At 43.0% G+C, this 72,089-nt stretch overlaps 2 protein-coding genes across 2 annotated transcripts; both read right to left on the bottom strand.

The window, feature by feature from the left end:
- Positions 1-10,535: 10,535 nt before the first annotated feature.
- DDX47 (DEAD-box helicase 47) lies at positions 10,536-22,794 on the bottom strand. Its single transcript, XM_037514317.2, has 12 exons — positions 22,668-22,794; positions 21,942-22,035; positions 17,851-18,039; positions 17,293-17,364; positions 16,976-17,094; positions 15,955-16,026; positions 15,714-15,830; positions 15,039-15,185; positions 14,393-14,530; positions 13,024-13,094; positions 12,429-12,558; positions 10,536-11,107 (listed from the first exon to the last, which is right to left on the bottom strand). The coding sequence occupies exons 1-12, from the start codon at positions 22,752-22,754 to the stop codon at positions 10,976-10,978; spliced, it is 1,368 nt and encodes a 455-aa protein (XP_037370214.1). The 5' UTR covers positions 22,755-22,794; the 3' UTR covers positions 10,536-10,975.
- Positions 22,795-34,218: 11,424 nt separating this feature from the next.
- On the bottom strand, positions 34,219-39,091 carry APOLD1 (apolipoprotein L domain containing 1). The gene has a single exon (XM_054696436.1). It carries the CDS (start codon positions 37,755-37,757, stop codon positions 37,017-37,019), a length of 741 nt encoding a protein of 246 aa, XP_054552411.1. The 5' UTR covers positions 37,758-39,091; the 3' UTR covers positions 34,219-37,016.
- Positions 39,092-72,089: the final 32,998 nt, after the last annotated feature.

The raw sequence follows: 72,089 nt of genomic DNA on the forward strand, positions 1-72,089 counted from the left end.
TTAGGCATCCGTTTCCAGAATAGGGAGGTTTCATCCATGTTGAAATTTTGCTCTGGCAAGTAATTTTCCTCCACGATCAGCTTAACCAGAGTTTCCAGAGAGTTTTCAGCAGACTTTCCAGAGAGTTTTACATCAGCACTGAAATGCATCACTCATCTTCACACTGAGTAATGAGTAATGAGTGTGCAATCCTTTAAACCATCCAGAGCTAGCAGTCCATTCCACATCAGACTTGGTTCCAGCCTTTTCTCCCAACATCACAAACTTATTTTTTGGTTTGGTAGTGGTTGTCTTGGTGCTAAGAGGGAGAAGCCTGGCTCTGGTCTTCAATCCAGGTCATTAAAAGTTTCTTCAAATCTGATCTAGGCCCTTCTTGAACTTTTGTCTGCCTTCAATGACATAGATTCTTTAACAGCTTCTGTCTCAAATTTGTAGCTATGGTGGAATAGGATGGTGAAAGTGACGAGCAATAACCATCACAGATCCTCTACTTTCTTGTCCTCCATCACTTTTAATTTTGTTTCCAGACCAATCATGCAACATCTCCCCAAACTGGCAACATTAGCAGTGGACTTTTTTTTTTAATTTTTCTTTTCATTTTTTTAGATTTTTTTTTTTTAAGATTTATTTATGCATACAAGAGCTGGGGTACAGGCCAAAGGTATGGGAGGTGAGAGGATTCATCAGAGACAGAGCGGGGAATAGAACAGGCAGATTAACCGAAATATACTGCTGAGGGGAGCAGCGGGCGAGACAGGAGAGGTCTCCTGCACCATGTGGGTTAGCTCCCTGGTCAGGGATCGAATTCAAACTCATGCTACAGTGGCTCCTGATAGCTTCATAGTGCTGAGATTTAACCCCTTGCGCTATCAGTGAGGCCCAGCAGTGGATTTTTTACATGAAGGTCCAGAATGAACCAAACAGCGTGAGGCTGTTTGGTCAAGTACAGGGAAAATGAGGCTATCAGGAGACAGGAAACATGAAGTGTGTGTGGCTGCTGCTTGTGCAGAACACTACAACATTAAGACGGTACCATCACCAGGCAATAGGAATGTGGGGACCACAGTCATATATGACAAAAATGTCATTATGGGGTGTATGATGATATTCTAGAGGTCCTCACTAAGTCAGGATATTCATTCAATGTTACTTTTACAAATTATTTTTATTTATTTTTGTTAGGTAAGTGTATCAACATTGTTTAAAACTCAAGAGTTTTAAACTTCCTTCCTTCCTCAGCCTCCCCTTGCCAAAATAATTGGTTTCTTTCCCTGGAGAGACCAATTATCTGCTGTGTGTCTCTTGGAGAAGGAAAGAAAAACCTGGAATGGCTTGTGATGTCAGAAATAAAGAAGTGCTCAAAGCATGATGGGGATATATCAAAAGAACAGAGAAATCAGCTTATAGAGCACCCCTCAGTCAGATCTGGGATAATTTAAGCATCAATAAAAATAAGGAATAAAACGAGAAGTAAAGATCTACACGGACATAAAGGAGCACAATGAAAGTTTGACTAAGAATGGGGTAGCTGGGTAAATGAACTATGGCCCATTTGGCCCATGAAACAGTATTCGGTACTAAAAAGAAGTCAGCTATTGAGCCATGGAAAGACATGCAGGAAACCTAAAAGTGAAAGAAGCCAATCTCTCAAAAGGCTAAATATTGTAAGATTCTATGACTTTCTGGAAAAGGCAAAACCATGGAGATAATAGAAAGATCAGCAGCTACCAGGGCTTGGGGACATAGGGAGTGATGAACAGGAAGAACACGACACATTTACAGGACAGTGAAAACACTCCAGCTGATCCTGTAAACCCGCAGAATGTATAGCACCAAGAATGAACCCCCAGGTAAGCTATGGACTTTGGGTGATAATGTCAATGTAGGTTCATCAAATATTCCACTTTGGTGGAAGATGCTGATACAGGGAAGACTATGCACATGTGAGGGCAGAGGGTACATGGAGCCAATCTCTGTACCCTCCTCTCAATTTGCTGTGAACCTAAAACTGCTTTAAAGAAACTAAGTACTAAAAATAATAAGAATAATCCTAAGTCTGCACCAGAGTTTGAAATTTATTTCAGAATGAAACATAATTCTCTGAAAGGACCGTTGCTGGAATCATTCTCTAGGACTACAGACTCAAACTTCCCTGATAATACACTCCTGTTTAACATAACATTGTCAACATACTTCCACATTTGGCTATGTTTAGTGATTACAGTACCTATACACTACAGAAAACATATACAAAAGTGGAAATCAGAAAAGGGTGAGTTCAAAATAAATAAAGGTCCAGTATCTTCTCCTCACATCCCCCAAATCCATATTGCAGCCCCTGAATGCAGGTGACCATTGCTGCGGGGACCATTGCTCTAGGCCAGAGGAAGAGAAATGGGTCTTAGCAGCAGGCCACAGCCACGGGTAACTCAGGGAGTCTGGAGAAAGTAGGAGAAAGGGCAGGAAATTGGACGGCTGCTGAGTTCCATAAAACTCTGACGTCACATAGGGCTATAAATCTCAGCCTGATACTCTCCTTTCCTCTCTCTGCCAACACCCTGCACAGGTGATCAGCACAGAGGTGGGCTGCTCTCCTCTCACCCCCCATAAACATCTCAGGCTGAACCTTATCTTTGTGGGAACTTTTGCCTCCATCTAGGTTGCCCTTGGTGATCACACATGAAATTTGCTAAAGATGCTGAAGAGGTGAAGTGTGAAATACAGCTTACCCATATTCCTCTGACAGAGTGCCTAGCACCTGGTTAGGGACACACTGGCAGTTAGTAGGAAAATCAGGGTTATCTAAAACACATTTCTGTCCTCCGACATCTTCCACCACTCTTTTCAATAAGGAGACTTCAGTCTTAAGATATGAGTCCTGGGCCTCCCCGGTGGCGCAGCGGTTAAGCGCTGGGTTGCGAAGCTGCCCGCGGCCTCTGCGGTGCCGATTCGATCCCCAGCTGCTCCCCGGCCACCGGAGGTGGGTCCCACATGGTGCACAGACTTCTCCTGCCGCCCGCTGCTCCCCTCAGCAGTGTACTTCGGTCCTTCTGCTTGCTCTGCTCCCCGCTCTGGCTCTGGTGAATTCTCTCACCCTCCCGCACTTCTGACTGTACCCAGTGCTTGTATAAACAAAACAAACAAATAAATAAATAAATAAAACATGCCTCTATTAAAAAAAAAAAACCTATAAAAAAAAAAAAAAAGATATGAGTCCTGAAAAGTTAGCATTCTTTTTCCCTTATGCGGGACTTATAAACACAATTTTACTAGAACTATTTTGAAGAATAGCAAGGGTTTGCTTTGGGGTCTCCCTTTAGAGCTTAAACTTCATGAACACATCATAAATAAAGCATACACATACACGTAAACATTATAAAACAATACGTGAACCTCTAAACACACAGACTTTATCCTCAAAGAAAAAATGAACCATTTGATCCCCAAGGTCCTCTCAACCCTAAAATTCTGATTTTGTGTGAGGTTTCACATGAATATTATGACCACATCCAATGTATTCATTTTTTTAAAAGACGTGGTCAAAATATAAATCTATGGTTGAGAGGGGCATCTTTCCCCTAAACCCCAGGTCCTGGTTTCCTAACAAACTCAATGAAATAGAAACAGAAGCCACAGATCAGTGATGACATCCAAATCTCTACTTCATTTAGTCAGTGTAAGTTCACCCTGCAAAGTTCCTGAATAACCTTAGTGGATCTAGGAAATCATGGAAGACTCAGAAGAAGAAATGAACAGGTTGTGGCTTTTAACTATCACACACACAGAGAAAAGATTTCCTTGTTTCCTCAAGAAGTGACTCATTCCCTCCATTAAATAATATATGCCAAATACTAACAATGCCCAGTGCCCAGATGGCTCTCCATGGCCTTGTTGTGAAAAAGCACAAACCAACCTTACAAGTGTACAAATAGAAATACATCAAATAAGGAACCTTTTCGGGTTCCCACTCTCTTGACCCACCCAGAAAACACAACAAGGACATTGGTTTGCAGTTGGCACCAGATCTAATGGCTTGGGTTAGAGAGTTTCTAAACTGTCAGGGCCTGAGCAGGAGCCATGGTAGCCTTCCTCCACAGGAATGTTTGGAGAACAGTCAGCCCAGAAACCAGTGAGAGGGCAGTTAGTTGGACCAGTATTTCTGACAGCCACCCCTGACAGCTGCTGCTGCTCATTTGGATCCAGAAGGACAGCACCCCATCGCTCGGAGCTAAAGGACACAGTGTTAGGGCAAAATGAGCGCTGAAGCAGCTCTCCAGCAAACTGGCATCTAACTTTTTTGACAGAGATTCAAGTGAGGGCGAAGGACAAGCTTACCAGGTGGCCATCCAGTAAGAGAGAAGGGGTATCAATGGCTCGGAGAATTTACACATAAACACGATTGACATGTTATTACTGTGGGAGGTGGGGAGCAGGACGGTGTCAGTATTCCTAGGTTACAGCCTTGGGTATTAGTTGGGGGAGGGAGGACATCCACAGAGGACAGACGACTTAATTTAAATCCTAGAAGGGCAGGGCCTCCCTGGTGGCACAGGTGGTTGAGCGCAGCGCTGTGAAGCTGTCTGCAGCCTCCGCAGCACCGGTTCAATTCCTGGCCGGCCAGGGAGATTCCCACATGGCGAGGCAGACCTCTCGAGTCTCACCCACTGCTCCCCTCAGCAGTGCTCTCAGTCCATCTGCCTGTTCGGCTCCGCGCTCTGTCTCTGGTGAATCCTCTCACCCTCCCGCGACTCTGGCCTGTACCCCAGCTCTTATATAAATAAAAAAATAAATCTTTAAAAAAAAAAAGAAAAGGAGGGAATGCAATGGAGACTGTGAGAAGAGATAATAGTGGAGTGTGATTTTTTTCTTATTCTATGTGAACTTGAGCTAGCTTTGGTTCTTTCAGTCCACCTACTAGATTTTCTTGAAGCTGGCACCCTTCAAATACCTGCAGGTATTTGAAACATCACACAAAGAGCCCTTGGAATCACACACTGTGTCCTAGACATCATTGATCATTCAAGTCCTTCTCCATGTGGGGTGTCTTTTTTCCTTCTGCCATCTACTGGTGAAAATGAAAATGTATTTTCCTGGCAGTTCTGATCTGCAAATAGGTTGATGATGTCTGAAAAAGCTCATTTGAGGAACGTATTTTTCCAAGGAAAGAAAAATTATATATAATGGTTCAATCATTCAAGAAGTACTTAATGAATAATAATGCTATGATATTATACACTCATAGTATATTGAATGTTAGCAGAAGCTTGGAATTAAATTTGGTTTCAAATTTTTACTTGGCTCCTTACCAACTGTTTGATCTGAGCAAGCTACTTAACTACTTTCATCCATAATAGCAGTGATATTAATGATAATGATATAGTCTACACTTCTTAATATTGTAAGCCAAGTTCATTGAAACCTCACAACCCTGTAAGGTAGGTACTGTGACTGTCTGTTTCTTCAGGTAAGAAAACTGAAAACACAAAAAAGGCTGAATAACATTCTCAACCTCTCACAGCGAGTCAGGAGCAGATTTGACAATCTGGTTCCATAGTTCATAATGGAAACAATACTAGGGCCTCCCTGGTGGCCTAGGGGTTAAGTCTCTGTGCTACCACCTCAATAGCCCACTGAGGTGGCTTGAGTTCGATCCCTGGCCAGGGAGATAACCACATGGTGCAGCAGACCTCTCCTGCCTCACCTGCTGCTCCCCTCAGCAGTGTATTTCAGTAGATCTGCCTGTTCTGTTCCCCATTCTGTCTCTGGTGAATCCTTTCACCCCCTGCATCCCTGGCCTACACCCCAGTTTTTCTATGTGAAAATAATTTTTTTTTTTAATGGAAACAATATAATCACCTTTCAGGATTGTCCAAACACATGGAAAGTTCTCAACACAAAGTATATTTCAGAAAATGAGATACTGAACATTCATTGCAGTTATATCCACCAATGAGCCAGGTCTCAGCCCCCTGACAAGGAGTCACCACATAGTGCTAAGGCTGAATTTAGCAAAAACAGCATCAGCCTGCTTTCTCCAATAGCCTTCCTTGTATTCCTAGCACCTGGCAGTGTGCCTAGGACAGAGCAGATCCTGGAAGGGAGCAGGGATTGGGGAGTATGGTTGGAGGGATAAAGAACAGAATTTTGAAAAAACAAAAAAACTAGGTTCAAGAATCTGGGAGCCAGGTAGATGCTCTTACATCCGTATTAACAGATGCAAGAAACCCAGGCTCACAGGGGTACCCCAACACAAGATCACGCAGCCATGGAGCGAATGAACCAGTATCTGCTTTCTCACACTGCTGCACCCCCCCTTCCCCTCAGGTTCTTCCAGCCCCTGGTGGCACCCACAGGTTAATGAAGGGTGACAGTTTGGGGAGGTATCTGGTGGATGGGTGGCTATGAGCAGATAAAAGCTTCCAGAATATGCAGAGACCTCAGGACCCACATCCTGGAGATGACATGGTCTCCAACTACACTATTTTCTTCCTGTCTTCTGCTTGGCACAGATCAGCTCTCTATTCTAGGTGAGACTGTTTGAAGCTATTTCCCAGAGTTTGAGTTTCTGGAGTTATTTTTAGCCCTGGTTTTAGCACATACCTGGGACAGGTGAGGCATGAAAAGGAATGTGGGTGTGGGTAACCCTTGAATCTGTAGTGCCAGGGTCTGGGTCTCTTGTCATTCCAGCTAAATAAAGGAAACTCACGCCCTGATTTATAATCTGCCCTGAGGCTGAATTCCAACTAAGAACTATGTGGATGAAAAATTCTGGGGTATTCTCTAATTTTGTCTGTGGAATGTACTTCTTTTGTCTTTTATTTTTGGAATACACTTTCTTGATGATCTGCTTTGGATAACACTGGATGTCTTCATTTTCTGTAACTGATACCACAACCTGTGGTCCTTTCTACAAGGCTTTGAGGGAACTGGGTAGAAAAGGGTATGATTTTGTTTTTTTTTTCCTCTATCTGCAATTAGAAGCTACCTCAGACACTCTGGCTCTAAGTCAGGTGTCTTTTAAAAGCCAGCCAACTTCTAGGATATTTGGTACATTCTGAGAAAGAGTGATTTTGATCTGATTGAGTCTAGACCCCTCCTAACAGCAGAGCACCTGGAACTCTGGATCTGCTTTAGGCCTGGAAAGCCCACCCAACTGAAACCATTAGGGTCCTAGCACCCCTTTAGAAGGCATAGAGGGTTTTCCTCACCTTTCAGTTTTGTATAGGGTAAATAAACCAGGCTAGCTAGTTATCAAGAAGCCATTACACAATGTCCAGACTAAGTGGCTTTATGGTCCAAATGAGAAATAAGGGGACATTTTCTCTGGGCCAGCATTACACGACTACTTCCATTATTCAAAAAGAAGTTTCTGTTTTTCAGTCGTATGTTAGGTGGGCTTGTATGCAACTGGAGGGGGTGGGTATAAGGAGGGGATGTTGCTTGGTTGTATTGAAGTTTTCAGTTTCTTCTCTCAGGAAAGCAGAACTAAAGGATTATACCAAAAAGAGAATGGAAGAAATCTCCTCCCAACTCCTGAAACCAGTTTTTGGTAACTTGACCACAAAGACAAGTGACATTTCACTTGGAGAATGCCAGTTTAAACTTCTATACTTTTGTTAGGTCAAGAAAAAGGCAACACTTGCAGGCCAACTATGGATCTGAGGCATACAGCAGGGGAGGGGTAGAAAGAGGGGCCAAAACAGAGGTGGAAAGAGAAAGGGACTATGGTATTAAAAAAATAAAATAAAATAAAATAAATAAATAAATAAACTTCTATACTTTTGTTTCTGAAGATCTAACTCCTATCTTTCCTCCACTTTCTTTGGAATCAACTCTACCATTTCTATTTCACAAGGCAATCTTAAACTGCAAAGGACATGCCAGTCCAGAAAAAGCTGGTTGAGGAGTTTTCCCCCAAAATGTAAGCCTATTCCAACCCCAGAATATGACCTCTGTTGGAAAGAGGATCTTCTGGGCTATAATTAGTGAAGGAAAGGTCATGATGAATGAGAGCATGCCCTAAATTCACTGACTGGTGTCCTTATAAAGCCATGTGGCAACAGTGCTCTGAGGGGAAGAAGCTTCTATGGAGGCAGAGACAGAGCTACACTGCCACAACCTGGGAGCACTGGGGAGCACAGTGGGCTGCAGGCACTGCCTGGGGCTAGGAAGAGGTGAGGAGGGTGGCTTCTCTGGAGGTTCAGGCAGAGCAAACTCCTTGATCTCAGGGTTCTAGCCTCCAGAACTAAAAGCTAGTAAGCCTATTTTAAGTCCCCCAGTTCGGGGTACTCTCTCCCACACTCTAGAAAGCTAACACAGCTGGAAAGGGGTTTCCTCAGCAAGAACTCACAAGCTTGCGGCAGAGGACAGGGACCAGAACAGCCCTGAACCATGGCAGGAACCCACAGCCCTGACCATACTTATTAGCAGGTCACAGGCATGGACCTCTGTGCCTCCTAACCTTCAGTGACATCTTTACTTGTCCTACCTGGGATTCAAGCTTACGGTCTGGGCCTACTCACAAGCCTGAACACACCCCATCCACGTGTCTGCCTTTAGTGTACCATCTTCCCATCCCAGCAAAGCATAAGTGTGAATATACTTTAGGGACAAGAGTTAAACTTCACAGCAGTTGTTTTTTAACACTTTGAGTTTCCCCAGAAGTATGTTTATTGCTCAGGAGCCCACAAACCTTAGGTCAGAGACCCTTGCCTATTTAGAAGCTCAGACTCCTTTAGGATAATTCCAGTCTCTCTTCCTGCCCACCCACCCATACCAGATTCAATTATAGCTTGCTTCTGAAATCCTCCACTGAATGGAAGGAAACACCCATTCACTTTTATTCACTGATTTAGAGAAAAAGACTTGCTATCATCCTAGCTACCGATGAGGCCTAAAAGGAAGACAGCATTAATGGACAGCTGGCCTCCAGGGGCCAACTTAGTCATGAGTCGCCAGTTCGACCCCACTTAACTCTCTGCCTTTCCTCCTCTAAGGTTCTCTCCTTTTCCTCTTAACTCATCTAACTTAACCTTCACCCACAAGCACCATCATGAGGCGTGAAATTCAAAGCAAAGTGAATAGCAAAATAAGCCATGTCTTTGTGCCGATTAATTGTAAATGTCTTACCTATAGGCATCTGTTAGGATACATCTGAGGTAGGACTTCCTCACCTTCTACATTTACAAAGATGTTCCTGTAGCCAGTAATCCACACTTCACTACCACAGAATTTTACTGCCACCTACTTTTCATTTCTTACTAGGTACTTTGAGTCTACAAAGTGCAACCTTTGAAATACACATTCCATTAAGATGGACAGGTCTCCCTGCTATCCAAAAAACAGCATTTCTATGAAACCTTCCTTCAACTGAAATGGCGCTGAAATGGCATAACACAAAGAAGCCACTGCCATTAAATGATATGGAAAATTTTTGAGTGTTCACAAACCTAAAAATTAACCTACCGGATCATACCAAATAACACATAAAGGTTAAAAATCACACTCACATGTGGTAAAAGCAGGAATGACATGATACATTCACAGCCTGTTTAAAGGAGTTCCCGGGAAAGGAGTTTGGCCAGGCCACTCTCGCTGCTGGGGGTGCCGCTGCCTTTAGAATGGCTGCTGCAAAACAAACGTGGAATGCTATGTTTGTTTCCTCTTTTGTAATGAAAGCAAAAGTCCTGTTCGGGTTCCTTTCGGGTATCGAAAAAAGGTACTACTGTGTCTTCACAAAAGCTAAGTGGCATACAGCGAACTTTTGAAAAGCAGGGGTAACTCTATATGGAAAGGCTTTCTTGCAAAATTCAATCTTAATCTTAAACCTGGTCCTGACAATCCAAACTCTCTCCTCCTGGTCGGCCACTCCAAACTCTCTCCTCTAAACAAAAGTGTTCTATTCTACAAGAATGAGCAGGCATGTAAGAGCCCCCAGAGGATGGGGCTGTGCTTGAGGCAACCTCGAAGCTCGAAGTTGTTTCTGATGTCCACCAACTCGCCCTTTCCTCATAGTCCCTACAGTGCCAATGTTCATTTCAGCCCCATCAGCTGACAACCCAGCTTTACCCCAATTTAAATAACCCAACAGATGGGCACAAAAGAGATAGTAGCCATTGGGCACGACAAGTAGGGTCCTGGAATCACCCTGCATTTCTAATGCTTCCTGATTTTACTCTAGTGACCTGGAGATATTCAGTTTTCCTAACTACCTGCTCAATCCAAGAAGCCAGGAAAGTGAATCTATTTAGGGCTCTAACAGACTGTACAGTCTGAAGGACTTTGCGCCACCCTCTTTTCTCCCCACCCCCTGAAAAAACAACACAACCTCCTCTTAAGCAGGACTTCCCTTACAAAGCCATCCTTCATCTTGTTCCTTTGTTTTTTTAAGTCATAAATATGTTAATCTTAAATTAAGGACAACCAATGAATTGCCACGGAAGTTATCAACACCATCTGTTTCTTACCTATTAGCAAGATCTTACTTAAATCTGTAAAGTCCGTTAACCTTTAAGAGTCTTGAAGGAGCTTGAATGTTTAAAAAGTAACATTCAAATTTATTATTTCACATTAGGGCTAATGATGCACAAGCTGAGACTGCTCAAGTGTCATGGTTTATAGATGCAGAACTTCCTTCCTTTACAGTTACAGGTCAAGTGCCTCATTTAGCTAGTCCTTGACTCGCAGCTGAAAAAGCCAAAGGTCTGTGTGAAGCGACAGAAGAACACATCCTACTCAGGCCAGGAGCACGGAGGCATGGCTGGAGAAGAGTAACAGTCCTGACCTCAGCACTGTGGAAGGCACTCTGCAACAATGAGGCTCCACTGCACAGAAAGGGGAACGAGCACTGAATTAGCTGAGCAAATTCTGGATCTAATTCTGACAGATTTCAGTCTGAGGAGCTCTACCAGAGGAGGTTCCACTCTCTTCTTCAACTCCCTTCTACAGAACAGAAAAGTCTTTCACAGCAGAGAGATTAACGGCCTTTCCGTTTCTTCATTTTTCCTCCTGCCACCTTGTTCCTGACACCAATAGCACCCTCTGTGTCGTCGTTGTCCCCTGCATCCTCCCGCGGGCGTTTCTTCTTTTCTCCATGCTCTCTCAACTCCTGCAAGAAAACAGAAAGGATGGGAGTGAAAGAGTTCCTGTAACTGAGGGTGACAGATGCTGTCTTCCCTCCTTAAAGTCAAAAACCTTCCATTAGCAAAGGTGACCAAAATCCCCACATACAAAGATGTCAACCTTACTAGTGAGCAAAACCATGAAAATTAAAAATATAAGCTACTATTTTCACACGGCAGACCAGCACACACTTAAGAGAATGGTAATTCCTCACACTGGTCAAAGTGTGGGGACATTCCCATATGCTGTCACTAAGAGCACAAATTGCTAGGGGAGCAATTTAGCATTCTCTATCAATTCAGATTTTACCAGTATGTACGCCTCGGTCTAACAATTAATTCTACTTGTAGATATTTATTCTAAAGAACAAGACAAGTATGCAAATTGTACATACTAGGCTGTTCAACACAGTACTAGTTAAAATACAAAAAATTGGAAAATGCATGAACACACAACAGTACATGCCATGTTATATATTCATAATGGAATTCTTTCCAGCCATTAAGAAATGATCACTGGATTGAATATGCACTGAAGTAGAAAATTAAAATCATTACCCCAAAACAATTCATGTCTAATTAAATAGCCAAATGTTAGCAATGGTTGTGTGGAGTGGGATAGCTATAAGTTTCACTTACTATTTTAATCTTTCTGTATTTTTCTGAATTATTTCTTCCAGTGCACATATTACACTTTTATAAACAACAATGCCAAACACAAAACTCCACATAGGCAGAGGAACAAACATAAGAGCACACTTTTGCTTCTGAGAACTCCGCCCACAGGTGTGTTCTGTGTCTCTATCCCTTGGGCTAGAATTCCAGGGAGCAGACAGCCTTGCCAGGGTTCTCCTAGAAAATCTTCTCATCTCCACTCCTACCGCTACAACTACTGTGAGGAGCTGTGCAGTCTGCCTCAGCTTGCCCGGTGTTCATAAAGCTTTTTAAGGTATTTAAGGTAAGTACTGTTCCCACGTGGCAGCTGAGAGCTGATTCTGAGAGGTTAGGCACCACTGTCTATACTTAAGTTCACAGGTGGGTCTTGTGACCTCAAGTCCATTTCTTGCCACATGTGAAACAGAAACAGTAGCTGAGAATGTGGTTGCTATGTCAGACTTAGACCAAGCTCCAATTCAACCATTCAGCAGTATGCTTGCAAATCACCAACCATCAATAAGCTCCTCCATTACGTGCATCTAAAATATGAAATAATACCCTACTCCTGCAGTTTACTGAGAAGGTCAGAACAGGCCTGGCACACAGATGACATCTTTTGCATAGAAGCTGGTGAAACAACAGTTCACATACCATCCGGGCAAACCTTTGGGCTTCAGCCACTCGTTCTGTCAGCATCATGACCTCATCATCCTGTGTGGGGAACACAGGCAATTTCTTCCCAATTAAGTGCTCTATGCGCTGGAAGAGTTCCACATCATACCTGAGGGAGGAAAATGAGCATGGTTTTGTTTGGCTGACATGCAAATAACCTCTCCATTCCAGAACTGTATGGTACTAATGATACGATGGCATAGGAGCCATGGTTTTAAACAATATTAAATCAATTAATCCTTTTCAGATACGCAATGCCCATCAGGAAATCTCCCATGGTATGCTTTACTCACAGAAAAGCCTGGGGAATGTAAAAATGTGTTCCTTAAAAATCAGAAACAGTCATTCTAATACTCAGTTGAGGGAAAAACAACTCTAACAACTACCACTTGCTGTGTTTCCACATGCCAAGTGCTACCACAGATCTTTTACACATGTATCTCTCTAATCTCCATTAAAACCCTGCTGGGTAGCTGTTTTTATTTCCATTTTATAATGATGAAAACAGGATGAGGGGGGTCAAAGGCCCACTCTTCTGTCTACACTGCCCTGCCCCTGCAGATGATTTACTTACTGGGTGACAAAGGTAATAGACTTTCCAGAGCGCCCAGCTCGAGCTGTTCGACCCACTCGATGAATGTAATCCTGAAACAGAAAGGGTAAACACAATCGAGTTATATGGAATGGAAGTAAAAAACGATGCGCGTCAAGTCTTATTGCAAATCTTTGAGAGAAAATGGATTTACAATGGAAAGTGGAAAACAGATTAGGCAATTTGTTGACATAAACCTCCTACACCTTTTTACTATACAAAATTGATCCCACTTCATTTCCCCCTTTCTTTTATTGAAAGACCAATCTAAAAGCAGCTCTCCAAGATTAGAGACAACATGACACAGAGAAAAACAGCCCTGGCTTAAGAAGCAGACGTGATTATAGCTCGGGTTTTACCACCGCTAGCTCCAGTTGTCTGTAAGTCACATCACCTCCCTGACCCCTGGTTTTTAATCTCTACAACAGGGATAGAAATGTATGCCCAAAGAGTTATGCATGCTCGAGAGTTACTGTCAAAATTAAATGAGACAGCACCTTGTCTCTAGCAGTTAAATACAAAGGCAAGAGATACCAGTTATTTTCAAGAGGGGATGATTCTGCACCTCCTCTCCTGCCCCTGATTTATTCCAAGGAATTCTAGGCATTTATTCTTTGGCAGACTTGGCAATGTCTGAAAACATATCTGGTTGTCACAATGTCACCTGTGGGTGGAGGTCAGGAATGCTATTAAGCATCCTCCAATGTAAAGGACAGTCCCTACAACAAAGAGTTCACTGGTCTGAATGTTAACATTGCCAAGGCTGAGAAAACCTGAGATGAACTGGGAACCACGAACTGCCATTTCTAAAAAAATGAAACTGGGCCTCCCTGGTGGCACAGGTGGTTGAGCGAAGCACTGTGAAGCTGTCCACAGCCTCTGCAGTGCCAGTTTGATCCCTGCCGGCCTCGGAGAAACCCACATGGCAAGCAGACCTCTCCTGTCTCACCCGTTGCTCCCCTCAGCAGTGTATTTTGTCAGTCTGGCTGGTCTGTTCCCCACTCTGTCTCTGGTGAATCCCCTCACCCTCCCACGCATCTGGCCTGTACCCCGGTTCTTGTATAAATAAAAATAAAATCTTAAAAAAATTTTTTAAATTTAAAAATTAAACTGACAAAGATCAGCACAGGCTGCACTGTGAGCATCTAATACTGCTCGTGTGTGTTAATGTCAACTCCACAGGCAGATGCAGGATGATGGGACTAGCAAATCAAGAACTTTCCCAGTTTTTTGATGTTTTAATGAAAGAAGGAAGGAAGGAACCCCACAACATTGTAACTAAGGAAAAACCATAATATTCCATGAAGAAAAACACTGTGGATTTGAAAGTCAGGTCAGCAATAAGACTCACCTTGGAATGGGTGGGAATGTCAAAGTTGACAACTACATCCACATGAGGTATGTCCAGACCTCGGCTGGCAACATCAGTTGCTAGAAGAATGGAACGAGCCTTTGCTTTGAACTTATTAAGGGATCCTAGGCGTTTGCTCTGAGATGATGAAAGAAGAAATGAAAAGACTTTTAATCTTGGAGAACTACGGAATCCTGGAATCCAAGACACACAAATTACATGAGCCAAGAAATAGAAATTTTTAAAAGGCGGCTCCCCCTACATCCACATTGAGCTTCAAGGAACATGGAAGCAACAAAAATAATATTTAAGAATAGACTAAGAGATACAAACATGAAACTGGGGTTATTTAATATAGTAACTGGGAAGTAATATACAAAAAGTCTTTAGGGACCACGAAATTACTACCACTAGAGTTAAGTAAATCAACATCGTCCATATGAAAATATAACACACCTCTGGAATATTCTAATTTGAGGCTTTTGCTATCTTGAAAAGAGGAAGTAAAGCATCCAGAGTGATACTTTAAAGCTCATAAAAACAGAAGAGGCATTAATGCCATGTATTGTTAATGCACACATCTGCTGCTCTAAGCTTTACTTTATCAGGCCACCAGTTCACAGCTGGTATAATAGAGAATCCTTACCTGGCTCATCTGTCCATGGAGGGGGATGGCAGTGAATCCAAGATTTCTGAGCAGCAGAGCTGTTCGCTGAGTATTGTTACAGGTGCTACAGAATATCATAAAGGAGTTTCCAGCCAATTCATTCAGAATATAAACCAGATATGTATCCTAAGTTACAAACCCAAAACAACATATGTAAATGAACCTGGAAAAAAAAAGCTGAGTTCTGGCATACAAACTAAGTAAAAGACTAAGTGTACATACAGTTGCTTCTCATTTATCCAGACTCCCAAGAGCCAGCTTTGCAGTCCCTAACCATGTGACCCATGCATTTCACACACACCCTCAATGCCATGCACAAGGAGCTCGGCACCCAGCACCCAAGAAACATCCTTACATAAAGCACAAAACTAAGAGCACTTGCCTACAAAAAGGTCATGCAATGAGCAAAGGGGAAAACACTTCAAGGATGGGGTTGGGAAGGAGTTATATCATAATTTCATTATTTTGGCTTAATATGCTGTGAATTCCTGGAATGTGTGACTTTATCAGTGATAAATACAAGCCCAGCACACACCCTAAGACACGCAGAAAGGACTCCAACTTGTAGCACAGCTCTCAGCTAATCAAGAGCTGACATATTTTCAAAAGCTTTGTTTGGTGAGGAAACAGGAATGATCAAAGCAAATACTTTACCTTGAATTTAGAGGGAATAAAAAGGTAATATTGCTGTAACTTCTCAACAGTCTGGTATTTGGAGGAAACAGCACATTTCACAGGATTCTTCAGAGCTGCTCGTTGAAGCTTTTGCACCTGAAGAGAGAAAACTTAGACTAGTACACCAATGCATAAAGGCTCTATTTTTATTTTGCTGACTGTTATTACTGGTTTTTACCAGTTCTTATAAAGAAAAAACAGAAGTCCGAGAAAATTTCACCTTCTTAGTCATGGTGGCAGAGAAGAGAAATGTTTTCCGATCTCGGGGAATCACTTTAAGGATCTTGTCAACCTAGGCACAAAGAGAAAAGGATCCCAACAATTAGACTAGACACCTACAAATCCTCTTTTGTGAAGGAGACTCAAAACAGAGAGTAACAAACTAAATCCTCACTGATCTGGGGGTTCAAAAGTTTAGTTCATTTCAGCTAAAATTTACTGAAATATCTGATACCACAGCAGATGCTATCAGAGAAAAATGCCATTCAGAGAAAAGAACAGCTTAAATCAGCAGATTAGAGCTAATCTAAGATAGGAGTCAAGAATAATTATTAATCAACTAAAGAGGCTATGAGGAGGAGGTCACCAAAGAAAATAAAGATATCTCAAGGTGTATGAAAGAAGTGTAAATCAAATGAAATGGAAAGGGAAGTCCACTTTTGATATTTCTCATCCCTGAAATCATGGTCACACTGTATTTTTAAGATAAGATACTAAGGCATTGACATTGTGAACAGCACCAAGAATGAAAAAAGCAAGAGTCGACCCCCCGCCAAGTCAAGCAGACTCAGACACATTCACCTCATGGAAGTAGCTGGAATAAAGCCAGCCAAGGACTACCAGACTTGAGTTCAACCAATCACCACTTGCAAACTCTCCATCAATGAGAACTGCACTGACTGAAAACCTGATCTGCATAAAGCTGACCATGTGTAAACTAACTCCCCTCCCCATCCCCAACCAGGGCAACTTGAACACACAACTCAAGAGCTTCTTGGGTCTGTGTTTCCCAGGCCACAGTCCTAATAAAACTTCCAAATAAATATTTGTATTTTGCTGAAAAGAAAGGAGGGGAGGGGAGGAGAGGGGAGGGGAGGGGAGGGGAGGGGAGAAAAGAAAGCAGTAAAGCTGTCTTCATTAGCTGGGGTGATACAGGGCCCCACACAGAGCAGTTGTGCAATGCCAAGTTGTGAAGGAGGTGCTTGGGTGCTCTGAGAGGAGGAAAGGAGCTGCGAGCTCACCTCTGTCTCAAAGTCCATATTCAGTATTCGGTCTGCTTCATCCATGACCAAGTATTTGAGCGCTCTTAAGTTGAAACCTTTTGTATTTTCCAAATGGTCAATTAGTCGACCGGGAGTTGCTACAATGAAAGAAGGAGCAGAGAGGGAATGTTTAAGGAAAAGGACAAAGAGTTATCGAGCCCTCCCTATCAACCTCCCAAATTTCAGAAATTAAAAAACTAAACAGGGCCATAAAAACTTATCCTGTAAGTTAATACCCAATACCAGATTTTCTCCAATTCACCACTCCCAGGGTCTTACCTCTGTTCATTACTTACCTATTACTATATGTGGTTTTTTCGCCAGGGCCAGAGATTGGGACATTGAATCAATGCCACCTACAATCACAGCTGCAGAAATAAAAGGAACATTAGTTGTTTTCATTGGTTTGCTGCACATCTAAAACCAATGCAATATTTCTACTTCAATTTCTCTTCCCTTACAAGTTCTCTTTCCCCAAAGCTAAAATACCAAATCGGGGGGCCTCCCTGGTGGAGCAAGGGGTTAAGCACAGTACTACAAAGCTATCCACAGCAGACCTCTCCTGTCTCATCTGCTGCTCTCCTCAGTAGTGTACTTCAGTCAGTCTGCCTGTTCTGCTCCCCACTCTGTCTCTGGTGACTCCTCTCACCACCCCCTCATATCTGGCCTGCACCCCAGCTCTTGTATGCATAAATAAATAAATCTTTTAAAAAAAAAAAAAGACAAAAAAATACCAAATGAATGCTTTAGGTCAATGAACTTATGCTAATACTTCCTCCCATTCTTTCCTCCCATCCTTTCACACTCATCCTCAGGTGGCAAAAGAACCTGAAGATGCCCTTCCTCTCACTCACCACACTGCACTCCAATAGAAGACCCCAGGGCTTCAAACTGCTCTGAGATCTGAAAGGCCAGCTCCCGGGTGGGCGTGAGAACCAAAGCAAACAGACGCTGGGGTGTCTCCAGCAGAGCATTCAGAATGGGCAGAGCGAAGGCCGCTGTCTTTCCAGAACCCGTTTCTGCCAATCCAATGATATCACGCCCTAGAAGGAAAAGAAAACATCTAATTGCAAAGACATTCCTTTTGTCTTCCCCCCACATTTTCTAGTGACACAATATTAAGCACAAAATAGGCACTGAATAAATATTTAAAGAACTAGGGGGAGAGGAAGGTTGAACTAAACAGAAAATATAGTATCTGTCCTAGATGAGCTTAAAATCCCAGGGCAAGAGACAAAAACACAAAAGCATACCAGGGAAGAGTCTCCACAGGCCCAACAAAGCACAGTGAGAACACAAGGAAGGAGGGACTTATGGCTTGCAGAAGTCAGGAAGATTAACAGAGGTAACAGGTAAATTAAATCTGCAAGTGCAGAAAGGAGGAGCAGAAGGTCATTCCTGTCTGAGGAAAGAGGGTAGAGGCTTTAAACCAGCATCAGGAGGACCACACGGCTAAGACACAGAACTTTAAGGGGCAAAGGAGAAGGATTAGACTAGAAAGGAAACTCATACACCAAGCTAAGGAGTTCAGGTATCTTCCTGTCAAAGAGAGAACGAGGGTTTCAAGGGGGCCTGTCATGACCAGTGTCCTCTGTAGGAAGGGAACCTCCAGACCTAATGGCAAAGGGGAGCCACGAAGATGAACAGCACAGGTCAAGTATCAAGCTCCTTTGAAGGGAAGCATTCGGCCAGCCATTCCTTAAGCACAGATCCTCAGACTTTATGCTGGCCAATCAGGCCCTAACTGCAGAGTGGAAATGAACTCTCACACCCAGGTGCCCCTCTAGACTGGCCCACAAGGTAGCGGTGATCAAGCCGCTGCCCTGTGGGAACACTTCCTCTTGGACAATGGCCTGTGCCTTGACTGTGCAACTGCTGAGGTTGCCTTACCTAGAGATCAGTCCTCAATAAACCCCCGATCTGAGACAACCCAAACAGGATTCTGTCCCTTACCATGGAAAATGATCTAAATGGCCAGAATGGGGAACAAAGAGGAAAAGATGAACTCCGTTAGGATAGCAGGAGACTCAGGATGGTGCCCAAACTGAGGCAAGGCAGTGAGGACAGGAGAAAGGGAGATTCAGAAAGCAGGCACAGCAAATGTGGTTGACACACAGGTTTCTAGCCTGAGAAAGGCACAGAATTTATCTTATAAATTAATTTATCTTATAAATTAAGATAACAGAAAAATTCATTCTGGTGAGGAAAATGACTACAACCTGAGGTCCCTGCAGTCAAGCTTAGAAAAGAAACATCTAAATCCAGTTGGACATACTTGTTTTTGTTTTTAAAAGATTTACGTAGACAAGAACTAGGGTGCAGGCCAGAGGTATAGAGGGTGAGAGGATTCACCAGAGACAGAGTGGGGACCAGAACAGGTGGATCTACTGAAATACATTGCTGAGGGGAGCAGTGGGCAAGACAGGTGAGATCTGCTGCACCACGTGGGTAGCTCCCTGCCTGGGGATTGAACTCGTACTGCAGTGGCTGCGGATAGCTTCATAGTGCTGCATCCTAACTAACGCTTGCGCCACCAGTGAGGACCCTGAACATACTTGTTTTGAGCTTAGCAGAAAAGTATGGGCTAGAAAAACAGCCATGGAAGCCATAAGCCTCCTGCCAGTGGTCTCTCCCAGGAGCAGACACATCCGAACAATCCATGAGGTTTTCATATGTATTCCTGCTAACATCAGACCCCTGGAAAATCTGAACAGTAAATTTAGTTTGGAGCCCAAATGGCTAACACTTTGAAAGTTCCCCAGATGATTCTGATGAGCACTGGCTGCAACTCAGTGATGCGGAATGTGCGAGAGCATCAGGACTAGATAAGACATCTTAACGTTTCTGAGGGAGGAAAAAAGGCTAAAGATGGGATCAACACTGCAACGGAAAGGGCCCAGAAGAAACGGAGCAAGAACAGCTACAGAGACAGAGAACAGCACTGTCTTAAACTTGAGGAGGAAGAATGCTTCGAGAAGGGAAAGCCATCATTGTCCAGAACAGACTTTGAATTTCTATCTCTTAGACATCGATCACGTAATCACATCAACTCAGATCTACCATTCCAGATCAAACAATGTATTTCAGTGAGTTCTACCCTTTAGCCTGAGGTTTACCTGAGTTTTACCCTTCTATCCATTAATCTCTGTGCTTTTCCTACAAAAGAACATGCAGAAACATATATAAGACAGGACAATGGGCTAATCTGGCAAAGGTTACAGGGACAAATGACAACAGAGGGAAAATATTTCTTCCTCATCTATGATTCAACGTTCCCCTTAGTTACAAAGGTGCCAATGAACTGCAACAATGTCCTCGTATTTTTGAGCTAAGAATTGTCAAAACTTTTTATTCCTCCACTCTTTAAAAACTCTGTCTGTCCGATCCTTGTACCAGAACCTCTCTCGGGAATAGAAAAAAACCAGTAGGATCTGGCCTCTTTTTTTGTCAAGAGAAAGCTTAAAATTCTGGAAGGGGAAAATAAGATTTAGGGAAGTAAAGTAGATTCCATGGCTTGATGCAGGCGATCAGAGAAACCCCCACTGCTACAGCTAAGGCTTGCACACTTTGTTCTTCTATGATCCCCCAGAGCTACCTGAGAGCAACACTGGTGCTACGCCCTGCAGAGACTTTCTCCACACTAAGGTTCTTTATACTCCTCTTCCTATCTTCTGTATGTAATGGAGTGGCTGCCATCCCCAAAATGCTCTTACCTAATGTGTCTGAAATTGCACTCTCATGATTCTCAACCCTCCTACTGAGTCTCCATTTCTCCTCTGTGTTCTCTCTTAGCTTCATTTTGCAACCTAACATGTTTGGATAACAGGTTTCTATGTAGTTCTGGTCCCTTTATCAAGTTGCAATTCTTAGATTCCAACTGTGCATAGTTGACGCTAGCTCTTTGGTAACCAAGATCAATTATTCCCAGTAAGCTCATCTTTCTTAAAATTGTTTTTCTTTTAAATAAGTTGTACAAGGCCTCCCTAGTGGCACAAGGGGTTAAGTCTCAGCATTATCAAGCTATCGCCAGCCAATGCAACACGAGTTCAATACCTGACCAGGGAGCTAACCCACATGGCACAGCAGACCTCTCCTGTTTCGCCCTTGATCCCCTCAGCAGTGTATTTCAGTACATCTGCCACTCTGTCTCTGGTGAATCCTCTCACCCCTACCATACCTCTCCCAGTTCTTGTATGCATAAATAAGTAAAAATAAATCTTTAAAAAAAAAGTTTTGAAAAAAATAAGTAAGTTGTACACCAATATGTCCTAAACACATAAGCCAAAAATTCTGTAATAATCTTGTATGTCCCCATTGCTTCCCTTCCACTGACCAAACTGGATGTAAGATTATCTATCATCTTCTCTTTTTCATCCTCACTTCCACCACTCTATTATTTATTGCCAAAGTATTACAATGACCTCCCAAATGGTCTCCCAGTCTCTGCTCACCGGGCTCTAAACTATTTAATGAGCTATGAGATTAATCTTCCAAGAACACAACTCTAAGGAGTATATGCCTGCTAAAAAAAAAAAAAAACCAAAAGTATTCCACTCTCTATGGAACTAAAGCCAAATTCTTTTATCCAGCATTCAAGGACAGCCTAACCTGATACCCATCAACTTACTGTTCTTTTCCACCACTCAGGTAAGTATTTTCGAGTATTCACACAATACCATGTTTTCCAGCCTCGTTGGCTTTTGTTCATACTGTTCCCTACGCCTAGAAATGTCTCCTCTCCCATCACATCTGATTGTCTAGATTCTACTTCAGCTCAAATGTATTTTAAAATAAAATATATTTTCCCTAATATTTTTAATCTTCAGTGAGCATATTTTTACTTCACTTGAAGTGTGCAAACAATAATTCTCTAAGTGGTAAATATTTAATTGAGTATAACTTCTGACTGAATCTGCACCAGGTCACAGATTTCATCTCAACCTACCTTGTAAAGCCAAAGGAATAGCTTCAATCTGGATCTTGGTGGGCTTTGTCCATCCCAACTGGTCACAGGCTTCACACAACACATCGGTCACACCCTTAGAATTCAGAAAAATACACTTCAATCAAGAGCACACACTTGCCTCTCTCCTAATTAAATGACTATCAGAGACCTTGCTGATGACACGTGCATCCCGTACACTTTGACTGAAAAAGTACCTACTGTGAGCCTATTCAGTCTGCTCTTTGAGAGTGGCTCAAGACTCCACACATTCTCCTTACCAGGCCAAGGCCAAGTTCTTTACATGTATTATTTCATTTAATCCTCACAGTTCTTGGTACTTATTATAGTCATCCCTAACTTACAGAGGTGCAAAGTGAGGCAGAGAGAGAAAATCTGCCTCTAGCAAGTGTTTGGGTCAAAACTGGTTCATCTTACTCTGAAGCCCAACATATAATTTTTAAAATCCGATTAGTCGCAGTTACAACAGTCACTCCAAAACGGAAAAGAGCGCAAATGGGGCTCTCAGAGGTCGGCAGCCCTAGCCAAAGCCCCAAACTCAGAGGCTGGGGTAGGAAGTCGGGAAGCCGAGCTTCAGAAATTCTGGGAGAAACATAAGTGAGGCCCCAGCTGCTTCTGTACAGAACCGGAGAGTATCTAATATAACAGGACTCTTGCCGGCTCCTGGTGCCAGTAGTAGACACAGAAGTTAGCGTCGTCCACTCTCACCAGGTCTTTAAATGTTTTAGTTTCCTCCTCCCCGACAGCCGGCTGGGGCTCTTCACTCGCGGGATCGTGCTCCTCGGACGCCGCCATGTTGTCCGCGAGTTCCGGAAGTGAGTCGGCGGCGCACGGGCTGCTGGGAAATGTAGTTTTAATTCTCGAAGAAAGCGTGTTTTGGGCGACCCCTACGGGATTTCCGGGGTCTTGCATCAGACTGCCAGGCGTGTGGGACCTCCAGAAAACTAAGAATTTAGAAACCTCGCGAAAATAATAGTCGTTAGGAATGGCTACGAGCAGCGTATGGACTTGGGGAATTGAACCATGTGCAGGAGGGACAGGCAACACAGACCTCCAGTCAGACCTTTAGGTCCATTTTAAAAATTTTCCCCACCTCTCATGTTGTTATACCCCTCCCTTTCGTGGACAGGTTGATAATAACTGTACTATTTATTTTTTTAGAAAGATTTATTTATTTATACAAGAGCTGGGGTACAGGTCAGAGGTGCAGGAGGGTGAGAGGATTCACCAGAGACAGACCAGGGAACAGAACAGGCAGACGGATCAAAAACACTGCTGAGGGAAGCAGCAGGCGAGACAGGAGAGGTCTGCCAGGCCATATGGGTATCTCCCTGGCTAGCAGGGAATCGAACCCTCACTGCAGAGACTGAGGACAGCTTCACAGCTCTGTGCTCAACCTGCTACGCCATAGGGGAGGCCCCACTGTACTATTTATTATAATTATTCCGATCATTTATTCAGGGCTATGTTAGATGCCTAAGGAACAGAATAGCGTGCCTGTCCCTCATGGAGAAGACAGATAATGAGGTGATCACAGATAATTTCGAGTTGTGAAAGGTATTCTGATAACCAGGAATTAAAATGACGGAGAGTAACCTGGGGGGTTGGGTTATGGGGATAACTGTGAGATTGGGGAAGCCCTCTCTGAGGCAGTGATCTCTAAGCTGAGACCTCACTGATGAGCAGGAAAGAGAGACAATTATTTCAGGCTAAGGGGGAAAGAAATACAAAGGCCCTGAGGGAGTACAGCAGATGAGGTTTTTCTGGAAGCAGTCTGCCACTACTGAGGCAAATGAAATATGTTGTATGCCCTGGACTCAGCCAACCGGCTCCTGTGCCAGCTGCAGCTTCTCACACCATGCCAGCTGACATTGCAGCGTTACTGTGGTTACTGTGGAGGTGGGCAGTTGGAGGTGCTCCGAGGTCCATTGCTGGAAGAGTGGATAATTAATATGAGCACATGGTGTGAGAAAACATGCCCCAAATCTCAAAAGTTTAGTGCTAAATGAGGGAAATATAAACGGCACCATGTACACCTGAAACATCTCCCCACAGTCATTGCATTTGACTGGAAAATACATATAAATAGGAGACAGTGGGCCTCCCTGGTGGCGCAGCATGAGTTCAATTCCCAGCCCACCAGGGAGCTTACCCACATGGTGCAGCAGATCTCTCCTGTTTCTCCCACTGCTCCCTTAGCAGTGTATTTCAGTAGATCTACCTGTTCTGTTCCCAACTCTGTCTCTGGTGAATCCTTTCACACCGCCCCCCCCCCCCCGCACCTCTGGCTTACACTCCAGTTCTTGTATGAATAAATAAATAAATCTTTAAATATATATAAATATATAAATAATAATAATAAAATAAATAGGAGGCATTTTAAAATGGTTGCCTGTGAGGAATTGGGGGGAATTGGGAATTGGAGAAGTGCGGATAAAAGAGAATAAATGTACAAAGCTAGAGAGAACCCTTGGGTGAAGTGTGCCTTGATCTGATCATCGTAAACTCAGTGTGCCCGAGACCCTTCCCACCACTACACCAAAAAACGCACCAATTTAGGAATCCCACTAGACTCAACCACAAAGGGAGGGAGATCAGGGAAGTAGACTCAGATCAGCCCTGTTGAGAAAGGTGTGGGGTTCAGATATGATCCTCAATAAAAAAGGAAGCCCCTGGAGGGTTTTGAGCAGGGGAGTGACAGGATCTGCCTTTTCAAAGTATCATTCTAACTCTGCATGGAGAAAGAATGTAGAGAAGAAAGAATGGAAAAGAAAAACCACCTAAGAAGTAAGAGATGGCACCAGCAGTCAGTGCACAGCTTGACATAAATTCTGCCTGAAATGGATTACAACTCAACAGAGCATTGGCATCAGGTTTCATGAAGACCAGGAAGACTTCACCGCCTGTCTCTTTAGAGAATGTTTGAGATTCCACCACAATGGAACAGGCTGGGACCTTTGGTCTTTATGTCAGTTCATCCCAAGTCCAAGGACAGGAGAGAAGTCACACTCTGTGTGAAACAGCAGGTGACCCTGAAATGCTTCCGGCAGGCAGTCCTTAGCACTTACCCTTGCCAAAGCAGTCCTTGGCCCTCAGCTTATTTAGCTCCCTCATGGGACTCCATTTTCCTGGATCTGGGAATTAGGCCACGCCACGTGATCTCCAAAGTGGAAATAGGCTTAGGGAGAAGGGGGAGTAGATTTATCAAAGAAAACCTTCCATCCTCATTCCAGCCCTTCCTCTTCTTCATACTGCTACTGTAGACCTCCAGGGGAAGTTGTGCTCCTTGTTTGACAAATGAGGAACTCGGGTCCTGGACAGTAAAGAGACATGTCACACAGTAAGCTAACAAGAAAAAAGACTGGAAGCCAGGCCTCTGGAGACCCAGAGCAAAGCTTTGACTGGGCATGACCTGATCATATGCAGCTTCCTCTGAAAACTCACACTCAGAATTCCTATGCCACACAGACTTTTCTGTAAAAACAGAGAGAAGCAGCTGGAATATGTATGCTGCTTCCCTTAGACTCTTTCTCTGATTTCAGCTAGGGGAATGGAACATAAATGAAAAGTGCTGACAGAATGGGGAAGACATGATGGGGAGTGAGGGAAGCAGAGACAAGAGGCTCATAAAGGAAACCCAGATGGAAACAATTGGCAGGATTTTACAAGTGTATATAAAATATAGGGTCTAAAGTTACCCATGTTTTGCTAAAACGTGTTACAGACAAGAAAAAAAAATCACGTAGATTTCCGAGGGCCCAACACTGCTCTAAAGAGAAACTGCTATAAACCACTCAAATGCTATTATAATGTGAAACTCTTTCCATTTTAGTCATGCAAAACTTTTTTCTGTTTGTTCATGGATAATTCCCATATAGGCTATTTTTAAAACCTCCTCTGGTGCCAGGGCCCCTGAGGCACCCAGGGAAACTATGGCCGCCATGACAACAGCAATAGGGATCCACTCTGTGGTGCTGGCCAGACCAGCGAGGTTTGGGTCTCCACCAGCACTCTCCTAAGGACAGGATTCATGTCAGACCCCCAGTGTGAACCCAGTTGGGTTCCAGAGACACAAGCCTGCATCAACTGCCAGGATGGCCTATTTTAACTATTCCCCCCAGATTTGGAGCCATTTAGATATTTGTATTCTGGTCATGGAAAGAAGAGAGGTCCCTTCTAGTACCCGAGCCATGTCATATCCTGTGCTTTAGAACAATGAGGAAGGTTAAAGAGGAAATCCAAATAAACACACAAAATGATGAAGGGAAGGCCAGCCCAAAACAATACATTGGCTCCAGAAGGAGAGGTAAAAGGCCATGACCGGCCTTGCTCTATTGCCTCAGCCTGCCTGACACAAAAATATTAAAAGTTCTATTTTATAACTGTATAGTAATGACAAATATATTGGTGTCCTATATTAATATAACGTATCTGACTTAAAGGTTCTTTTCTTTTGATTTTAAAAGAAAGATAAATCTTTTTAGTAGGCCTTTAAAGGTACCGTGGGCTCCTAGACTCTGTGGTTACTGAGTCTGGTGAATAAGGGAAGGACATGTGGACCGTGGTGAGCCCTTCCAGAGGCCAGTGACACTAGGCGATTGTGAGGTGGGCCTGGACAGTGAGGGTTCCTGAGCCAAAGGTAAAATAAGCCTTCAAATGGAGAGACAACAGATCTGTGGAGCATTCAAACAAGACTGAGTTAGTCAAAACAAACAAAGTCTTCAATACGAAGAAAAGCATGAGGGGCGGGGGTCCAGAGAGAAAGGAACTGCTGGTTGAATTGCATTAATTATACGATGAATGGATTGGTGGGGATCACCAGGAAATGTGTGTAGGCATCTGATTCTACTGCTGTACACCTGCAACTTACATGTTATCAACCAATGTTAACTCCATAAAATTTCTTTACAAAAAAGAATCAGTTCTTAATCAGTCTCTACACAAAATCCTCCCAGGAGTTGCATGCCCTAAAGACTATTTTTGGAGAAAGCTCACTTATACAAAGTAATTCATCAAAAAGGAGCCAAAGCAAAATTTAAGATTATCTTTAACTTATGAATTATAACCTGTTATGAATATGTACATTCAAGTGAAGAAAAGACAGATGATGTGATAATGAGGACAGAGAGAGGATAGCTCACATGGAATCTGGAAAACTGTATTTGTTTCTTTATTCAACAAATATTCACCAATACCACACCAGATATTAGGATCCAGAAGTGAGCATGAAACTATGTAGAATCTGCGAAGAAGTTTCTTGGGAAAGGAGAATTCTGTGGCAGATGGAATTAAGGTTGCTGGCAAGCTAACTTTAAAATAGGGAGAGAAGGGCCTCCCCGGTGGCGCAGCGGTTGAGTGCTGGGTTGCGAAGCTGCCCGCGGCCTCTGTAGCGCCGGTTCGATCCCCGGCTGCTCCCCGGCCACCGGAGGAGGGTCCCACATGGCGCACAGACCTCTCCTGCCGCCCGCTGCCCACCTCAGCAGTGTACTTAGGTCCTTCTGCCTGCTCTGCTCCCTGCTCTGCTCCCTGCTCTGCTCCCTGCTCTGGCTCTGGTGAATTTTCTCACCCTCCGGCACTTCTGACTGTACCCAGTGCTTGTATAAACAAAAAACAAACAAATAAATAAATAAGTAAAACCTGCCTCTATTAAAAAAAAAAAAAATTAAAATAGGGAGAGTAGCTTGGATTGTCCAGGTTGGCCCAGTGTGAATAGGAGGGTCCTGAGAAGTGCAGGAAACAGCAAGAGAAGAGGTGAGAAAGACGCCGTGGGAGAACGATGCAGCCTGTCACCATGGCTTCAAAGACAGAGGAGCATGACAACCTCCAGAAGGTGGAAAAGACCAGGAAAAAAACAGATCTCTCTTAGAGCCTCTGGGAAGGAACACAACTCTGCCAACTATTTTCCTTTAGCCAGTGATACTCTGCAAGAACATTAATTTGTGTCGTTTTAAGCCACTAGATGTACATCCGTCAGAAGCCCACACGCAGCCTGACAAACTAGATATTTCCTTTTTTTCCCCTCCCTTTTGTATTCACCTGAATAGTTAGGAAACTTTTTTATTTCATTTTTATTTTTTCAAATTCCAACCAGAAGCTAAATACAATTGGAAACTTGTAAGCACAAAGGAGTAGAATCATTCAGATTTACTTGAATAAAACTATGTAACCCTTAAGCAAAGCTTTTCTTCGTTTAAAAGAAAAAACAAAACAAAATAATTATAGTAGTGTTTCTGCATTCCTGACATCACTAGAATGCAAACTCTGTAATGGCCAAGATGACTGACAGTTATGTTCACTACTCCATGCTTAATGCCTAGAAAAATATCTAGCATAGAGTAGGCACTCACTATTTCATTGAATGAGTATCTGTGTGTCTGTCAGTATCTGGTGGGGGGGCGGGGCGGATGAAGAAAGGCAGAATGAAGCAGCAGCTGTGACTGGAAAAGTCATAGCATGTATGATAAGAAGTAGGAAACGAGATTGAGCTTCTGGAGCTGGGCTATTGCTTTAGGCCAAGTATGTTCACCCCTAGCAAGAGGAGAAGCAGCCCACCAGCTTTCCACATGTAAGGCAGGGGTGTGGGGACAAGGGCCAATCTGGCCATGGTAGGCAAAAGAAAAATGTCTCTTAAGAGTTCTTGCATATCTGTTCTGAGAAGTAAATGTGGGTTGTGACTTTGTGGGAAAGCCTGCAGGACTGGTGATGCAGAGAGGCGGGACACGTTCCCTCTTGGCCCCCCAGATCACTCTGAAGTCTCCCTTCATTAGATAACATCCCCTTAAAAAGGAGGCCCCTGGAGAGGAAAGCTTTCAGAGGTCAGGAGGGTTATTGTTAGCTGCACAGGTTTATGATTCAGTTATACAACCGAGCTAGGACTGGACCTGGTGGTTAGGCTGACCCCACCTGTTCAAGAGCCTGGGAGGTGAGATGCCACGTTCAACACAGAAATGCCTTGCCCCTCTGCCCATGTTTCTTGCCCTTAGAAATCCTGCAAGCAGTTTGCATCGTGGTCAGTGATGATCTCATTCTTCTCTCCAGGCTGGTCAAAACCACTGGTCTGATAGTGTTCTATCTACACTCTCTAGAATGTGCACATACCATAAATGGCTAGTCTCAGCCATTAAAAAGAAGGAAATCCTGCCATTGGTGACAACATGGATGGATGTGGAAGGCATTACGCTGAGGGAATGAAGTCAGAGAAAGACAAATACCATATGATCTCACTTATGTGTGAAATCTACAAAACAAAACTAAAAACTAAAGCAAAACAAGCTCATAGCTACAGAGAACCTATTCATGGTTGCCAGAGGCAGGGAGTAGGGGTGATGAAATGGGTGAAAGGGTCAAAAAGTACACATTTTCCATTCTAAATAAGTCCTGGGGATTTGAAAGTTACTAAGAGAGTAAATCTTTAAAGTTCTCACCCCAAGAAAAAGATTATTACTATGCGTGAAGACAAATGCTAATTAGGCTTCTTGTGGTGAATATTTCTCTCTATACATAATTATCAAATCATTACATTATATCCCTGAAGTAATGTTATCTGTCAGTTATACCTCAATTAAAAAATTGTATTATTCTCAACAATGAATACCAGAAACTTATATAATGTTCTAAAGCAATGTTACTTCAATTTTAAAAATTAAGATTATAAAAAATATATATAGCAAGTACCACAGGAATTCATCACCTCTCTGAATGTAACTCAGAGTTACTTACACTGAATATAAAGTGTGTATAAACTTAAATTCAGAGTCCAGTTTTAGGTACATTGCATTTCATTAGATTGGAATATGAGCAACTCCATGATGTAGATGTAAAGGAATCAAGGGCTGTAGGATAGCATGAATTTGAGTGGAAAGAACCCAGAATCAGAAAAGCCAGCTTGTGGGTTGTTACAGTGACCAGGTCATGCAAGCCTGGGTGGGTTTAGATAACAGGGAATGGGTCAAAATGCATGGGAGAGACATTTAGCGAGTCGTTTAATAGGAAGCAACCCTGGGTACCTTGGCAAAGGGACAATGGAGAAATAATGAAGAAGGAAATTTGGAGATGAGATTTCAAGGTAGGCAAATGGGACACTAATGTTGCCTTTGACAAAGGGAGAAGGACCAGCTTCCAGAGAAGAAGGAGGATCCTGTAGATGTTCTAGAAGTAATACCAGTCTATATACACCATGCCAGAGAGTGCTTGTTCATTTGTTCATTCAACAAATGCTTAGGAGCATCTCCTGTAGGGGGAGCTGGAGAGACACTGTGGGGAGGCTTAGTGATACAGTGTCCTTAAGCCTGTGGGGGTTGACACAAATATCTCTAATCAGTGGTATTGCATGATCAATCAAGTGTAAGTGGCAGGGACTGCTCTTAGACATTCAGGTAAGGGCAAGACCACATCTGACTGACATTAAAGTGTAGCACTCCAGCAAGAGAAATAAATAGGAGGAGACAACTAGAACTTTCTTTTTTGTACATTCTCCCTGCAGTTTCCTTTAGTCAGTCAGTGATCTCCACCTTTTTTTTTTTTTAATCTCACCATCACCATGTACCCTCTAAATTCAAACTGACCCAGAAGAATCCTTGAGCTATGGATATGCATTCCAGCATGCAATCCAGAACTGGACAAACACCAGGAATGGACATGAAGGCTTCAGTAAAGGGGATATGATAGAGGTGAGAGGGAGAGCAACCAGGGTCTGAGGTTCAACGAACACTTCAGGTCTAGGAGAAAAAGAAAGAAAAGTTACTAAGGAAGCTAAACAGGGAAACAAATAAGAAAGAAGATGTCACAGAATTCAAGAGAGAAGAACGTTCTAGGATTTGTGTAGTCAACCATGTCAAACTCCAAGTCCAACAGTTATTAGTGTTTAATATATTAAAGCTCAGAGAACAATGTTACAAGCATCAAAGCATGTTATTTTGAATAGTTTTATGAAGCCTAAAATCTTATATCTACTCACACATATCTACTCATCTACAAGGCTTTTCAGTTTTAGTCCATAACTGCCCAACTGACATTGAGTACAAAACCCTAATAGGGAGAAAACTGACAGGCAGCTTCAGTGGTAGTTTCGATGGAATGACCCCAATAAGTTTCATTTCCAGAAGTTTTTACACAAAATCTGGAAAAACCTGCTGAACCAGTCATATCTTTTTTCATATCTGTGCAGCCTTTGTCACTGGTAAGTCCCAGCACATCAACAGGTAACAAAAAGTTTTGCTTAATCTTATCCTTCCATTCTAGGCACTTGGTTTGTAAGAATCTTGTTTGTGACACCTGGGACAGAATTACAAAATATCTCTAATATTTTGTAGTATTTAATATGATCATTAAAGCAGAAGATTGTTTTCAAATCAGTCCCACATTGTTTTATGGAAATGCTAGTCATTTGCAAAGCTACATTTTAATTTCTTGTTAATGAATTTACTGGCATAAGATTGCCGTTCCCAGAGTACTACATTATTGTGCCATGAGACCTAGAACCCGGTCTGCATTGCTCACAAAAAAAAATAGGTGGTACAAGGTGGTCAATTAATGTTTTCTGGGAGGATGAATGAGTGAATATATCAATTTGTTATTAATAGCATCACTATTGTTTCATATTAGGAATATACTTACTCAGAAGAGCTAAGAGCATAATACTGGAGTCAGGTTGCCAGGATTCATATCCTGGAATACTATCTGATCTCTCATTTCCTCACTTTTTTAAAAATCCAATAATGTGGGGTAATTATAGTACTCACCGAATAAGATAATTCATGTCAAATTGTGCTTAGCCCAATACCAAGTAACTTTTCAATAAATACTATTAGTTATTACCATTAAATATCCACCTTTATTTTCTATATTCAGTTTCTAAAAATAAATATTTCATTTCAGCACTGAGAAAAGTAGTATACTTCAATGATATTTTGACTGTAGTGTTAATAATAGGCAAGGATAGAGCAAATGTCTGCTCTCACCCAGGGAGAAATAAGAAGCCTAGAAGATTTTAAATATCACTCCTTCTCCCCAACTACACAAAAAAGCTGCTCCCAATTTAAACTATTGTTGTAAATTTGGCAAGCAGGTCTGCACAAATGCGGGAACAAACCTTGTTATGGGGGCCTCCCGGGGGGGCGCAGCGGTTGAGCGCTCGGTTGCGAAGCTGCCTGCAGCTTCTGCAGCACCGGTTTGATCTGCTGGGCGAGGGTCCCACATGGCACACAGACCTCTCCTGCTGTGCCCGCTGCTCCCCTCAGCAGTGTACTTCGTTAGTATGCCTGTTCTGCTCTCCACTCTGGCTCTGGTGAATTCTCTCACCCTCCCGTGCTTCTGACTGTACCCAGTGCTTGTATAAATAAATTAAATAAATAAATAAATAAATCTAAAAACAAAACAAAAAAAACCTTGTTATGGCAGTTCCTGTGGAAAGAGGAGGCAGAGGCCTGGACTGTGACTCATTGCTAAAGGTCTAGGGCAAATCACATGGCAGACCAGCCAGGACCCCACCTCAGGGGTTACACTGGACACGTAAAAGGAGACTTAACATTGTTATCTGCAGACCAGCTCAATATAAACAAGCTTTACCTGCTTGGGCATTAGATGGCCTTCTTTTCACAACCTCGTGCTAGTGCCAAGTAGGCACAGAGATGCTGAGGGCCCCAGTGCCCATTCCTGGACCCATGAAGGATAATATCTGCACTATTTCTCCTCTCTTAACAATGTACTGGTTGATAAGGGATTCCAGATTTGGGGAGTCACTCTTTGTTCTACTCCAGAGTAAGGCAGGATTTACTTTTTCTCCTAGGAGTTTACCAGGAACAAAATAGAAAAAGTAACATCCCAACCTCCTGGGCCTCCCCTGATGGTGCAGGCGGTTGAGCACAGCGCTGTGAAGCTGTCCGCAGCCTCTGCAACACGGGTTAGATTCCGCCCACCCTGGGAGTACTCACATGGCACGGCAGACCTCTCCTGTCTCACCTGCTGCTCCCCTCAGCAATGTATTTCAATCAGTCTGCCTGTTCTGCTCCCCAGTCTGCCTTTGGTGAATCCTCTCACCCTCCCGCACCTCTGGCCTGTATCCGGGTTCTTGTATTTATGAATCTTTAAAAAAAAAAAAATCCCACCCCCCTGTCAACTCAATTACTACAATTAATGAAAAGAATACTTGTTAGGACAGGAATATCATATGCAGGGGCAAAGATAGGACCCCAGCTTGTGGCTGGCCTTTGCAAACAGGCTGGGTCCTGCCAACACAACCACTTTTCGGTTACACAGTCATTAACAGTGCAACGTTCGGACCCAGGAAGGTTTCTGAGGTGGATACTTAGAGGCTGGCACTTAGATAGTGAGAACACCTCCAGCGCAGTAGTTCTTTCCTGCCTTACAAACAAAATCCTACATCTATTGAGAACAAACTCTTAGCTCAAAATACTACATTTCTCAGGCTGTCTTGCATAGTCAAGACCCATGACTTGTCAGATAAAGTCTCCAGATTTCTGGGAATGTTTTGCCTTCCTTGTAAAAATGCTGTCCCTCACTCTTTTTTGGCTTTTGTCTAGAATTTACGTTTTATGAAGGCTAATTTGGTTGATGCTAGGTCTCCTTTCAATTAATTCCTAGGTAGTAATGATGGTCAAAGATTTCGAAACTGCTGGAAGTCTGATTTCTAGAGAACGAGGGAATTCCTGAAAAGAGTTGACTACTTTTTTGAAAGTGAATTTCTAATGTTTCATGTGGAATATTCTAAGTGAAAATGTCCAAACACCTGCCCCTTTTCAAAGGGACTATTTCACACATGGATAAACATGAGATTGGGCCAATATGTTACAGAAGATTAAAAAAATGTGAGGTATGGGCAATTCATTTCACTAAAGGAAAAGGACAAATTTTGCTATAGTGGGGAGAAAATGCGCAACTCAGAAACTGCTGCTCTTAACTGTGTCTCCATTTGTCTTTGCATATGTCTTTAGCTCATGTTTCTTTCCACACCAAGGTGTTGAGTGAGAACTACATCAAGCTGACTGATGGCTTGACATGGCTGATGTAGAGTGGCTTCTACATTGCTCTTCTCTCTTTTTTTCTCCCAGTTAATACTTTTACTTTGACATTTCCCACATTGAAAGTGGCAGGTGCCTGGGGGCAAATGCATCAAAGCAAAAAGGGTAAGATTGTTTGCTAAGGATTCTTTTTTAAGTAGAGCAGCATGTAGTTTTATTGAATCCAAATGAATCTCCTTTATTGTGAAAGAAAACAATCCAAATGACTGTAAATCCAAGAAACTAACAGAAGCACTTAAACTTTTAGCATAAACATATTTATTTTTCAAACTTGGACATTTTTCTGAAGCACACATGTAATCTAAATACCCCCTCTCCCTTCTTCCTTTTACAACATACCATTTCAATCTGTTTGTATATAGAATGAAGGCCTTCAGGAAAAGCCTTGTTCACATTCCCACAAAAGAAATAAATAATATTTGCCTCTAGGATCCATTTAAATGAACTTGACTAAATCCTGGTACAGGCACCGATCTTTGTAACAAACACATAAGAGCATAGATAACTGTTCATTATCAACAAATTCCAAAGTAAACACTCTTCCTTAGATGCACTGTGGGTCACAGAAATTATAACTTCTGAGTTTAGAACTTTGATATATTAAAAATATCCTCATGATAGGAAAAGCTTGCTATTGCTGCTGCTCCCTCTTCCAGAAGTGCCCAGATTACTTCTAGGGAACACTGAAAGGCATTGGAAGAATATAATTAAAACCTAAGCATTAATTAAAGGTGGAATTAGGAAACTGTACCTTGGTGACATAACACAAATGACAATGTGAAGTACATTCTGGTGATCTCACACCTATGCAGGTAGTCTAGGAAATGACACTAGTTTAAAAAGAAGCTAATGTCAACTTCAAAATAAATCCAGATGAAAACTGATTGCAATTTATAGAAAAATAAAAATACAGAAACAGCCATCCCTGATCCCTGCACTGAAATTCTATTTCCTCAAACACAACGCCATTACTGGGAATCCTGGGGAAAGGCTGGTACATTTAAAGTATTGTCAATAAAATCCCAAAGATATCTCAATGTGTTTCTCAATATTACAGTTTTAGGAATGGAAATTGAAGAAATTCTAAGTATTTCCTTAGAGACAGCTTACAGATTCCATACAGCTCCCAAAGTGAAAATATGGTCTATCCAACAAGCTATTTTGTCCATCACCTATAAGACATAACTTCATAGGACATCCGGCTTACTTCACCCAACTCTGATAGCGTTTTGTTCTCCCTACACTAAATAATTTCTCTTTTCAGGTCAAGTGTTGTCTCTTGGTACAGTACCTTCAGGATATAAGTGACTGCATCATTTATATCACCTACGTCAAGCCTCCACTTATTTATATGCTTAAATTCATATCCTCATCTCTCTCTATTCAGAACTTCTCACACTTACTTAAAAGATCATTTAAAACGCTGGAGGAAAAAACACTCCCCTCTGAAGGAGAGACCTAATGCAGGGAAGCAACACTGTTTCCTGTGCCTGTCCCACCTTAGAAAAGCAGACTCAACTTCATCTCTTTAAGAGGCTCAGTCTCCTATTCAGAAACTCACTATTCTCATTATTTCCTAAATGTGATTAAATAAAATTAAATGCAAACATTAAACAGTAATTAAATAATAAACTTTAAAAAATAAATTAAAAATAATAATAATACTATGTGGTCTGGCAGTTTTCAGAGAAGGTAATAGAGGTCAATATCGGGTAGGTTCACATTCCTTTCTGTACCAGTTTCCACAATGAGTGGGCTACACTGCCCTCTAAAGGTCTTAGTAGGGTACATCCCTTAGTTCACATGGTGGGAGACTGTCCCCAGGATCCACTGACCAGCACAAACACACATACTTTCACTTCTGGGACAGTCTGTTCTTGACCTCTGAAGTCCCTAGAGAGGCCATAAGACACTGAAAGCTCACTGTGAGGATCAGAAACTAGCATCTGTTGCAGAGTTTTTCAAAGCTTAGAGAGCATGAGAATCACCCAGAGGGCTTGTTTAAACACAAATTGCTGGGCCCCTGCAGAGTTTCTGACTCCAGAAGTAGGGGGTGGAGTCTAAAATCCTGCCTAGTTAACAAGTTTCCAGGTGATGTTAACTTTGCCAGTCCAGGGGCCATGCTTGGAGAGCCAGGCAGCTTTGTGAGGTTTTAGGATTTGTTTTACAGACCAGGAAGCCAGATTGAATGATCAAGGTCACACAGTAGTAACAGACCTTTTAATAAACCCTGGGCTGTCTAATCCAAAAGCTAATGTTCTCTTCTCTAGCTATGATGTTAATGATGAAGTTGTGGGTCACTTCATCTTCCTGGCCTCCGCTGCTTGCTGTAAAGGGCAGGCAGAATGCAGATGGCCATTTAATTGGGTTCCTCTCTCAAAACATCTGGAGATCTGGATAGGAAACCACCAGGGAAGGTCCCTCCACCCCCTGGTTGGAAGCTTGAGAGGGCAAGCTGAGCAGGTAGGGTAGAGGTAGGGCCTCTCTTGGGTCCTAAACCCTCCTACACAGTTCAGAGGGTATCTGATTTGCTCTGGATTCTGGCTTCATTATACTCAAGCTACACTGGAAAGAGGTGTTTTGTTTTTTCTTGGAGAGGTTTTAAAGCTCCTCTTACAGACATTCTGAGAAACTCAAAGCCTAATAGTGTCTGTAGCACACAGTCTCCAGCCGCAGCTCACATAACCCTGCAAGGCCAGGGACCCTGCCACAACTTTAAGACAGGTGTGTCTAGCTGCATGAAGACTGAACGGTTTTTGACAAAGAAAAAGTAGTTTTCAAGTCACCTCTCCTATTAGGAATAGCAATAAAAAGTCACTAGCAGTCAAGCCCAGGCAGGTTATCACAGTGATGGGAAAGAAGGGCATTGCAGAGACACACACACCCTTACTTCAAGCTCAGTTTTTTCATCCTTTGCATGCAGCTTTAACCCAACTGAGTGTGTTCCCGAGGGAGCTACCAATTTGGAGCATCCCACAGGGACCGTTTCTGGCCTCGGTCATTGAGGGAAAGGATGTTCTCAGAAAAACAGCCCTGAGGCCTGGTCAGCCGAGATCTTGAGGTCGTGGCCACTGCTGGCCTTCGTGCAGAGCTGGACTCTGGACTCCAGCTGCTCACTGAGTTCGTCCAGAGCCCCAGTGCTGGACTCCAGGCTCTCTGCCAGTTTCTGGATCTTGGCCTTCAGGACGGCCTGGCTAACCCTGGTGGCCCCCTCGGCCCGCCTGGGGATGAGGAAGCCACGTGAGCCGAAGAAGATGATGAAGTAGACGGAGTTGTACAGGGCCATGGAGGCGTTCCTCCCGCACTGCAGCAGCTGGCGGTCCCCGCGGCCCTGGCAGCGGCAGAAGAACTCCAGGCAGCTCAGGATCTCCCGCATCTGGTCCTGACAGGTGGCCGCGATCTCCTGCACCCGCCGCAGCTCCCGGGAGTTGCAGAAGATCAGGGACAGGTCGGACGTAATGGTGACGGCCCCTCCAGCCGTGGCCACCCCCAGCCCCACGGCCGACGCCAACAGAGAGGCCCCCAGGGTAACCGGGCTCAGCGAGAGCCCCACGATGGCGGCGACCGCGCCCGCAGCGCTCAGCGAGCTGCCAGCCACGTTGGCCGCCAGAGAGCGCCTGCGCAGTCGCTCCAGGCGCCGGGCCACCTCGCGCAAGCGCAGTAGCTGGCGGTGCAGCTGGCCCCGGCGGTCCAGCAGCAGCCCCTGGAAGCGCCGCAGTGCGTCGGTGCCCTGAAGCTCCCGGGCCGCCGGCCGCTCCATGCCCTGCGGGACACAGACATGCAGTTAGCCCCGAGTCTCCCGCCCTCAGGCTGCTCCCGGTCGCGGTCCCCAGAAGCAAGCTGGGAGTTGTCCAACGTTAAGTCTGTCCGCCCTTATGCCAGGGGATGGGGTCACTTTTCAGGGGGTCATGTGTCAAGTCCTGTCATCTGGGACAAGTCACACAAATCCTCAGAACCTTCCATTCGCCTGTGCAAATAGGAATGATTCCATCTTCTGCTTCTCTCCCCAGGACGCTAAGGATGGACTTTTTTAACTACCTGTTAAATAAGGTGTCGACTCAGGAGGAAGGCTCCCGGCACTAAGGAAGCCTTTGCTGTTTGAAAGATAACACTTATCCCAGAGGTGTACCACTGTACAAAGCCTTTCGTTACATGGAGACTGGGATCCTAAGAGTTTTGCAATGCAGTTTTTTTTTTCTCTTTTCCTGATAAGTAAAAATGACAGTCACCACAACTTGTAAATCGTATTATGTGTCCAATGCAAAAAAGCAACCTTTCTAGGTTAGATGCTGCCTGAAGCAACTTTTCTGTTTGTTATTTTTCCAGGCTGTTATCTTAGTTAAATCAAACCTAAGTTGTGGTTTGTGCATTTTTTTTCTAATTAGAGTTCATCAGATCTTCAGAAATTTCACTCTTTGATGGGTGCTTGATTAAACTAAATCACAAAATAAAATTACATTAGACCAACACTACTATGTCTCTTTATTAGAAAATTTTCCTTTTAAAAAAAGAGTAATGATTGACTAAAATTAAGTAGCCAAATTTTTTGTTTAACAACTCACTATGGGCTTCCTTGGACCAAGTTGAATTGAAACCAATAAAGACGACTAACAAAGAGTGAATGGGGGCAAAACACAGCCTTCCAGGATGCCAGCAATCTCTACCTTCAGATCCACTGTAGGCCTTGCTATTAGGAACTTCTTTAAAGTGGCAAATAAAGCATAGAAACAGAGCATTTCAGTACCTGAGCTGTCAGGACAAGAAAACATTATTCTCATTTGGAAGATGAGACAATGCAAACAAAGACAAGTTCTAGAGGCTACTGATTCTTCACAGAACCCAGCATTAGAATTTTGGCCTTCTGACTCCTAAGTCTTAGTTTGACTTGCAAAATCCAGTTTACCAGTGATAAATGTCCAGGTAGAGACACCCCTTAGCAGAATAAGAAAAAGTCACTCCAAATATATAACTGGCCAAAGATAAAATCCCATATTACAACTTCAACGGCTACTTTGCATATAGCATACCCCTGGGCTCCCCACTTACCATTCACTTCTGGCTATCTCCAGGAAAGAAAAATCTGTTTCTGGATGAGCACACTTTATAGTTCCAGAGAACCAATGACTAGCCTGGGAAAACCTTGTCTCATTCTGCGAATTGGACATTTCCCGTCCTAGCCCCTGCTGCCTTTCTCCGGAAGGATGTGACATGGTGGAAAATGGCCTGCCAGCCACCCGCACATCCCGTATTTAGGAAATGAACACTGTGTGTTCGCTTTTCCCCACACACAGGAAAAGAACCACAGGCTCTACCCCAACTTGAAACGGGTGTTGTCACTCTCCCAGGGGGCAAACCCTGCCTTTCCTCTCCGGAGAATAGCTGGTGATGTTATCTGGGAAGACATCAAACGCACCCCAAGCTGACCAATTATAGCGTTTCTGGAAAGGCCTCCATCATAAGTCATTTTTCAAAAAGAAAAGGGAGGGAGGGGTCCACTTATGTCTGAGACAGCTGCTCATGGGCCACTCCAGTCCTTTGAAAAGCGCTGTGAACCTGTGAGAGGTTGAAATGCGGATCCTTTGCTTTAACACAGCATGAGGCCCACAAGGCCACACCCACAGGAAGTGCTGCGTGCAGTTTGGGGCATCTCCAGCTGTGGAGGAGATATTGGAGGTCTTAGAAAGGTCATACTGCAGGCCAAATGCGTCAGAAACATCAGGGGTCAGGATGCACAAGAAGCTAATTATACACGTTCAACTGCAGTGGGAATTTGGCTTCCCGGGTTTTCATTTGAAGTAGTTATGCAGCCCACGCAATGGCTGAATGAATAGATTCTCGCCTGCGGTCAGTGAGGCAAGAACTGGGAGGCAATTACCTGGATAATTCAGGAGGGACGAAAGTGTGCAGCAGCTGGGGGTGCTTTCTGGGCCATCAGGTAGGTAGGTTGCTGGAGCTCAGCCTGGGAGCCTCTACCACAGGACCCCCATATACATCCTTCTTATAACACCCTCAAATAAGGAAAACCAAATTGGTTTTTTACTTAGATGGTTATTGTCTGAATAATCTGGTTCATCTTAACAGTCATATAATTCTGAAATTCCTCACCCTTGTAACTATACATTGTATTTATCCATGCAACAAATGGCTTTGCATTTGCTCCTAACCACAATCTTTTAAACTAGATTTTTCCGAGTTTGGGTCCATGACCAAACGTTCTGGTGACCGCTTCTCAAAGGAGAAATACAATGTTAGGTAACATGCCTTCAGTATCTACCTGCACTTTTGAGGTAAGTGGGAAAATAACTCCCTCTGCCTCATAGACAACTCAGTCACTCCAAATGGGATGGAAGCTGGTGGAACTGGGGTGTGGGACTGGTCAGGAGAAACTGTACCCTGATTCTTCAGTTCCCATTTGTTCCTCCAACTAAGCTGGACATAATCTTGTGGATTTGGGGTTTTGCATGAATGAGGGATTTTGCTGAATGTTGGGAGAATCATCATCTTCAGATAATGATCAGTAGTCACAGCACAGAAGCAGGACAAAGAAAGAGAAGGGATAGGAGAATGGCCAGACTAATCCTTCTAACTATTTACAAGAACAGCCACTTGAACATAATACTTAGCATTGTTTTTTGTTCATATGTTTAAGCACAAGAAATTTGAGAAATAATTGAAGGTATTTTGATCAAAAGTTTTATTTGGGGCAGTTCCTCCCCCACCCCCACCCCCAAAAAAATCTGTAGACTGCATTCTCAAATTTTTTTTCTAAATAGCTTTTTGGGGGCCTCCCCGGTGGCGCAGCGGTTGAGCGCTGGGTTGCCAAGCTGCCTGCAGCCTCCGCGGTGCCGGTTCAATCCCCGGCTGCTCCCCGGCCACCGGAGGAGGGTCCCGCATGGCGCGCAGACCTCTCCTGCCGCCCACTGCTCCCCTCAGCAGTGTACTTCGGTCCTTCTGCCTGCTCTGCTCCCCGCTCTGGCTCTGGTGAATTCTCTCACCCTCCCGCCCTTCTGACTGTACCCAGTGTTTATATGAATAAATAAATCTTTAAAAAAAAAAAATAAATAGCTTTTTGGGCACTTATATCACCACAGAGACTACATTAAACTATACATTAATAGTACTGACTTGAATTATGAGTCCTGGAGCTAAAGGGAAATCTAATGCAGAAAAAGGGGAGAGGAAGAGTTTTTATGGCATAGGAATCCAGAGCCCAAGTCAGGCGTTTAAGAGTAGGGTTTGCAGGTCAGGGGTGTAAGCTGTAGAAACTGCTTCTGACTCTGGTTACATGGCAATGGAAATAGTAGGGCTAGTAGACAGTTGTTCATTAAATGTTTATATAGTTATATTATTAACCACATACTAGTTTTTGGGCCCAAATTAAAATAATCACATTCTCAACATAAATTGGTACTTACAATCAGAGCTTCCCAGAGATCTGGAAAAACCTGGCCACCTCCAATTTTTAGGGTCCAAGTGAATAAAATAATGAATAAATTCTAGAACAAAATGTTTTTTAAAATCTTTTATTTGCAATGTACTAAATCTTGCCAAGTCAATATTTTGCTATTCCCAAAATAAACCAATCCCAGGATGCAATACTATTAATTCATAGTGCACTGCAGGGAGGATGTGACACAAGTTCAGGGTCATATGATGATGACTTCCTTTCCATCCTTATCAATATATCTCAGTGACTCCACATAAACCTCTTTTGGAGACAACATCAGAAGTATAAAATTGAGACAAATGCATGTGAGTTTTAGGCCAAAGGTTTTTCAGATTTCCCTTTATAATAATAGGTCCTCATATGTAGTTACCCAAGTAAATAAAAGTCAAACTAATACCACATATCCACCTGAGGATTTTAAATTTCATGATCAAGAACATGACCTACCATAAAATTAAGCGCTGATCACTGCTTATTGAAGTAAATGAAGAAAAATATTTTACTGTCTTGAAGTAACGTAATTACTGTCTTGAAGTAATTTTCATCATAACTTTATAAGAATTTGGCATTGAATGATCTCTTGGATTAAACAAACTGGTAAGTAATGTAGACACTCTGTAGAGGACTTGCAGGATAGCTATGTTGTGTGACATTGCACCTACTATTGTCATAGATTCATGAATCCACACAGGGAACACTGAACAATGAACACTGAACCGCAGCTATGTTCATTTCTCCAAATGGCCTCTAATCTTCGTTAATGTGCACACACATCCTTAACCACTAGTGTTTAAACACTGGCTGTGTTCTTTTTTCCACTTAACGTTCCTGCAGATACACACTTCTCTATGTTGACATAGTCCTCACCTCTGTCATTTTTAATAGCTATGTAATAATCCCATTGTTTGCTTAGCTATTTCCCTATTAGATACTTGGATTACTTCCAGTTTTTTTCACTATCATAATTGGAGTTGCTGGGAACATCTGTATTTATTCCCTCCCCCCTTTGGATTTTTTCCGTTGGGGAATTTGCACAAATGGAAAAATACCAAGGGAAGGAGAATGAACATTTTCAGAGTTTTTGTTAAGTGTGGCTATGTCGCTATCCAAGAACCAAGTTATAATGCCATTAGCTTTGTAAGAATTTTAGTCTCAGGCTTTACAAAATTCAAAGTTTTCTCATGTTAATGGTCATTTGTTTGGTTTATTTCTGCTTCACAAATGTGCATTGCATGCCAGACACCATGCTAGATTCTGAGCATAAAAAGCTAAACAAGGGACTGCCCCTACCCTCCAAAATCTCACAATCTATTGGAGAGAAAGATACAGACAAAATCAGTTCAATTCAGTGTGGAAGGTGCCAGACGGTATGCACTGAGGAAGCACAGGGAAGTGTGCCTTGGAAGGACTGGGGAAGGCTTTCTGGAAGCACTGATGATGAGTGGAAACTTGAGAGTTGAACAGAAGTTATCCGGACAAAAATTAGGAGGAAGAGGAGGGCAGGACTAAGGGCACAAACTGATGAAGGCGTGGAGGTGTGGTCAAGATGCTTCGGGCATTTAATGTTGCTGAACATTAAGTGGGGGGCTGGCAACATCCAGGGACGAGACTGAAGTGGCATAGAGGACACCGGTCTCAATGACGCTCAAATGGGGAAGAGGGAGCCACTGAAGGTTTTTAATCTGTGACCTTAGAGGGTTAGATTTATTTTACTATCAGTTTTGTGAAGGATGGTTTTCAAAGGCACATGACTAAAAGCCATGAGATGAGTTGGAAGTATTGAAGTAGAAGGTGAGATTATTATGGATTTGAACTGTCTTGGTAAAAGAATGGAATGAATTAAAGTAATATATATTTAAAATACATAGTTTACCTACATAATATGCCTTATATATTTTTATTTATATGCAAAGTTATATGTGTGTGATATATGTGTGTGTGTGTGTGTGTGTATATATGAAGCAAAATTGGCAAAGCATATTTAAAACTCTGACTGAGACATGGTACCCATCATACCCACCAACATCAGCGGATAGAGAAGTATACTCCTACTACAAGAGAAGGCAAGAGGAAGAAGTGCAAACCATCAAATCATCCACCAGAGAACTTTCCTTGTAGAGGAGTTAGTCTAAGATGAACTGTGACACCACTGACCACTGCATATACTCTCTTCCTCCTGAGTTATTTCTTTAGAAGTGCAGTCCTCGTATGCTTACAGAAAGACTCTCACTGGCTAGTATAAGCAAATTATTCTCTGAGTCTGGGGAAACATATTTTAGAGTGGGAAAGACCAAGGAGCTCTGCAAAACCAAGAAGTTGGAAGGAGGACAGATGTTTCATGATTGGAAGAGCCTGCTGGGATGCCACTGGCCAACCACAGTTCTTTCTTGTCCTTGCATCTGCTGGGGAATCAAAATTCTAGGTGTGACCATTGAATCAGCTGAGTTTAGGTCAAGTGAGCATTCCCTGGCTATTCTGGGTACAGAGAAGGGTGAATTGCCTTCAGCTTTCCCATGGAAGATGTTGACAGAACTTGACCCTCCCACTCATACAAAATAGAGTTGGGAAAAGAAATTTCTCACTAGGAAATTATGGTGGGGTGTTGTATAGGGAGAGGGAAACTGATGCTTTGGAGGGAAGAGAAAAAGAAAATATGCACAATAAACTTTTTAATCTAATTTGAACCAACTGGAATTTACAATAGTGTGTGTGGAAGTTAAGCTGGTTCTCCAGATTGATCTTATGAACTGTATAGTAATATGCTGCTGTCTTTGTCTCATATTGATTTGTTACTGTTGTTAACTCTACTTCTGGGCAGTCTATTCTTTTTTGCTGATCAGTTTACCTATTTTTATTTTAATATAATATAATTTTTAAAAATCACTGCTTCATAATGGGATTTTTATTTTTAAAGGGAGAATCTGTTATTTGCCTTTTTCTGGAAAAAAAAAAAACATAGCCTTACTTGCTTATTCTTGTGGCCAAATCTGACAGTGGGAGCTCTTCAGCTGCCCAAGTCTCCCTCGTGTGGTTAACAGAAGTCAGTTGAAGTATGTTGCACTTCCTCTTCATCAGGTGGGCCCATCTGCACAGAACACCTGGGATTTTTCTGGGGAAATATGCATCATTATTCTGGAACCATTTGCCCCATGGGCCCTGTCACAGCGTATCTACTTTACCACATGTCTTTTCCTCTGGAGCCAGAATGACTGCAGCTGAGTCCACATCCCTCCAGTAGCTATAGAGATTCTCTTATCTTCCAGAACACCGGAAACAACCTTTGTCTCTCCCTTTTTCAGGCTTAGTAATTATCTTCCTCCTTTTCAGACATAGGCAACAATCATCACAACCTGGCTGATAACACCTGCTTGTCTTATGTGCACAGAGACATAATGTATCTCAAGCCCTCCCTCCACTTTTAGACTACTTGACTCACTTAGCCTCTTTGTATTTCAGTTGCCTTTATAAGGTTTTCCAGATTGAATTAGAAGATGAGTATGGAATCCTTTTGAGATCCATAAAATGGGAACAAATATAAGTTATCAGTGTCTTTTTCAAGGACATGACTATTTGTTTTTCTGTCTCCTTTTCAATAGTCCAACATCTGTACTTTATTATTCTGATAGTACATGACTCGATTGACCAGTCACTTTTGTTTTATATTAATGTTTTACCATTGCCTCTCACTGGTTCAGAAATGCCTTTTTTGGGCCTCCCTGATGGCACAAGGGGTTAAGATACAATCTATGAAGCTGTCTGCAGCCACCACAGCACGAGTTCAATCCCCAGCCAGGAAGCTACCCACATGGCACAGCAGACCTCTCCTGTCTCGCCTGCTGCTCCCCTCAGCAGTGTATTTCAGTCAATCTGCCTGTTCTGTTCCCCACTCTGTCTCTGGGCCTGTACCCCAGTTCTTGTATGCATAAATAAATAAATCTTTAAAAAAAGAAATGCCTTTTTCATTTTTGGGCTATGGGGCAATTCAAAAGTGATTTTTAGTTTATCAATTTATAATGTTCTGCTGCTTGGTTCAGTCTCTGTGGTTCCACTGGGCTCTCGGGGTATATGTTCTGGCCCTCGCACCTCAAGCCCTAGGAATGGCAATAGCTTCACACAGTTGCTATCCTCTAGGTGCTTCCCCATCTTTACGTAACACTGCCCAACTTTTATAAGCAAAACCTCCCTCAAAAATCTCTTCATAGGAACCATCTGGGGTGAGTTCCGTTTCTATCCAGAACCCTCTTACACAGACATTTTGTGAAGTGATGTCTATAGGTGCCATTCATTATCTCAATGGGTCATGATTTATTCCAGAAGCCCTTTATTGATGGATATTTATCACAGTTTCGATCAAATCATCTATTACAAGTACTGGCCAGTGAACACCCATCACTGGTTATGTGTATCTGTGTTTACACACTTGCTGAATATTTTTGTAGGAGAGATTCCTAAAATAGAAATTGCTGGGATAACAGAGACACACATTTTGAATTTGATAAATATTTTCTTTCCCTCTGGAAGAGAAGCAACAATTTCCTCTCCCAGAAACATTCTTACATCTTAATGAGCAACAAATCATTTACTACTACAGCTGTAGTAAATGAAAAAGCAAGGCTTTAGTAAAATGTGCATATTTAGGCCATTAATCCAAAAGAAATCACAGATAGTTTTAAACCTAAAAATAAAGTAAGTCTTTATAAAGGAGTTTCTGAATCCTACAGCTGCTCAGACAATGTAATCCTTCAATCAGCTTTATTTCATGGAAAGAGAACAATTTCTGACTGTTTTAACTAATCTGACCTGAAAAAAGTTCCAGTAGTCCCTAAGTGTATTAGATTAAGCACATGATTAAGAAAAAAATTCAAAGAGCATGCTAATGGTAAGTTTCAGAGGACTGAGCAACTTCTGTTTGGGGCTCAGATACCAAGATGTTTGCTATCACCTTCTAAGTCTAAGTTTACAAGGTTTAATATCTCAAAAGCAGGAATGGGCTCCAGACAGTCATTATAACTTAGAAATGATCTCAATTTTCAACAGTAAGGAAATGGTTAGCTGAACTTTGCACATTCATGCTGTGGAATACTATGCTGTGGTTTTAAATGTACTTAATAGTGGTCACCAGTGGGGAAGGAGAGGAAGGAAAATGATAGAAGGGGCTGATTGGTTGGAGGTGGATGGTGAATGGAGTTGAAAGTGAAAAAAATCTACTTCCTTGAAGCTGAGCACCTGTCATGTGTTGAGGGGTTTTCTCTGTGTGTGTGTATGTGTGTATGTTTTCCCTTCTGTGTCCTTATTTGTGGATTAACTGCTTGTATTTTTTACCACATTTCTACTTGGCCCCCTTTTTTTCTTTTCTTTTTTTTTTTTTTTAAGATTTATTTATTTATGAATACAAGGATTGGGGTACAGGCCAGAGGTGCAGAGGATGAGAGGATTCACCAGAGACAGAATGAGGAACAGAACAGGCAGACTGACTGAAATACACTGCTGAGGGGAGCAGCAGGTGAGACAGCAGAGGTCTGCTGTGCCATGTGGGTTGCTCCGGGGCTGGCCAGGGATCAGGGATCCAACTTCTTCTGCAGAGGCTGCAGATAGCTTTATAGTGCTGTGCTTAGCCCCTTGAGCCACCAGGAAAGTTCTGGCTCCCTTTTTTTCTTAGCTACTTATAAGTATGGATATGATATGGATAGGATATGGATACGGATTCTAGTAAAGTATGCAGCAAATATGTACTTCTATTCAGTTGTTTTTTAAATTTTATTCATGGTGTTTTGTACTCCTAACATGTAATCAAATTATCAGTCTGTCCCTATGGCTTTTTACCTTTCAGTGTCTTCTAATACTAAAAATAAAAATAATAAACACCCTTTATTTTTAATACTACTTCAATTAATATTTGTAAATGGTGAGAAGTAGAAATTGAATATCCCCTTCCAAACGGGACAGTTATCCCAATATCGTTCCAGAAGCCCCAGCAAATGTCTTCCTATCCCTCATGTATCCTGGTCACACCTCTCTCTCAATTGGTCACTGTGGAAAGGGGACCAGACATGCTGATTATCTTCCTTTCAATCACAGCTGCTGCTGATTTACTTATTCATTTTTTTAAAGATTTATTTATTTATGCATACAAGAGCTGGGGGGTGCAGGCCAGAGATGCAGGGGGGTGAGAGGATTCACCAGAGACAGAGCGGGGAGCAGAACAGGTGGACTGACTGAAACACACTGCTGAGGGGAGCAGCGGGGGAGACAGGAGAGATCTGCAGTGCCATGCAGGTAGCTCCCTGGCCAGGACAGAGCTAGCTTCATAGTGGTGAGACTTAACACTTTGCACCACCAGGGAGGCCCTATTTATTCTATTCTTTAATTTTATAATTATGTTTATTGAGGTAATGCTGATTTACAACACAATATATATATATTTAGGGGTACAGGTTCACACCTCTACAAATGCTTGTTATCACATCACACCCACTGACCCTTCCCCATTGTCCACTGGGTCCCCTCCCCACTTTGCTCCCACCTCCCATTGAAACTTTTTTTATCTCTCTTCAAAATTAAGCTTGAATTGTTGCTTGGTTTTGGTTTAAGAAATTGCTATTACTTCAGTAATTCTGTTTTCACTTGACGAAGATTTATGGAATTGTGATTCTTAAGACAGTGTTTTGTAAAGTTGATTTAAACATTAAAAAAATGTTGCTGGTGGGGCCCCTCCCCCCCGGTGGTGCAAGGGGTTAAGCACCGCACTGTGAAGCTGTCCGCAGCCTCTGCAGCATGAGTTCCATCCCTGGCTAGCCAGGAAGCTACCCACATGGCACAGCAGACCTCTCCTGACTCACCCGCTGCTCCCCTCAGCAGTGTATTTCAGTAGATCCGCCTGTTCTGCTCCCACTCTGTCTCTGTGAATTCTCTCACCCCCTGCACCACCCCCTGGCCTACACCCCAGTTCTTGTATGCATAAATAAATTTTGAAAAATTAAAAAAAAAGACCAAAACAGTTCCCTACAATGCCTTAGTTATGTAGTTCAATGCCACTCTGTATCCAAGGTTTGACATTTCATTCATTTCTTCTCATAGTTTTTTTTTTTTTAATTCTGCCTATCCACACAGCATATCAGAGGATCAGCAATGAGACTACATGACAAAAGTACACTAATCCAATAATAATATGCACAGAGAAATTTCAATAACAAAATGCAATAATGTTGACAGGGAAATATTTCACATAAACTTTTTCCTTTAATCAAATTTCTAGGGAGAAATTCATGTCTAAGAAATGAACTCAAAATCATGAGACATTCAAGTTCAAAGAAAGTTCAAAATAAAATTATCTTGTTTTGTAGGTTAAAATTCAAAGAAATTGAAATGCAAAATTCATCTTCCCTAATTTCTTACTCTGCTCTGTCTCAACTGAGGGGACTTCAAGGCCCAAGAGGAGCCAGGGATCTTTCAGCAGCTGCACTTTAAGCCATAGCTCACTGAAATGGAGGCAGTTCCTACAGTGCCTCCAAATCAGAAAATAATAATAGCACCAGCCAAGTCTCGGGTGTACCTTTCCCCCCTCCCCCCAGAGTATAGATTTACTAGAACATGCACAACCATCATAGCACTGGTGCTCTCTCTCCCCAATGTGTTCAGAAAAGAAGCCAATTCCCAGCAGGTATCTCAAGCCAAATTACACACCCAGAATGAGTACTTTGGGTTGCCAGAGATTGTTGGAGATAGTGCAGGCTCAGCAAGATGCCTAGTTGATTGATGCCCAGCATCCAGGACGGGTGGACTGTGAACAAAAACCCAGTTAGTAGCCCCCTCTTAGCTACAGGTTAATTTCAACCCTGGGACAATTGGCACTCACATATCTGGGAAGTTCCCCCTCTGGGGTCCTCCTCTCTCAGATAAAGCATTTAAGGGAGCATTGCATTTGAAAGAGAACAGCCTTCTTGCAAAGTTTAGAAGCATGCAATTGCAATGTCCTCTGTCATCAGTTCTTATTTGAGAAGCTGTTCCTTCCACCCTCCCAGCCGTTCCTTCAAAGCTTTTTAATGTCCATGGCCCCCTGGAATTCCAGGGGCTCAGTGCTTGTGTGAAGGTGAGCTCAGCTTAGTAACACAGTAACTAGGGAGGATTTCTATTCCTGTGCAACAGGGACTTTTGTTCCACTCCCTCTTTCTGTGGAATTCCTTGGGCCTAAGAAAACCATCACCTGGGAGGATTTCTCCATCCTATCTAAATAACCAGTTTCCAATAGCCTTGGAGGGAGTGATTCTTGAGTCATGCGGATGCAACCTTAGTCTGTCCACCCCGCCCTCTTTTGCCCTTGAAGACAGTTCAAAACAACATAAAAGAGGAATTAGACTGAGGGCTGTTTGTTTATATTACCTACCTAGACCTAGTGCTAGCACATTGCAAATTAATCTCTCACTAAGGCTCTGTGGTCCAGAGAGAAGCCAGCTGCCCCATGCTTTAAAAACAGCAACTATTTTCCCATTCCTTTAATATCTAAAGGGACAGTGTATGAAAGGACTGTTTCTTTCTCCCTATAATTGAATCCTCGCCTCGGCTATAACTGCTTATTAAGGACTCTTCAGCCTGCTGGCCCCTGCGAAGCCCTCTCCTGGCCCCTGTGCTCATGCCAAAGCCTGCTTACAACCTCTGAGTGGCTTTTCCGAGGACTTTGTCCCCAGGCCACAGCTGTTAAGAGCCAACTGCACCACCATAAGAACCACCCTGGCTCAAGAGAAGCCTATGCAAGCTGCCAAGATCAAAATGTCCCCGCTCGCAAACAAAAGAACAAGACCCCAGGGCCAGGGCCAGGGCCAAGCCTTTGCCACTCCAGAAGCCTCAGCTACTCTGGGAGCATTCATTTGCTTCCCCCTAATTGGGCTCCTTACTTATTACATGTCCATTTTCTGGTCAATGCATCAATGCATCAAACCTTTAAAGGGGTAGCCAATAACTAGCACAAAACTCCTTCCTTGTCTGAGTTCAAAACAAATTAAGAAATAAGATAAAAGAATGGAAGAAGAAGGTCAAATTATTACTTAGTTCCTGATAAAGCAGGATGGCTTGAACAAACTGTGGGGTCAGAAGACTCTCCCAGCACCCAGCTATAGAGTTAGATCCAGCAGATGGGGGAGTCAGCCTACTCTCAAAGCAGACGTGGGCTGTTTGGAGTCCCAAGAGGAAAGTGGCCAGTAAGGAGTTGAGCATGCCCACTTCATTTCCCCCCAAATTTGCCAATTAAATCATGCCTTCCTGCAGTTTAGGGTAGAGGTGGAGAAGGGCAGAGAAAAGTGAGGTGTTGCTTTCATCCAACTCCCTCCACCTGGAAGGACTTTGCTGGTTTTGTGCGCCCAGCATGGCACCTCTTTTCCAGGATCAATAGCTCCTTCTCTCGGGAAAACACCTTTCTTACTCACTTCAAGCAAATGGTCCTCTTGCGATGGCAGATCACACAAACTTGTTCCCACCAGAGTCACAAAGAATGGTCAAGGAATGGACATAGGAGCCAGGCATGGCTAATAGAGAGAAACTTTGTTTCTTTGTTCCTACAGGAGATTGAGAGATTGGTCCTGATTTTTGCTCCTTCCTCCATCCCACCCTTTACCATGTAACTTGCCAGTTTTTCTCACTCAGTATTTAGCGTATTTACCGGAATTTTAACTGTAGAGTTGGCCATGGGGCTTGCTTTGGCAGCTACAATGAGACAGAAGTAACAGTACCAGTTTGGTCCAGGACTGAGACTAGGAGCCATCTAGAACTTTTGAGACCATAGGCTCTTTCTCATCCTGGCCAAAAGGCAAGGAGATGAGAAGTTTTTGTCTTCAATGAAAATTGAGTTCTGATTTTAAACTGGGCAATTTTAAACTGGGCAATTTTAATTACTAAATTGATACCATGAAAGAGGATTTTTCTTACATAAGGATGAGCTAATAACCCGGGGAGGAAGTTCAAGACAGAGATCCAGCCAGAGACAAGTGAAGGCTACTCCCACAAGTAGGTTTAGGACAGAAGGGTGACTCCACACAAAACCACATTTTCATAAACCCAGTGTCATGCTTGTTGAGATGTGCACATTAAAATTATATCTTCTTGAGGAAAAGAAAAATACTGGATGGTTTCACTTATAGGAGGAATATAGGGGAACCAAATAAGGGATCAGGAAAAAAAAAAAGACAAAACTAGTAGGCAATTATAAATTGGAGCCATTCAGCAGGGGAGGGGTGGGGGAGGGATTAAAACAGAGGCAGGAAGAGACTATGGTGATGGTGCACGGGTGTCTTGGTGGTAGGAATTTTATGGGGACTACACCTAAGAGGAGAAAGCAAACATTGCACAAAAATGAACAATGATGTAATATATATATATATTTTAAAAATAATAAAATTACATTTTCTTGTATCTCATTCCCTATCACCCCATTTTATCTAATGTTTATATTGTTCATAGCTTTCGCTCAGTTCATTTACTTGGCATATTTTTGGGTTCATTTTCTTTTGCTCAACAGGGGGATACATTTGCTATTTTTTGAATCTCAGTTTTAAGGAGCTTGGACCTGACAGCAGCATTCCTTGGCTCTTAACCACCAAGATGGAGTTAGATATGCGAGAAACCTGCGAGGGGAAGAGTGTGTGTGGTAGAGCAAGGCAGGAGCCATGGAGGCTGGGAGAGCCCACAGGCCATGATGTGGGTCTGACTCTCATGAAAGATAGGGGAGGAGTGGAGGGAGGAAAGCTGCCTGGAAGCATCTTAGATCCGTGAAGTTCAAAAGAAATTTCAGCCAGGTCCTCCAGCCAAAGTCACCTGCAGTCCATCACCGAGTCTCCAGCTGCTCACAGCCACGGTACTGCGGTAAGAGGGCATCTGGGAGTCATGACCCCACCTTCTTGGCTTTTTCTGTGTTAGACTTCTCACTTCCTGCATTCCCTCTGTGCATTCTCCAAACCCTTGGTAAGATGGCCCAGGCAGGCCTCCCTGGTGGCGTAAGGGTTAAAGACAGTGCCATCAAGCTACTGGCAGCCACTGCAGCACGAGTTCCATTCCCAGCTGGCCAGGGAGCAACCCATACGGAGCAGCAGACTTTTCCTGTCTCACCTGCTGCTCCCCTCAGCAGTGTATTTCAGTAGATCTGCCTGTTCTGTTCCCCACTCTGTCTCTGGTGAATCCTCTCTCACATACACATACACCCTGCACCTCTGGCCTATACCGCAGTTCTTGTATGCATAAATAAATAAATCTTTAAAATAAAAAAAAGATGGCCCAGGAGCTTCTTTCATTTACAGGGGGGATGGGGCTCTGTCTTAGGCAGTCAGTAGGAAATAGCTTCATATGCAGGAAAAAAGAGTTTTCTGGCCCAAACTCAGCAAACAAGAAAGTAATAGGAGGCCAATCCCTCACTTGGCTGTATAGAATCTGCAAAAGCAGCGACACACCAGGGACCCTGCATGGGAAATGTGAGGTGCAGTCTGGTGTTCTGGGCTCAGAGGACCACGATGCTGTCTCCTGGGGACAAGAGTGTACGGGTGTTCACAGACATCTGGTGCATATGCTCCTGGGCTTCTCTGTGGCTCTGGTAACCATCTGCTAACATCTAAATGATTTTCCTTCTACTTCATGGTGTGGAACCCCAAGAGGTCTGTAGACCTATATAAGTGCTCAATAGAAAACTGACTGATTAAAAAAAAAACTTTCCAGATATATTTTTGCTCAAACTCTGCAAATGTGTATCTTCTGAGCTACATTAGGTGATTCTCCCTCACACCAGTAAGAGAGGTTCACAGTTATTCTATATATCTTAATGACTAGGCAACACCATCACAGACTGCTTGATGCCAATCACTGGTACAGATCACTATGTCATCCCAACATAGCCTGGGTCTCATGTGACTAGTTAAGGTACATTGTGCTTATAAATAAGTCACTGGGGCCTCTCTGATGGCCTAGAAGTCAAGTCTCAGCACTTGCTCAGTTCGATCCCCAGCCAGAGAACAAACCCACCTATGATACAGCCGACCTGTCTTGTCTCGCCCACTGCCCGCCTCAGCAGTGTATTTCAGTAGATCCGGCTGTTCTGCTCCCCACTCTACCTCTGGTGAATATTCTCCCCCATCCCCACACTTCTGTCCTATACCCCAGTTCTTCTAGGCAAAATAAGTAAAAATCTTACAATAAAGGAATAATTCTTTAAAAAAAAAAAAAGTGAAGAAGTAAGACGCTGGCTTTAGGAAGCAGATCTAATCTACCAGCCCTGAAGAAAACATACCCATTATTCCAAGCAAGGGCCAAGTTACACCAGATTATTAAGTATATTACAACTTACCCTTGGTTTTTAATTGTTCTCAAGTTCCCAAAGTAAAGAATAATGTGTAGTCAATGCTTACTTCACTCAGTACAGAACAACAAACAGAAACAAATAAAATGTTCCAGCTGCAAAAACAAGGGACAAATATACTCATCTGAATATCCTATGCAAATGAGATGGGGTAAGGAGTAATGGGAATGGATGTGGAGGAACATCAGTGAACAGAGAGGCAAAGGATATCTTTGAAAAGGAGCCACATGTGGGGGCCCTCTCTGGTGGCGCAAGGGGTTAAGCAACGCACTATGAAGCAATCCGCAGCCTCTGCAGCATGAGTTTGATCCCTGGCCCCCCCAGAGAGAAACCCACATGGTGCAGCAGACCTCTCCTGACTCGCCCACTGCTCCCCTCAGCAGTGTATTTCCTCAGTCTGCCTGTTCTGCTCCCCACTATGTCTCTGGTGAATCCTCTCGCCTCCCACCCCATCTCTGGCCTGTACCCCAGCTCTTGTATACATAAATAAATAAATTAAAAAAAAAAAAAAAAGGAAACACATGTATGTATAATTTGGCTTCCTCTAATTAAGCATAACAATGACTTGATAGCATAACCACAGCTGACGCTTCGTGGTGCTTCCATTAACCACGATGTTCACAGATTCTTATAGTTTTCAGACACTTTCAGAGACATTATTTTCATTATTTCCACTGATCATGACAACCTCATGAGGACATAGGTTATCAGTTTCCCTCCGAAACTCAAAGAGGTTGGTCTAGGGCCTCCCCTGGTGGTGTAGGCGGCTGAACGCTGCGCTGTGAAGCTGTCCACAGCCTCTGCAGCGCGAGTTCGATCCCGGCTGCCTGCGAGGGTCCCACATGGAGCAGCAGACCTCTCCTGTCTCGACTGCTGCTCCCCTCAGCAGTGTATTTCGTCAGTCTGCCTGCTCTGTTCCCCGCTCTGTCTCTGGTGAATCCTCTCATCCTCCCACACCTCTGGTCTGTACCCTGGTTCTTGTATAAATAAATCAATCTTTAAAAAAAAAAAAAAGCAAAAAGGTTAGTCTAGGAAGGGGACACAAAAGTCACAGCCCAACTATCAAGTCTGCTGTGGCCTAACTAATGGAGACTTTGAAGAAGCTTAGATTTCAACGAATCAGATTCACCTTCCTCCCACCCACCCCGTGATGGGTGTTTTTCCATCCAAAATGCAGCTGATGTTTCCAGGGCCCAAATGACAGGCTGAAAAGAAGGCCCAAGGCTTCACTGTTTTTTACAAAATTACCTCCAAGACAGAAACTGAAAAAGAGATAGATGAGAAATATTCCCAGGAGCTCTTCAGTCACACAAAGAAAATGAACTTTTTCATGAGACCCCCTCTCATTAAAATTTATGAATTAGCATAAAATAAATTAGTAAGTAACACTAGGCCTTTCATCCTCCCTTGCTCCCCCAGCAAAAGCTGGATACCTCCTGGCCAGGCACATGATCTAGGGTGGAGGAAACCAGCACATAGAAATTTAGCAAATATAGGTTTCCCCTGATATCCAAGAGCAGTGTATCCCTATGGCAGCTTTCTTGAGTGAAAATGGTGTAAAGGAAAGAGAAATTACCACTGGCTTATTTGGAAAAATTTTTGTGTTGCAAGACCCAAAAATTAACCTATCAAATCATACCAAATAACACATAAAACCTAAAAGGATATTCACTTACATAAAAACAGGAATGATGTAACAGTTACTACAGGCAGCAGCTGTGGGGGCCCCCTCACTAAATGGGGTGCTGGTGCCTGTAAAGCAGCAGCTGCAAAACCCACAAAGACACTGTAAGCTTTTCAACTTTTGTCATAAATGTGAAATCCTCGCTGATTTTTTTCCATCATTGAAAACAAGTGTTAAGGTACGTCTCTGGAAAAAAAAAAAAAAAAGGTACGTCTCTGGTAAAGCAAAGTGATACTAATGTGAACTTTCGAAAGCCTCACTATGCTTTGATGAGGACCTGCTTACCTACCTTGCATGAAGGTTGCTTCCACAATCACCTGAATCTAGATGGACATAAAAGGCAAATGGAGGTTCAGAGGCCAGCTCATAGCTCATAAAACTTCCCTGCAGCCTTTCAAGCATCTCTTAGCATAAAATGGCTTTTATCCCTGAAGAAAGAAGTTCCCTTTTCTCTTACAGCTTTTGCATTTAATATATTCCAAACTTGAAAATGGTTGTTTTAATCAATAATAGAAATCTTACTGGAGGATTCAATTTTGTATTTCTTATTTGTAGTTCTAGCTACAGAAGTTTACAAGCCTTAGTTTATTTTTTTCATAAATAAGTGCTGTACACAAATGTGCACATAAAATCGAGTATATTCCCCCCTCCACCCACCCCGCCAATAATCTTATGTGGTACAGGTAAAGGTTTATTTTTTTTTTATTAGATAATAAATTTTATTGTTATATTCCCCATACAATTGCAGCGCCCCCATTCTGACCCCAATCCCTCCCCTCCCGCCCCTGCCCCCCTAAAAGTGTCTCTGGTTCATAGTTTTTTGTTGATTTTGATTTTCACTTTCTTATAGTTATTCATTTTCCTGGTCCCTTATTTAAGTTTTCTAGATTCCTGCTATGAGTGAGACCATCCGGTATTTTTCTTTTTCTTTTTGGCTTATTTCGCTGAGCATGATCCCTTCCAGCGCCATCCATGTTGCTGCAAATTGCATGTGTTTATCTTTTTTGAATGCTGAGTAATATTCCATGGTATATATGTACCACATCTTCATGATCCAGTCATCTATTTTTGGGCATTTGGGTTGTTTCCAAAGCTTAGCTATTGTAAACAGTGCTGCTATAAACATAGGGGTGCAGGTGTTCTTTGGAATTGATGTTTCTGTGTCCTTTGGGTAAATACCTAGGAGTGGAATTGCTGGATCATATGGAAGCTCTATGTTTAGTAGGTCCAGAAATCTCCACACAGCTTTCCACAGTGGTTGGACCAGTTTGCACTCCCACCAACAGTGCAGAAGAGTTCCTTTTTCTCCACACCCTCGCCAACATTTGTTGTTGCTAGTTTTTTTAATATGTGCCATTCTCACTGGTGTAAGATGGTATCTCATGGTAGTTTTGATTTGCATTTCCCTGATGACAAGTGATGTTGAACATTTTTTCATATGCCTGTTGGCAGGTAAAGGTTTATTAATCAAAGAACAAAGTGGGATATTATATATATGTGTGGAAATTTGTACACACACACATATACACACTAACACACACAGATACACTAACACACACACATACACATATATATATATAAAGAGAAGCTTTATAAAATTATGAAGTCTGGTAATAGTAGAATGTACTGTATTTATATGTAACGCTCATTCTAAAAGTTGCCACAAAAGTTGAATTGGAGGGGCCTCCCTGATGGCACAAGGCGTTAGGAAGCAACCTATGAAGCTGTCAGCAGCCTCTGCAATATTAGTTTGAGCCTCCACCAGGGAGCTACCTACATGGTGCAGCAGACCTCTCCTGACTCACCCGCTGCTCCCCTCAACAGTGTACTCTGGTCCATCTGCCTGTTCTGTTCCCCACTCTGTCTCTGACGAATCCTCTCACCCCCACATCTCTGGCCTGTACCCCAGCTCTTGTATGCATAAATAAATTTTTTAAAAGTTGAAAAAAAAGTCTTTTTTTAAAAAGTTGAATTGGAAACTTCATGTCTGCATGAAATTTTCTGTTATTAATGTGTAGGATGGGCTGAATTTTTCTGGACTATTAAAGTCTGCCAATTTGTACCAAAAAAAAAAAAAGGTATCCCCTAACCTTCAAGTGTCCTATGGTAGTTTTAGATGACCACAAATGTGTCATAATGAAAGTACTATCCGTTGCTTGTCTTCATCACAAAGCAACTTTGGAAAGTGATACTATTTTCCCATCTTGTCTGGGGAGAGACAGAGGCACAGAGAAGCCAGAGATTTTCCTGTAGTCATTCCAACATTTAGCCAAGGCTTTGTTTTTGTTCTTTATGAAACAATTATTCAAGATCCGGGGGTATCGTTTTTCCATAAATGGCAAGATATTCCTGGCCAGAAATATTTAATCACTATACAGTCTTCCAATCTGGCAGAAAGTGAAAGGGAATGATTTGGGCTCAAGTGTCAGATTTAGCCACTTGGCCTCATTCTCACTGAGGTTATTTACAAGAATCACAGGACAGCCTCTCAAGCCAGACTGAGCCCTAAATTGGAGCCCTTGTTCAACTTCTTAATGTGACCTTGAGCCATAATGTCAAGGCTGTTTCCTCATCAATACAACTTTTTCCTCAGCATTTTCATTGGCATTAAATGAAATAAGATAAGAAGTGGCCTAGCACCACTGCATTCTACAAATACTGGCTATTATTATTTATTTGACTGTAAAGAGAAAACATCAACTTATGACACTATCAGGTTTTTCCCCTGGTATGAAAACTGCAGCAAAATGCAACCCAAGCACGTCAGGGAGACCTAAATCAAAACCCAATATTTGGAGCCATGTTTTATATGTCTTCCCATTGCAACATGTGACTATTAAAATCGAGTTCACAGAAAAAGAAAGAATTTTGCAAAGATAGTGCAGGTTACAACCTTATATTCAGTCGTTTATATTCTAGTATATGAGAGGAAAGAGTGGGAAGATGCAATTAATTAGTAAGAATTTTCAGGTCATATTGTGGTTTCCATGGGCAGACAGAGAAGGCTGAAGCCACTGCCTTAAGGGAACTTGAAATTTGTAGTCAAGTCAAGGCTTCCAATTACCATCCTGAGCCAGTTTGGAAAGGAATTGCCAACCTATTTTTAAGGAAACAGACTGGGATACTAAATTAGCACATCCACTTCAGAGGAAAGCTATGCTAGAGGACAGGGATGCTACCATATGTTTATAACCTATGTAAACAATAACTAAATGCCTTCTAATCTAAGAGGTGTGAACTTACCTGCCCTGTCTTAAAATGGACAGTTCCCAATCCAGACAGTTATTGTTCGATATTATTACATGAAGCTTCAAGTAAGTGAATAAAATAGATGGTTCCCCTTTCAGAAATTTTCAGCATAGAAGATTATCTTTACCGTGCAAGTTACTCTAAGATACAGTTTTTAAATATTATTTACTCTTGCTATTCAGTAAAGGATACATTTCAAATGTATCTTGATTAGACAATCCCATGTAACTAAAGTTCCCTTCCTGGAAAAAGCCTGCTAGCTTTGAGAAAACACAATAACTTCACTTTACTGTAACACTGATACTCTTTTCCTGTTCCAGCTTTAGCCTGCTTCTTTTTAAGACACAAAGAGTGCCCATCTTCTCAATCTCTCTAGCTTTCAGGCCACTTGACAATAGCAGAATGCAAATTACTCACAAACGACATATCTAAGTAACCTGTGCATAACAGTAGTTTAGCAGAGGTGTCCTGGGAAAAAAGAGAAATCAATGACCCCTTACAACACATGTATTCTCCTCATTCAAAGTCTCCCCCACTCTCCATCCCCACCTGCCACGCCAGCTTTATCTCTTTGTGTGCTCCGGAACACCCCCCTCCCAGAATCTGTCTCTTGCATTGCTACCAATCAGAATCAGAACCCTTGCTGAAAAGTCCTCAAGGACTTCCATATCAGTTAAGATTTGCATTTGGCAGCTAGTAACAGAGCCCAGAAATAATAGTGGCTTAAACAAGATAAAAGTTTATTTTTCTTTTCTTTAAAGGAATTTGGGAGATAAGCAATACAGAGCTGGGGTGGCATCGCCTATGGTTTCTGTATCCTTCTGCTCCACAATGCAGCTTCTATCCCTGGGAACAAAGGCTGCCTCCTCAGGTTGCATGCGTCCTACCCACCTGCCAGGCAGCCAGTAGGAGACAGACTGGCAGATGTCAATCATCTTTTCAAATGCCTTCAGGAGCTAACACAGACCAGGACACTTCTTGAGCACTCCTTAAATAGTTGCCAGATGCATGAATAAGTTAATTCTGTGGCACTGGGTAGAGCTATTTATTGTTTACAACACCTCAGCAAATCTGAACAGTGAACCCAGGCCACCATACTAGAAATTCTATGGTATAATTTGAAATTCTTACAAGGACATGAAGATATATCATTGGCTGGCCATGTATGTGTCTGAAGTTTCCAGAGTTAGAGGTTCATTCTGTTGGGTTTAAGAGGTCGTATGTATAGTAAAATGCACTCTGGCTCTGGAGAATTCTCTCACCCTCCCATGCTTCTGACTGTACCCAGTGCTTGTATAAATAAATAAATAAATCTTTAAAAAAAAAAACTCCCACCCCCTCAGTTAATACATGGCGTGGCAGACCTCTCCTGTCTCGCCCATTGCTCCCCTCAGCAGTGTCTTTGGTCCGTCTGCCTGTTCTGCTCCCTGCTCTGTCTCTGGTGAATCCTCTCACCCTCCTGTTCCTCTGACTGTACCCCAGTTCTTGTATAAATAAATAAATCTTAAAGAAAAATAGAAATCCACTTCTGACATATATAAATTTACAATATACACAAAAAGAATTCAAGGTCTGCAGGTAGCATAGAGATGTCAAGATCCATAGACATTTCCTGAAGGGACAAAGGGTCCACGAACAATGTGTGAGTCAAGAGCTTTGGTGGTGCCCTAACAAGGCCCACAGAGAATAAGTGAGTGAGAAAAGCTGCCTGGTGGCTGCCTGAACGGGTCTCGGTTGTCTGTGTGCAGCAAGGGGTGGCACCTATAGAAAAGGGGGTGACAGACAACCTGAGAGGAAGGCAGAAAGCACATGCGAAAACCACTCCTGGCACAATGCAGACCAAGGATAGTGGGTACCACACGGAAAACACAGCACCAAGGACCCAGAAGCTCTTTGTTCCAGTCCTGCCTCAGCCCCCCACAGGCTGAGTAAATTTGGGCACGGACCACGTCTCTGGGCCTCTGGTACTGGATGGCTTAAGTCCCACAGCAGCAGCAACATGCTCATTACTTGAGGCCAATATCTCAAGCGTTAGCTGGACCCGAGGAGGAGGAGGCAGTGGGAAGTGTGAGGATGAGGACGTGAGGAGAGAGCGGGTCAGACTGGGAAAGACAGGAAATGGGAGGCACTGTGTGGAGACGAGGTGCCAAACCAGAGAGGCCACTCTGCTGCTCTGCTCTGGAAGGCTGAGGTGTTATTTTAGAAGTAGGTTTAGGGCTTACTCTTGAGCATTAGAAGGCCGCTGCCAGAGTAAAAATAATAGAACGTATTCCTCCAAAGATAACAGCACATTTGCAGCAACGTGGATGGAGCTAGAAGGAATTATGCTCAGTGAAATAAGCCAGAAGAAAAAGAAAAATATTGGATGGTTTCACTTATAGCAGGAATACAGGGGAACCAAATAAGACATCAGTGTAAAAAAAAAAAAAAAACAGTACAAAACACAACAAAGCAAAAACAGATAATTATAAATCAGAGACATCCTGCAGGGGAGGAGGAGGGAGAGGGATCAGAGGGAGGGAGGGAGGAGCACAGGGGACTGAGGTGATGGTGCACAGGTGCACTGGTGAAAGAAACTCTATGGAGACTACCTCTGAGGGGGTGGGGGGAAGAAAATATTGTTTAAAAATGAACAATGGGGCCTCCCTGGTGGCGTAAAGGGTTAAGACGCAACCTATAAAGCTGTCCATAACCACTACAGCACAAGTTCCATCCCCAGCCAGGGAGCAACCCACCTGGTGCAGCAGACCTCTCCTGACTCGCCTGCTGCTCCCCTCAGCAGTGTACTTTGGTCAATCTGCCTGTTCTGCTCCCCACTCTGTCTCTGGTGAATCCTCTCACCCCCCCCCCGCACCTCTGGCCTGTACCCCAGCTCTTGTATGCACAAATAAATAAATCTTTAAAAAAAAGAACAATGATGTAAAAAATTAAAAAAATAATTAAAAATAAAAATAAAATTTGCATCTCTAAATTAAAAAAAAATTGTTTCAATAAAAAAAGATAATAGCACAAAACAGTGAACACACATAGCTATGATTTTTATGTAGGCTTTGTCCTAAGTTCTTCATATATTTAGAAACATTTTCCCCAAAATGTTCCTCGGATTATGAGGAGAGATGACAAGAAGGAAACAGAACTAGACTCATAAAGCACTCCCTCAGTACCTGGCACATAGTAGGCACTCACCATTGCTGTTGTGGATGTACCCGAGGTCTCAGGACACAGGGCCCCTGTCTTCTTATATCACTACTCCCGACATTCCCAAGGGCCAGGCTCTCACTCACTGATTCTCCCCACTCTTGTGCACCCACATTCCCACAGTTGGAGCAATCCATCAGAAGACATCAATAAGATTCATAGCCCTTCTCAGGTATATAACCCCAACCCTGTACCCCAAGTCTAGAAATTCAATGGGGAATATGCTACAGACAAGTAGTTCATTCCCTCCTTCTCGCTTTCCATCAGCAATACTCTGGGTGAAGATTTGTTTTAATTTGTTTTACTGGAGGAGCAGAGGAAGGGGCGGTGTGGACAGAAAAGAGAAGGAAAACTAGAAGATGCGGAAGTTATTTCAGACCTGGGTTTTGGCCAGCACTGATATTACAGCAATTATGCTCAAGAAATATGGAAGACTAGTACTTTTCCTAAAGACCGAAACAGAAACTATTGTGATTGGGGCTGGGAATTTGTGGACACTTAGACTAGCTCCAAGAGAACTGTGAGGATATGAACAGGGAACCCCGGCTTCCCCCTATAAAAACTTGAAGGGCAGCTTCTGGTGGGCTCACACCCATGCTGGGTCATTCTACCCACTTAGCCAGCAGAGGTCTCTCTTTTACTTATCTTCAATTCAAACAACAACAAACCTTTAGGGTTGCTCATTTTTGTTATCCCTCCTTGGTTGCCTCCTTCCAAAAAGAAATGAATAATCATTTAATCAAATGAGGTGGGAACTATACTGAAGCCAGTAAAATGAAAGGCTGAAATGAGCTGTTGGAAGAAAACAATTCAGTGGGCTCCCCTAAGTTAGAAGATTCACACCAACTGTACCCGCAAAGGGTACAAAGTGGACAGGCCTCTAAAGCAACACACACAACAGCCCATTATGATAATGAAAAGAGAATTCAAGCTAAACCAAGAACAGGGTGGGCCTGACGTTGGGCTGGCTTCTTCAGCCCAACAATTCAGCAGGCTGACACCAAGCCCAGGTATTTGGGCTCCTTCAAAGCCTGAAATATGACTGCTGGGACCAGTGTCAGCTCTGTTGATGCAAGGACTTCACTACTGGGGCTTCCCAGGACTTCAGTCCCAGCATTCCTTCCTGTTGCCTTTGCTTCTGTTACTGTGGCTCATCCACGCCTCCCTGCCATCAGCCTGTCTCCACTTCTTCCAAGTCCCTCCCTGCTGGTGAACCCTTGCTCAGTCTCCAGGTCTCAGTGAAAGGTCTTTTCTTTCAGAAGGACTTCCAGCCCCCACCAGTGTGTTAGGCCCCCATGTTTCAAACACAGCATCCTCAAGAACAGCCACTCCAGCCCAGGGGACTTTGGGCAAAATGCAGAAGGCACTGCTGGGGGATGGAGTTTTAAAGTGTTTCTTTTGGGTGAACCCAGGCTGGCATGAGGAAAGGGTTTGAATTTCAGTCTCCACTTGCTCCCTGCACTGGACACCTTTGTATGGGCCAAACTTAACCATCAAGCAGAAGTCAGAAGTTCCTTCACAGCACTTATCTATCAAAACACTCAGCTAAATTCCATAAACAATTACAGCTGTGACCCCTTGTCCCCCTCCTCCAACAGCATACAGCTCTGGGCGAGGGGTGAGGGGCAGGTGCTCTTCTTTGTCATCATGAAGACACGGAGCCTGGCCCTGAGGGGCTCCACCAGTTTGCAGCAACAATGAAGCAGCAGCGTGTGACACCACTAAGCAAACATGACCTACCTTCACATGCTTTTTCCTAGTAAGATAATAAATGTTCACTTTTCAGCCTCCACTATTGTACTATCATCTCCCTTTGACTCCTGTGAATACGTGGTTTGCAGCCAAAAATCAGGAATCTGGCTTCCCTGGAAAACAGCCTGTTTCTCGGGAATGGAATGTGTGATCTTGACCCAGAAAACAGGAATCTCAGAATTGTAAGCCAGAAGGAACTGACAAATCTTCTTGTTTAACTTAACAGGAAATCAAGGACTCAAATGTCCTCACCTGTATAATGAAGTCTGGGTGCCATGATCGCCCACACCCAGAATTCTGAAATTCTAAGATGTACCCCAGATCACTCTTATGAAAAGCAACAGGAGATGGGGGATGCTAACTTGAAATTTAAAGTGATCTCCCAGCACAATGTCCTAAGTAACTAAACTGAGAGAGTTAATCTGTTGAATTCCAGGCAGAATCCCTGGGTGTACCAATGCCAGAGATCAAGGAATATGAAGTTTGGAATAACATTGCCAGCAGGATCCCACATGGCAAAAGGATGGACTAGGATCGGTTTCCCATGGTTGGTTAAGATGTCCCCGAGTAAATGGGAATAGTTGTATCTTACCTGTGCCTATACTCACAAACATGCGCAGCACTTCTCCCAATTCATGGATTTAACAACATCTGACATTAAAGAGAAAGAAAAATGGAAGGGAAATGAATTCTAGAAATGCCTGAGAAAAGAGATTGTACAGGAGACACAAAGAGAACTTATTCTGCATTCAAGAAATACAAGGATAATTATTTTTTAAATTTGAAATGTCTAAATGGTTTTTGTTAAAAATCCATTATTAAAAACACAACCCCAATTTTTCTGTAATTCAGCCAGTTTTTGTTTTATATGATTTAGTGCTTTTCTGTTAAGGTCATATAAATATGTAAAGGTTATGTTTCTTTGATAGATTTTCTCTTTATTTTTCTCTTTCATACTATCCCTAAAATGCTATTCTGACCTAAATTACATTCTGGGTGATATAAAATCACCATAACAACTTTCTATTTTCATTATTGCATTTTATACATTTAAGACATATTTTTAGGGCCTCCCCTGGTGGCGCAGCAGTTGAGTGCTGGGCTGCAAAGCTGCCTGCAGCCTCTGCAGCACCGGTTCGATCCCCGGCCACCGGCAAGGGTCCCACATGGCACGCAGACCTCCCCTTCCATGCCCGCTGCTCCCCTCAGCAGTGTATTTCATCAGTCTGCCTGTTCTGTTCCCTGCTCTGGCTCTGATGAATTCTCTCACCCCTCCCCCCGCGCTTCTGACTGTACCCAGTGCTTGTATAAAGAAATAAATGTTTAAAAAAAAAAATTTAAGACACATTTTTACATGATTTAATATCTCTAAATTCAAAATGTATATGTAAAACAAATGATCAAACAAAATAGAACAAAAACAAACTCATAAACTGTAAGAACCAAATAGTGGATAAAGAAAAGGGTGAGTAAATTGAGTCAAAGGGTTCAATTGTCTGGTGAAGGATGGAAACCAGACTTAGTGGCAAACATAATGTGTAGATACAGATGTTGATTTATAAAGATGTACACCTGAAACCTATATGCTGTTACAAACTAATGCTTCTTCAACAAAAATTGAATATTACAAGGGTACATATGCAGCTTAAAAAAAATTGAAAACACAATATACATAAATGTACAAAGTGAAAGTCCTCATAATCCCACTTTCAAAAACAGGAATTATGAGTGTGAGAGGTGATCTTCCAGACTGGTTCCATCTATGTGAATTTTTTAAAAATAATTTACAAAAGTAGAATCACATCACAAATTATTATTCTGTGTTCTGCTTTAATGTTATGGACCATTTTTGCTATTAAAAAAATATAGATCTACCTGGGGTGTTTAATGACTGCAAACTGGATTATTCTTGGACAGACCCTCACTGGTTCTGTCTAAGGATGGTTGTTTACTTTTTTTGTTTTTGTTTTTATTTTTAAATCCGACATCTAACTTTATAATGATCATATTCATAAATATAGCTGTAGCCATAAATCAGATTATTCTCCAAAGGCAAATTTATAGACAGAAGAATCACTAAATCTAAGAGTATACTCACAGCTTATGATATAAAATACAATACGTAAGTGGATGTGTGTAGGAGGGATTTAAAATTTTCCCCACATGCTTAGCTATAACCTAACATCATTTATTGCATAATATGGTCTCACCACTAAGTTTACACTTCATGTTTGTGATATAGTTAATTTTCCTTGAAGCCTTTAAAAGAGATAGAGAACTTAAAGGAAAAACAGAATAAAGTGATGATTTTGGAGACTCATCATCAGCCGATACACAAGTATTAAAAGCAAGAATAGATGAGACAGATTGAGAAAGGTGAATGTTCTTGTTTCACGTGGCTGATTCAGGAGATTTCTATGCAGAGTAAGATGAAACCACTAAGCCAAATATCAGGCAGCTTGAAGGAGAGGGATTTTACAGTGAAAGGGAATTGCTTCCACACATGCAAACTCCTTGCTTCTCTGATCACCACTGAAGATGGAAAAAAATTACTCAGCCTGGACAGGAAGGAGGGAGGCATAGGTTAAACTATCAAGAAAGGTTAATAGCCACCTCTGTTATCCAAGTGACGCTAATTGTGACTCTATCGAAACTTCATATTCTATATAGGATTTGTATTCCAACAGTGTCAAATTACATATGAAGATGTTTTCATATTCATATTCAAGTCTTTCATACTCCCTTTTCTGAAAACTATTCATCTCCTTTGTGTATTCTTCTATTGGCCTGTTGCTTTTTTTTTTTTTTTTACTAATTTGTAGACACTATCAGGGAAATTAGCCCTTGGATATATGGGGTACAAAGATTTTTTTCATGTGCCATTGTCTTTGTAAATGGGTGTATTAATGATTTAGTACCACAAACCAATTTATACCAGGTCCTTTTTTTTTTTTTTTTTAGATTTATTTATTTACACATACAAGAGCCGGGGTACAGGCCAGAGGTGTGGGGGGTGAGAGGATTCACCAGAGACAGGGTGGGGAACAGAACAGGCAGATTGACTGAAACACACTGCTGAGGGGAGCAGCGGGAGAGACAAGAGAGGTCTGCTGTGCATGTGGGTAGGTCCCTGGCCGGGGATGGAACTTGTGCTGCAGTGGCTATGGCTAGCTTTACAGGTTGCATCTTAACACCTTGCGCCACAACGCCTTGCGCCACCAGGGAGGCCCGCAGGTCCTTTCTAAGATGAGAAAGCCCTCAATTCAACATAAGCTTTATTTTTTAAAAGTACTTTTAAAAATACATGTAAAACTTATCATTTCAACCACTTTTTGCAATGCATATTGTGTCCTACATGCCTAATGAAAAAAATTACTGTTTCCAAAGGTAATAGCAATAGTAATTAAAAATGAGAACATATTTATGAGAGTAATGTAATGATGGTTGGAGTTCTTAAGTATACAAATAAGAACAGGATGTTTCTATTAATTGTATTGCTTATAAATGTACAGTGTTTATACAGTGGTTATTATTTATTATATGCCAGGTACTGTGCTAACTACTGCACATTCATTATCCCATTGCATATCCCATTGCATAGAGCTACAAGCATTCTCATCATATAGTCAAAGAGACAGAGACTTTTAAAGGGGAAGTAACTGGCCAAAGGTCTCATGGGCCCTACGTTAGGTGTCTGGAACTCAAAGCCAAGCAGTCTGATTCCAGAGCCTTTGTAGACAGAAACATCACAGTAGAGTCTCACAGAGAATAGCACCTACAACCCTGTATGTGATATTCTTTTAAACATTACATGGATGAACTTGAAATTTTTTCCAGTATTTGTATGTGTGGGTTTTTTTTTAAAGACTTATTTTTATTTATATATACATATAAGAACTGGGGAGTAGGCCAGAGGTATAGGGGGTAAAATCACCAGAGACAGAATGAGGAGCAGAACAGGAAGCTCTACTGAAACACACAGCTGAGGGGAGCAGGGTACTAGACAGGAGAGGTCTGCTGTGCCATGTGGTTAGCTCCCTGGCTGGGGGTCAAAGTCAGGCTGCAGTGGCTGGTGATAACTTGATAGCGCTGAGACTTTAACTCCCACGCCACCAGGGAGGCCATGAACATGTGTTTCTTTGGGGGGGGGATCAATACACATAATATAAAATTTACCACCTTCATAAAGTTTAAATACATGGTTCAATGGCATTACGTACATTAAGGTGGTTGTGCCACTATCATGCCCATGTCATTGGCTGTTGACTTTGCTTACAGCAGTTTTTTTGTATTTTTTTTTAATGGGATCAGATATATCAGTACTAGAGTTTATGGATTCTGTTTTATGTCCTACCTACAAAGACCTTCCCAACTCTGGGATTTTCTTTTATTCCTCTAAGATTTCTACTTGCATGTCTATGGGATTTTTTGTTTTGCTTTGTTTTACTCTTGAATCCTGCAAGAGTGTATCCTGCTATAAAGTAGAAGATATGGCTTCCACTTTTTTTTTTAAATAGGAATCATATTTGCAACTAGACAAATTCATCTTCAATCCATATGGGGAAAAGGGCGAGCAAAAGAAGCCAGGAAAATTATGGTTAAAAAAAAAAAAAAGTAGGATCTCCCAGGTGGCACAGTGGTTGAGCGCTGGGTTGCGAAGCTGCCCGTGGCCTCTGCAGCGCCGGTTCCATACCCTGCCGCCAGGCGAGGGTCCCACATGGCACACAGACCTCTCCTGCCACTCCCGCTGCTCCCCTCAGCAGTGTACTTCATCTGCCTGTTCTGCTCCCTACTCTGGCTCTGGTGAATTCTCTCACCCTCCCGCACTTCTGACTCTACCCTAGTGCTTGTATAAATAAATAAATAAATCTTTAAAAAAAAAAAAAAAGTAAGGCACTAACTGCTACCAGAAATCAAAACATACTCTAAATGCACAGTAATCAAAATTAAATAATATGGTCCCCAGTACATAAACAGAACAATGGGATGGAAGAGTACAGTCAGAACTCATCATCAGAATTCAATGTAAAAGCAGAACTTTAATTGCCATGTTTATCACCATCAGTATTCCTACCCAAGAAGATGGGGCCCCTTTTCATTTTGTTAGAGATACATTCTTCAATCTTGGAACAAGAACATTGTTCTACTTCTCCACTGAAGAGCAAGAATGAAAAGGTACCTGTGCAGGCTTTCCATCTAGAATTTTTTCCAGAGTTATTCCTAACATATTGGACTTCCAGTCTATTTACAGTGTGGCAAGCTGTGATCAAGTCTGATTTCATCAGACTTATCTGTACCATAATTCCACAGTCTGGGCTCAAACCCAATGCTAAGTGTTAAAGATTAAACAGTAGGTGTTAGGTGTTGGCAGAATTATTTTTAAAATTTCCAGAGGCAGAGTTTGGGCCTCACTTTAACTTCGGAAATTAGGGTGGCAGCTGAAAGTTTCCCCTGACTCCTCAGTATTATCAGTTACCTCTCAAAGAGGGACTTCAAGTTACCATAGATGTCAGTCCAGAGAGCAGGCCAGCAGAAATATGTGGCAAGTCACAACTCCAAGTTAAAACTGTCTAGTAGCTATACTAAAAAAAGTAAAAGGAAACAGATGGAATTAAATTTAATAATATACTTAGCCCAATATAGCAAAAATATAATTTCAAAATGTAATCAATATAAAAATCACTGACATATTTAACTTTTTCATTCTGATTCCTGGAGACCCAACATCTATGTCACAACAACAGTGACTAATCCATGTTGTGCCCAATAGCCACACACTGGCTTCTGGCTACCACAGGACAGTACAACTCTGGCAGATGGCAATGACCATGGAAGATTGATTCATTTAGTGGAATCTAGAAATTCCAAGGTTGAAAATACAATATCTTAAGGGCCTAGAACAGACTTTGAAAGTCATCAAGTCACTAGTCCTATTAGTCATCTCATATTTATATCTTGTCTCCAAAGTCCCTATCAAGGGGTCACCCAGATTAGGAATGCTTGACTTATTCCATGAATGATGAGTCACTACCTCCTAAGCCAGCAGCATTAACTTAAAAAAAAAAAAATTACTTGCTATGGGCACAAGCAGGTTGGTCTACCATGGTCAAAAGAGCTTAGGTGTATTAGGAAGGTTTGGGGGAGTTAAGAACTAAAATGGACTGAGAAGTTGGGTTAGGAATTGTAAAACTAAAGACAGGGATAGTAATAGGACATTTGATGAAAATCCTTAGTTGCACTGCAACAAAAGTAACAGACCAAAAAAAGTAGTTAACTTCACTGATTTGAAGCGAGAGTGATTTGGAGAATAACTTGAATTATTATAAACTTAAAACATGTGAAGTAAGATCCAACTTAATTGAATGATAACTAGAAAAACACATCATAGCTACTAGACCTGCATTACAAATGTCACCACTCTGCATCTTAAAGCACTTTGTCACAGAATCAATTTCCAGACCCAGAAATCAATAGAAAATTCCTATTTCTTGCTGCAATTTTAAGATTTTCTTTGCTCAAAAACACTGCCAATCTGAGTCACAACTTTCTAAAAATTCAGTAAAAATGACACCGACTCCCTGAATGATGATGGATTCTAACTGGGTGGCGAGTGAAATATTACATTTTTGCTAGATTTGCATTTCTCTCTCTCTCTCTCCCTCTCTCTCTCTCATCCCCCACCCCCTTCTCGACTCATCTCTGTGTCTCTTTCGACTCTGTCTCTTTTTTTTTTCTCTCGGTAGTGGGAGTTCTTTTCCGGGCCACCTTCACCATCCCACCCTCTCGCCATTCTACCTCTCCAACGCAGGGAAGGTGCATACTTGCCTGGGCTCCTGCCACCGCCTCCCTGGTACCTCTGGCTAGCAGCCGGGGAAGCGGCGCGCCCTGGACATCCATTAACGTTTTATACTACATCTCTGCCCGCGCCAAGGCTTCTCCCGCTGCTTTACAGCAGCCCCGCGCTCCCCCACCCGCCTGCACACTGTCAACCGCACTTTGGGAGGGGGTGGCGGGGGGGAATTTTGGAACAGAAGCCCCGCCCCCCTCCAGGCCCCTCCCTGCAGCCTCCACAAAACCAGCTAAAACACCCCACTTCTGCTCTCCGAAGTAGGTTCCAGCGTACGCTATGGGGTACTGTATTTTTTTTTTTTTTTTTTAAACAAGAAAACAAGCATCCAAAAAAAATTCAAACTGCAGGCGCGGGCCAATGGGAAGCAGTCGGGGGGGCGGAGGTTCGGCGCGGCGGGCGGGGCGCGCGCCGGGGCTGGTGCGCGCGGGGATTCGCGCAGCCTGGCTGGCCCAGGGTTTGGGGTGTTTTCATGAGTTTTTTTTTTTTTCCCTTCCAAACCAGCCAAAGCGTGAGGCTCCGCCTGTCGCGGCCTCCGCTCCGATCCACCTTAAATCTTCAGTGGACTCGGCGCAGGGGTCAGTGGGCGCAGCCAATGCCAATCAAGTTTACAACCACCAGCACGGGAGGGGGAAAGAAGAAAAAAATATCTCCAAGTTCTCCAGCCCGTGCTCACACCGACGCACACGCGCACACACACACACACACACACACACACACACGCACGCACACACACAAAAGGGGGTTGGGGAGGGGCCGGGCCCTGGACGGAGGAGGGGGGAGCGCTGCAAAATGCCGGTTCGAGACTCCGCGCCCGCGGCCCGAGCGCTCGGGGAAGGCGCGCGGGAAGCGCGGCCCGGCCCGAGCGCCATGATGGTGACCGCGGTTCGGGCCCATTTTCTGGCGGGGGAGCGGCGATGATGCAATCCCCCGCCCGGGACCCGGCGCGCGCCCGCTCCGGCCTTTTCGTAACGTTCCTTTTGAGGCGCGTCGAGGTTTCGCGCGCAACACGCCTGCGGGTCCCCTTCGGGGGGCACTTTTGTACTTTGACTCCTGCCTGATCTGCGTGTGCGCCCACGCGAGACAGGCCAGGTGCGCCTCCGGCCACGCGGGGACAGGCGTTTACGCGTAAAGATTACACTTTCGGTTCCGCGGGGCCTGGAGCCGACCCCACCCACCGCACCCCAACACGAGCCGAGATCTAGGAGGTCCCCCCCATCCCGGACGGGGTGTGTGTAAGGGGGGGATTCCTACCCTGACCGGCGCCCTCTTCCATCCCCCAGCTTTGCTGGCACGATTGTTACCTTATATTTGGCCGCGAGGGAGGGGGTGGCGTGGGTAGGGTGTGGCTCAGGTGAAAGAGAACGCGATTTTTTACAGAATTCATACTCTGAAAAAACAGATCGGAGGTCTTAGGCGAGCTTTAAAACTACCATTTTCGATCCCAAAGCTTTGGAGGAGCAAGTGTCTTAAGCTAATGAGGATGAGGATGAAATGGCGAAGCCCGGCGTTCCCGGCCACCGGGGAAGGTCGCTCGGCGCGCCAGGGCGGTGGGCGCACGGTGGCCTGAAAGGCCGCCCGCCC

This window comes from Talpa occidentalis, unplaced genomic scaffold (genome assembly GCF_014898055.3).
Source record: "Talpa occidentalis isolate TD23 unplaced genomic scaffold, MPIMG_talOcc4v2.1 talOcc4.16, whole genome shotgun sequence".
NCBI classification, from domain to species: domain Eukaryota; kingdom Metazoa; phylum Chordata; class Mammalia; order Eulipotyphla; family Talpidae; genus Talpa; species Talpa occidentalis.

What these genes read in the sequence shown, in the direction of transcription:
- DDX47 (XM_037514317.2), bottom strand. Translation starts at nt 22,754, where the DNA reads ATGGCGGCGTCCGAGGAGCACGATCCCGCGAGTGAAGAGCCCCAGCCG. An exon ending in CTAAAACATTTAAAGACCTG is followed by an intron (nt 22,036 to 22,667) that starts GTGAGAGTGGAC and finishes CTGAATTCTAAG; the next exon opens with GGTGTGACCGATGTGTTGTG. An exon ending in TCCATGGACAGATGAGCCAG is followed by an intron (nt 14,531 to 15,038) that starts GTAAGGATTCTC and finishes TCATCATCTCAG; the next exon opens with AGCAAACGCCTAGGATCCCT.
- APOLD1 (XM_054696436.1), bottom strand. Translation starts at nt 37,757, where the DNA reads ATGGAGCGGCCGGCGGCCCGGGAGCTTCAGGGCACCGACGCACTGCGG.